We start from the raw sequence: 53,229 nt of genomic DNA on the forward strand, positions 1-53,229 counted from the left end.
TCCCGCTTTTCTTCTTCGATTGGTGACATCGCAGGCTCTCCGGGGTCTTGGATAGCGGCGCTCTCTCTCTAGACGAATAAAGTTCCCCTCAATGTCACCGGGCGTTTCATTGTGTGCGACCGTCCGAGTCACAAGCGGAAGTTTCTGAAGGCTGATTCAGCGTTTTAGAGCCTAAGGCGAACCTCGATTACAAACACTGCCACAACGAAAATTATTCAAAAAGAATAAGATATCTATGGCTCCAGCTTCTCCGACTTGATTCCATGACGGATGAAATGACGAAAAATATCCCACCCGTATTCGTAACCTTCGGCAACGCGTCGGTCAGGACAAAACTTGTGTTCGAGATTCCCGGGCTTGCTTATGCATCCGGCGAAATCATTTGCTTTCACAACAGCCATTTCCGTGCGGAGCAACTCTCACTTGCAAGCGGGGACGAGAGAGTGCGGCGAGCATCGGAAAACATTGTAATCTCTCGGTCCCTTGCTCGTTGGGCTGCCAGGGACTTCACCGTCTGTGCCCTCCGCAGCGTTCCTTGACTCTGGAGTTGGTTCCCATCGGCCTCATCTTCACTATGGTTTCTGATCTCTGCTGCGATCGTTCGGCTCAGCTATTGCTCCTCTTCGGAATAATTAAGGTCAGGAATTCCCAGGGGAAATACGCCAAGACCGCAACGTCCCGATCTTGACACCGAGGGCTTACATTCCTAGGTGTTGATGGATCGAGGGTGGGTCTTAGCTCAGCTGGCGATTGTCTCAAAGGTCAACCATTAGTCAGGAGCAAAGCCTATTTTTTTCGCAGCAAGTGCGTGAGCCGCTCGCCCACACAGAACAACCATCCTATAAAAGGAGTCCCGTCCGAGAATATCTCTCTCTCAGAACGATGACGCGGTCGGGATCGTATCCCTAATTAGCATCCGCTGCATCGCGAGTCGCACGCAATTTTTTCCCGGGCCCTCGTAGGCTTCATTCGTCAGAAGCGCTACCAGCGAAACAGCACGTGGCTCGCTCGCTTGTTAGTTCCTAGAACTATAGCTCCTGTTGTTATTTTCTGTTTTCGCTGTTTACTCTGGGACAAGGCCGAAGTCCCCGGAGGTGGGATTCGGATTGGCGCAGCAGCCTCTTCCAGAGGAGACCAGAGGTCGACGTTCGTCGATCAGCTCCTCTCGCCGGCTCCCTCAGCGTCGACTTCGACGAACGTTGCGCAATCACAGCCCACGGATTAATTCCCAATTTTCGGGACAGTCGGGATAAGGAATCGATCGCGGAGGAACCGACGAGAATTCATCCGTCATCCAGCTCGTGGATCGATTGCGACTCTTCGCCAGCTTCCAAGTCACTCCCCAGAAATTAACACCGAAATTCGTGGGAGGGCGTCGATTTACTCGTTTTCGTTCTCTCGTTGCTGCGAGCTAGTGCCCAAGCAGCGCGGGAGCTTGTTGGAGGCTCGGAGAGGACAGTTGCCTCGAGCACACTCGACTTGTCGCACCAGGTTGACCGCTGCTCGCCGCGCTAACGGAAGAGGCTTCCTCCAGTAATTATGATAGCGAGGTGCTTGAGTCCCACTTCTGCCTGCCGAAACCGCTGCGACAGCAAATTCCGCTCGGTGGAGGGCCCCGGACTTCGCTCTCTCGGGACTTGTTCGGCGAATCGATTGATCTCTATGCAGGGATTGGGCTGCTGTTGAGTGCGGAGTTTCCTCACGAAGATTACCCCTTGTCGAGCAAATCGCGCGGCTCGGGGAAAATCTCGTCTACGAAGCTCGCTCGGAGCGGCTGATTAAGCGACGTATGCTGATCACATCCCAGGAATTTCGAGCTGACTGAGATCGAAGTTCGGCAATGCACGCCGAAAATCTCTGGGCACGTGAGCCCGCTGACGGCGATCCTACGACGAAGCATAATAATGTTAGCGATTCTCGTCGTATCGGGAACGCGTGCTCGGCTGGCGGTATCCGCGCGACGGAAGGGTTTTATTGTTCGCGATTCTCCTCTCGGTGCATTTTTGGGCTCTATTACGCTACCTGTACGAAAATGCGGTAGGCGTAAATCATCAGCTCCGTAGCGCGCTGATGCTTCGGCTCGCGAATCCGGCGAAAACAAATTCCCTGAACGAGAGTCGAGACCGATCGGAAGAGAACCACGGGCCCGAACCTACCGGCGAATAAGCAGCTCTGGTACGGTGTTGGGGTAAGCTTCCCGGCGACGAGGAGCTCAGGTGATGCGCAGGAGGCAGATCTACCAGACCCTCGAGGGAGGGTCAAAAGGTGTCCCTGTGTGCTCGGCGAGTCGTCCAAGGGCTAGTTCACGTCGCCGATGCGGCCACCTATTCAATGTTTGAACTAGAAATGAGGTCCACATGTTCTCGTGTCCGCATTCGCGAACTTGACTTTGAGACTTGAAAAGACCCTCGTCCTTCAGAATACGATTCTCGAATTTTCGGATTCCGGCGTCTACATTCCTTTGGGCGGACACGATGTCAGTTCATCCATCGAGTCACGGAGCTAAAACCCGCAAATGGGAATCGGATAACGCGGCGCTCCACCGGGATCAGATGTTCCCCGAGCCGTCGATACACGAGAGGCATACGGGAGGAAATACTCGGATTTATTGCGTTCCTCCGGCTCAAGTTGGTTTCAGCTGGGTTCACCGAGAGTGCCGTACTCGGCACTCATTTTAATATTCACTGCAAGCTTTTAATGGGTCTCGCCCAAGTAATTGACTGGCAGCTGCCTATGCAGAGTCGCCTCAGAACGAAATTGAATGACGCTCGCTGGCTTCGGTGACTCTCATAAAAGCGTTTTTTAGGGACCCGGAATCCCGGGGTCTCTCGTGACACAGTTGGGTAACAAGACCCAAGTGTTACGGGTGTTCTCCGACAAGGCCGTATGCACGCTCCGGCGACGCTCGGCTGTCAACTCGATCCTCGCGTGTGATTTGTCGTTGAGGTTGTCGTAAATTTTTCATCTTTGCTTTGCAGAGGAGAATGGCCAGCACCCGGAGGTCCGTATGGTCCGAAGGTGAGCGGATCTCGATGAGCTCGGCTCAGCTTCACCACTCGCTTCTCCAACGAGGGAACTCCCTCTATCCCCGACGGGTGTCTACCTTCCCGCTGTTCGACCGCGCCGCTAGAGCTTCATGGTGAGTGATTTCACGCGACGTTATTGAAATCTCGCGTTGGTGGCCTTGGAGGCGGCCGCGAATTCGTTTTCGGCTGAATTATTCATCCGTGTCCTCCAGTCGAATCGATGGACGTCGTCAATACGTAAAACAGCTGTGACTGATGATCTGACACTCGGGGGAGATTCGACTACGCACTTTATGGGTAAACTAGGAACGAATTTCTCGCGATCACCCCCGCCAAAACTCCGATACTCGTGTTCGCGGCTCGTAGCCCAAGTTGCTCAAGGGCGAACGTTCTCGGCATGCACGATGAGACAATTCGCACTTCACTCCCATCATTACAGAGGACGATGATTAGCTGTTCCGCGGGGCATCATCCGCCGAGATCTGTTCCGCCGCAGTCTCCGAGGACCGAGAGCGTGACGCACTCTTCTGTCTCCTTGCGCAGCTCGAGCTCTATTCTGCCTTCGTTGGCGTTTCTTCCTACCATTAGCGTCGTTGTTTTGCGGCTGCTTGTTCATCAACGTTCCGCAGAGGTTCCTCTCGGCATCCGACCGGAGTCCCCTGAACTCCCGGAAAATCTGAGATTCCCCCCCGACGAAAATTTCCGACTGCTTGTGGGTCGGAGTTTATTTTCCTCGTTGGCGAATAGAGCTCCTATCCGGGGAAATATAACGAGTTTGCGGCGGGAGGGATCTCGTGAAAATTATTATTGAGGTTTACTGAGCAAGGTATCCGGTGCGGAGGTATGTAGCTCGCGGAAGAGATTCTGCGCTGATACACTCCCACGGGAGGGTTCGAGAGCACTTGACATTCAGGGAATAATATAAGCGTATAAAAACCTCATAAAAACCACTCGCTGACTCGCTGAACTTCACTACCGCGAGAGTCGTCGAAGAGATGGATTGAGAGAGGCCAGACCCACCAAACGACCATACGCTCCGTCGGAGCGCTGTCCATGTGGACAAGAGCTTCTCAAATCTAGGATCTCGAGTTCTTTCACGAACCGAGCTCTAACAAATATCAATCCGTTCTCGGTCGGGACTGCTCTACCTCTCTCTGGATTTTATTCCTCCGAGAGATTGCTCGTGAGTGATCCGAGTCCCGAGAGGGTTCTGAGAGTGTAGAGGTATTAGTGTCTAGGGGGCTTTGTTGGCTGACTGCTGACATTCTAGTCTACTATCTTCCGGGAGTTGATGACTACAAGGCGCAGCAATCAAAATACATAGTCAGTCTGTCAGCCAGTACCCCGCTGGCCGACGCTCGAGTGTTCATCGAGTCGAGTAGTCGAGCTTGCGAACGGTGATGTTGTCGAGAGTAAATATTTTATTTCCACAGGTGGAACCCGCGCTTCGATTCCAAGGTCCTCGAGGAGCAGTTCCGGCAGACTTCCTTCAGCCAAACCGAACAACATTTCTGTTACGCTCTACTTTATGTCATCCTGAGTGCGCTCGTGTACGCGCTGTACGTGTCCGTGGCCGGCTACGTCACGTGGCCCTACGTGTCGATGGGCTGCCTTTTACTAGCGCTCATTTCTCTGAGTTTCCTGACATTCACCGTAGCCAGGCCGCAGCTCTACAAGCAGTACGCGGCCGGATTGGCTATGGCGACGTTATTCCTCGTAGCGGGGTTCTCCTTGGCACCTTTCTTCCTCCCACCCGGAGAATACGAGATAGAAGAGAGCCACTCGTTCTCAGTCGGTAGGTCGAATGCGAGCGATCCCGAGATTGGACGAGAGAGGAAGATTGATGCGTTGCGAGCAAGTCGCGAGAAATGTTCAGGAACGACGACTCGATGAGGAATGTCCCGCTAACGAGTGATACCCCATTGCCTCTTTCCAGGTTTTTTCTCCACCTGTCTCTCGTTCATCATGCTGTCGTACACACTCGTCGGGCCGCTTCCCCTTTTCGTTATATGTATATTCTGCGCTCTATATTCGACGGTGTTTGAGGTTTTGTCGTGGTACGTCTTGAACCACGTGAACACAGCAACGATCCTTTCTGTCAGGTAATGGAATTTTCTACTCCTCTCGTTGATTCCATTTGCGTTGAGAGGGTTTCGGTGGAGCTCCAGGTTTGCTCTTGTTCGGAATCCTTCGCCGGAGCATTTGTCCCGAAAAGTCGCGTACTCGCCTTTTTTTATCCCGAGTTGTCGCCAGACAGCTCGACCGCAACTCCACGTCACGAGTGATTCAACATTTTCCCCGTCGTTTGTGCTCCGCTCGAGGCTTTACTCAATAGCGTCGTTGGAGCTCGCCGTCTCGAAGGGTCTCCCAAATCTGACGAGTCCTCTCAGCGGTAGATTTTTTTGCGACTTCCTTCTTCACCGAGTCATTACTTCCTCTGACATCCTTCTCCGGGTCGACGACGACGACGACATTCCCTCCCGTTCATCTATTGCGTCTTGACCGGCTCACACGAATTACGAACATAGAAACAGAGCGAGAGCCGCTCTCAAGATCGAGCTCGTCGTCGTTCAAGGACAAGGTCGTTCATTGTTCTCCGAGAGTTAATTGTCTCAACCGAGGGCCTTTGCAGGGTTCTCCTACAGCTGTCTACGCACATTCTCGGCATTAAAATCCGACTCTTGGCGGAAACGTCGATGAGGAATACGTTTTATAAAGTAGGCGAGTCACTTCTCGTGCGACGCGAGCTTGAACTGGAGAAGCAGCTAAAAGAAAAGATGATCCACTCCGTCATGCCACCGTCTGTGGCCCAGTGGTTGATGAGCAACACGGCAGAGGAAGGCAACGATGACGACGATGACGAGCGAGTAAATATCGAGCCAACTCAACAGCTCCAGGTCTGTTTTCTGCTTTGCCCATGAGGCGGTCTCTCCTTCTCGATAGACTTACTTTTCGAAGCGCCTATTGCGCCCCTCCCTCATACAATTCGTTCCATTCTGTCTTTTCCCTCGGCCACTCCTCTCTCCCGGTCGGAGGAAATTGGAGATGGATAAACTCCATGATCAACAAACGTATCGATTCTTCGCAGCCCCGCTCATCCAACCAGATGACCTTTCGTCCCTTCAACATGCACCGTATGGAGAACGTCTCGATTTTATTCGCTGACATCGTCGGCTTCACTAAGATGTCCAGCAACAAAACCGCTCACCAGTTGGTGGGTCTGCTGAACGACCTGTTCGGTCGCTTCGACTTCCTCTGCCAGAAGAATGGATGCGAAAAGATCTCCACTCTCGGAGACTGCTATTACTGCGTGGCCGGATGTCCCGAGCCTCGGCCGGATCACGCTAAATGCTGCGTGGAAATGGGCCTTGCGATGATCAAAGGTATGACCGGTCCCTAGGGTGCGTTTCGGCAACACAATCCCATTCCTTAATTCCTCTCCCTCAGACTTTCCCGATCATTTACTCCCTCGTGGATATTTCCGCCGATCCTCCGCAGTTCCACAGCTCCCTCCCTCCGACTCCTGGTTGAGTTCCAGATATTCTTCCGGCGGTCGGGAAGATCGTAATTCGATCCTTGAGTTTCCCGGTGTAGACACGCCGTCTGCTCAACTTTCGTCGAATCATTTCATTTCCGGGAGAAGTCGAGACTTCCCCTCTGGCCCACCATAGAGGGCCGGGATCTTCAGTCCAATATTTATTGTCATTGCAGCCATCGCCGAATTCGACGAAGATACCAACGAAAACGTCAACATGCGAGTCGGTGTCCACACCGGCACCGTGCTGTGCGGTATCGTGGGAACGAAGCGTTTCAAGTTCGACGTATGGTCGAACGACGTAAAATACGCGAATCGAATGGAGAGCACCGGTCGCCCCGGCAAAGTTCACATTTCGGAGGACACCCACGCCTTTCTGGTGGATCAGTATCACATGGAGGAGGCTTCAGTCGACGTGAGTATTCATTTCCTTCGCATAACGGTTTTTCTACGCTCGTCTACGAGCAAGGCAAGGCGGCCCTCGGTTGGTTGGACGGTCGGTAGGGGCTCCTCAGGGATTACTGACACCGTAGTAACAGTGTCCGTGAAGCCCATCAATTTGTCGATCCGTCTGTGTTAGTTCGGGCATTTGCCGGACGGCTGCTTGTCTTTTTGCCGGGTCCATCTCGCTGCTGCCTCGCAGGCCAATCGGAGTACACACTTGCACACGCGTGAGGATCCGCCCAGTAACAGGCTCTCGTACTCAGTCAGTGGGGCTCCGCATCCACGAGACGTAGACGAGAATAGCTCTCATGACGAGTGTAAAGGGTAGCATTAGCGTGATGAACTCGACGAGAGAGAAAGAGAACGGACAGCATCTCCCGGCAATGACCTTGTCTCCGAGCGGGCCGGTTTTCAGGTGCGAGCTTCCTCCTCGCGGAGGAATGGCTCCGATGGCGCCTCGTCTCATCGAGACTTGTCGATTTCAGGGAGACAAACGGACGTTTTTTATCAGAGGACGCAAGATGGCTGGCGCCAGACACTCGTGGCCGCGCTTCTCGACACCTACCCTGGCTCATATCGGTCAGCAGTTGTCCGTCGACGGCGCCAATCCCAACCAGGAAATCCATGCACTGAAGTGAGTTCCATCTTTTCTCCTCAGCTGAGTAGATAGCCACGAATCGATGACGCGTCTGGAGGAAATTCCCGCGGCGGAAACGTCCGGCGCTGGACGCGGAGTGCAGTTCCATGAGAACGTTTGTTCAGATATGGGAGCTTTACGTACGATTTCGAAACCGACTGGATGGAAAGAGTTTTGTGTGTGGACGGCTTCGACTCGAGGAACATGATCCCAGTGACCTTGAACCGAGAACACTCAACTCGAAACCTAAGTGACCTTGGAGCTACTTGTACATCATCGATTCAGCCACTGCCTTTGAAGACAATGGCCAATATATACGTGTGGGTTAAGCTGATGATGGGTCCGATCACGGATCGATGGGCATATCGCTCTTGGTGACGAAGGGTGTCGTTTCAGCGCCACTGTTTGTGGGTGTCTCCGGTCTCCGACATTTCTCTGTTTTAGTCGGTGACTCCAAGGAGCTCTGTCGAAGTCTCTGACAAGAATATATCCCCGAAGTTCAGGGAAGACACTCGAGCAGCAGAACGTGACTCTCCGCGATGTTCCAATATGTTTCTCCGGGGAAGCGGAGGGATCATTGGGGATGAAGGATCTCTCCGGGAGTGATTTACTGATGAGAGCTCCGCTTTGCGAGCCTTCCTCCGTAAAACTCTCGGGATCGCCATCCTACCGAACAGCGTATCTGCAGCAGCCTGTCTCAGCGAAGAGAGGAGCATCATTCTCGGAAACGTATTCCTTCGAATAATTATCATCGATGGATCTGCTTCTTCGAAAGGCTCGGGTCCGCATTCGAATGACTGCATCGAAATCGTTAAATATCGTGGCTCGGCCTATTCCAATACCCTGCTGAACTGGTGCTGGGGGGGAAAGATCGTGGGTAAACCGATGCAACTTCCATATCAATGAGATTCAATCCTTTTTTTGTCAAAAATGAGATTTCTATCGTATATCGTACTCCCTGCATTATGAGAGCATGCTCGTCTATGGCTACCCCCTGGGGCTGCTCTTCCAATAAGGGGTGCTCTTCTAATAAGGGGTGCTCTTCTATTTTTCGATCCCCCGTGGGTGGTCTTCTATTGGAGGGTGCTCTTCTAATAGAGGGTGCTCTTATAATACAGGAAATACGGTATTTCTGCTCTTCTGACTGAGACGGCTCCCACCCTCCCGGGTCCAACGCCCATGCAAGCTCGTCGACAGTCGATTAAGTTATAACCCTTTACGAGACTCCCGGAAACGTCCCATCAAAAAAACAGGACCCAGAGAGGATCTAGCAGGGAGACTGAATCAGAGTGAAGAAATAGAAGCGCGAGAGATAGAAGTTTACTTTATCTCTTCGGAGACGAACGAAAATCTCTTAAAGTACTTTCGAAGGGCGCCAGAGCTTGCCGTAGTCACTCTTCGCCGACGTCAGCGAACTTACTCTGAGCCCCGACCTTTTGGAGAAACACAGAGGGATTGAGCAACAGGTCCGGAGATCTCATCCCTTTCGAATTCGCTACGGGTCCGTCGACAAGCACGGACTCGAACCGCTACCGACGGCGAACGAAGGGGGTAATCCGAGATTCTGTGTATCGCTGTCAGAGAATTACGGCTCTGAGAAGGCTTCTGAACTTCGGCAAAAAAATCCCTATCACGCCGACGGTCGCGTGCATCTTATCGTGACATCAGATCTTGACAACAGGAGCAACAATTCAAAGCAATCGTTACCGCCGATCACGATCGATGCGCGTCACGACCCATCTTAGGAATCAGATCGACACGACGCCGAACGGAATCACAGCAGCGTACGTGGGAGACTCAATGGCTGAAAATTTACAAGTCGATTTCATGCAAATCCCATTGACATTACTCTCGCGCTGGCCAGATTAGACGACCAGAGAAACTAAGGAACGTGAGCTGAAATTACGCTCATCCGATTTTTCCGTAGCAGCCTAGGGCACCTCTGGGTTCCGAGCTGGGCGAACTCTCTTGCTCGGGAGCATTCTCTCCCGACTTGCCAGGGGGATGAATCGGGAAAGACCTCGGAGCCCGTGGAAATCGAAGAGAGAGGAATGAGGCGTTGTATCGCCTCCCCTTGCTCAGCTGTTGAGAACCGATCAGCTAGAGCACAGTTTGCCGTTCTGTAGCAGGAACTTTCCTAGATCCAGATCGAATCGATGATGATTCCTCGTCGTTTGCCGGAGGCGTCCGAAGTCTTCAGTTGCTATGCATGAAACCTTCCCTCCATGTTATCGATTTTCGCTCCTCCTTTGATGGTGCACACCTCCGCGCGGAAGGTCAAATCGGAGAACTTTGAAAGTCAGAGGACCCCGTGGCTTTTCGGAACTTGCCTCTCTTCCTAACGGGGAGTCATGTTGCATTTTTTCCGCAGAGCATGGCTAATCCAGTGCTCATCTTAGAGGCCCTTCAGGAGGAATTCATCAGCGACCTTTCTTCGCGTTGAATCTCTGCTCGAAGGCACGACATTTCGCTGTCGATGGCAACAACCACTAGCATTTGCCACTAAGCGTCCGGGTCCGCAGAATGTCATCATCGACTCGCTTATTAATTTAAGTCGGCCGAACGAAGTGTGTCCGACCATGAGGTTTTGAGCTCACCGGTCTGCCCAACCTGTCCGCTATTACTGCGCGCTGAGCCGGGTGCGCGTCTGACAATAAGTTTTCTGGCACACGTCGTCCCGTAAAATAATCACGCAAGTCATAGAGAATCACAAAGGCAATTAGAGTGATCTAATAGACAGCTGCACAACCCAGATGCATAGGACGAGCGATCAGATTTTGGGATGACAGTTCACACATGGACCTCATTGATTTCACGGAGAAAATAGGAATCGAGGAGACCGTCAATGAAAGCGCATCTAGTCGCGTTCCCGGAATTCTCCCCCCGCTTTGATGTTATATACGAGCTTTGTGGATCTAAGCGTCTTGCGTCGAAGTAATGTGAAAGGTTCGGCGGATGCTTAAATGTTCGCGAAGCCTATCACAAATATTTTTTTTTCACTCTCGCCCCGCGCCGTGGAAACTCGCAGAGCCGTCCACGGGCTTCCATTAGAGGTTGCACGTGAGATCGCTTTCTACGGCTTGCACGTGTTGCCTACAGCTCTAACAAATTCCCCACCACAGTCTCCGAGCGGTGTTTACCGAGACTTTGCAGGATTCAGTGTTGAGCATTATCGCGGCGTGGTTTTGAACTCGCCGTTCCCGGAAAATTCCGGGCATGGTACCATCGGGGTGATATTTATGCTCGAGACACACCTATCGTGGTACGACTTCACCCGCGAGTCGAAGTCGGCTCTTTTTCGGACAGAAACTGGAATAATCTGGTAGCGGGAGCGGAGCGAAGAAGACAAGTCCCAATTATGGGACACTTGAGGATTTTCCCATTGAAGTCTTGTCCTATTCCTTTCTTGGACACCCCATGATGGTTCATGGGACGCTTTATCGGAGTCTATGGGGAGCTCCGTGACCGCCGTGACGCGGAGTCCCATGTGAAATCTTAAGTTCAATAACTGGTATCTGTCCCATAACTGGTGGGAATATACGAAAACAAAAGCTACCGACTCCAGTCCCGCCCAGTAGTCGCGAATAAGATGTCTCAACCGCTGGGGCACGTTGCTCAGCAAGCGTGACCTTTCACGGTGCGCTACGATGCCTGCATCCTTTCAAACATCGCGCAATTACTCGATGCGTGGGTTGAGTGCTCACCGAGCCGGGGCGTATCCGCTGAGTTGCATCATCATCATCGGGACATGTGAATGTAAAGAACATCGACAACATGCTTCGCGAGGGCTGTAAAGATAGCCACCGAAGATAATAGCTCGACCAAAGCAAATAAGAGTCATTTATAACGAGAGCTCATGCGGTTACCCTGTCACGAGAATGTTGCCGTCACTCATTCCGCCGGCATCTTGTGTAAGCGAATCGATCGCGTCGCGCCCCCGTCATCCGAGAACCTCCGCAGGGAACAGGGATCGATCAAGGAGCCGGTCGGGATTCGCGCTGACGGCTCCGCCAACGGGCAGAATTCGTAGCGAGGGAAGTAAACGTTAGAATAAACCACCTGTATATTCTTCATTTGCAGCACAAGGAAGGCGAGCTGTCCTCCGCTGAGCGAAGAGGTGGATTCCGAGGAAGAAGACGACTGGATGGGAGACGAGGTTGTCGTGCAGCCAACAATGGCGCCACAGAATCATCCACAGCCTCCTCGACGACACTCCTCATTGTCAACGCTCTATTCTCGAAAAGATTCCGGGATCGTAACCGCTCGGAGCAGCATTCAACTCGAATCGGTACGTTTCACAATGGTTGCCTACGAGTCCGAACACCTCGCCGGGCTTTGCCGTATAGTTCAAGAGTTAGCCTTCTCGGGAACAACAGCTCCCGAGATCCACAGATCTCCAAAAGCCGGATCACGTGACGCAATCCCTCGGCGCGATCCGGCAGATCGGTCTCCCACATGATGCATGATACATGCGCCTCGCGATAAGAGGCGAGGAATCTTTTTTGGTCGTCGCCACCCTTTTCTCTCGATACGGATCGCGAGAAGTCGATCCCCGAAACTTTTTGTTCTCTTGCTTCGCGGAGATATTTACGGCAGTCCTGAGTTTCATCGTGAAGCTATTATCCAAGGGCCACAGAGAGGTTATTGAGCACGTCGCCGCAGGTCTCCACTAATCTCTTTCGTAATAAGACCGAGAATCGCAGCAATTATTAAAGCTGAGAATGAGTGGAGCGATTGTGTGCTTCGATATCTGATCCCTCCATCAGAGAAACTCGCGAATTGCGTAGCTTCCGCGTAGTTTTGATTTGAGCTTCCCCCACGCCAGCTCACTATGGGCTTAATCCTCCTTCAAATTGCGTCAGATCTCCTCGAAGCGAACGTAGTTATTTATCTCGCTCCATCCCTCCCTGGAGTCCTTCCGGGAATGCGAGAGTCCCCCTTATCGTAGGAGAAGGAGATCGCAGAGAAAAAAATCCGAATTCCCGAATTGCAGTCCGTCGTCGAGTGCAGCATCGATCGACGAGGTCGGACGTCGACTTCGACAGGAAGGAGCTCAGGAGTTTCCTCGATGAGAGGCTACTCAATTTTCGGCGACGACACTGGAATTTCATTTCGACTTCAGCTGCGGAAGCAGAGTGACCTACAGATGATCAGGTGAGAAATTGATCCTATTATTAGGGTGCCGTCCGGGTCGTCCCAACGCCACCTGCTTCCCGAATTGAAGTCAACGAGTCGATAGCCACAACGAAGGCGATGTCGGCGTCGTCTCGTCAGAGAAAACGTGAGCGCACGTACGGAACAGTTTCCAAATGGCAAATATCCAGAGCATTCCCAGAGCCGAAGGGAATGAAGCGTCTGTTTGAAGTGGATTACGGGACGACAGAGCTCATCGTCGCGCCCCGATCTAGGAACGTTTTGATAACCACCTGGAGTACATCCGGGACCTGAGTTTGTGAAAGCCTGGGAATCTCAGTCTCGATCTTGGATTAGTGGATCCCTTCGTGTAAGCGACGAACCTTGAACTTGTTGGAGCGCTCCGACAGCAATTGGGAGCGTGTTGCTCTAGCCTATATCAGGCGACAGTCCTCGCCTTCTCGGAAGGGATATTTCGAGATCTCACTCGGTGCAGGAGTCTGAATGAGCAGCTTGAGAGGCGTCCGATTGAGAATCAGGACAGATTGGTCAGGCTGGATGATTAGCATTTCTAGACCGCTCCGATCGCTTTGAAAAGTCCCACACAATATTCCCTCCGACAACATTCCCGCTATTGACGCAGTCGCAGGACTATCGGAGAATCGAACTGGAATTTATACTACGTGAATGTATGGAGGATTGTGGATCTTCTGATGAATTATGAACTTCGGTCCTTTATCGAACTTCTTGTGTTCTCAAGCGAACATTGTATGTCTCGACCCTCGTTTCGATAATGCACTGACTCCGCGTCTAGCTCCCTGCGGTTCAAGGAAGAGTCTCTGAGCAGAATCGAAATGAAGCAGAAAAAAGACATCGAAGCTGGTTTCATTCTCCCGCGGGGCCTTGGGAAATGCCTATCAGTTCTTCATGAGTCGGAAACATACGCTCCTTCCCACGCACTCCGGCAATCCGGGTGAACTCTGGGAAAAACCCGAATTCGAAGTTCTAATCGGATGCTATTTCGGGCATTCGGTCGAGTGCAATAAAATCAAAGCGCCCGGTGGAAAAATATTACGATGAATCCGGAATAGCCAGCGATTCGGGAGCTCCGATCGTCAATTCAAGAAAATGGTGTCCCGCTCACAGACTTCACGAGATCGAGCTCTTCTAGATCCCAGGCTCCACGTACAGGGGCTTTCGTCTGAGTTCCGAGCGTTCCTTTCAGATGTATTCAGCAGGACTGCGCAGATGCGGAGCTCTTTGTGAGACCGCCCGTACACAAGCTCTCGCTTTTCTTCAAGGACAAACAAATTGAGCAGGGTTATAGGTGAGTGAAAGCCATTTCCGGATAGCCCGCTCCAGACCCACGATAACGAACCGTTTTCGGTCGCCCTCATCTTATCTCCGGCATCCGAGTCGCGCGAGGGAAGAACGCAGTCGTCGGGTCTTCGATGAGATCGATCTATCCGGCATTCCGATCGCTAGAATGCAGGTCGGCCAACATCGTCTCCTTCCCCTGCCAGCCATAACAATATTGCCACGAGTCAACAGTGGCTTCGGCATCTGAGCGTATTGCCACAACATATACTAGACCCTTTGATCCGGTAACCCTTTACCTTCTTCGAGTCCCGGGCTCTATTCCCGGGCTCGGAGGGCGAATAAGGGATTCGTTGCATACTTGCGGTACTCGGTCCCTTCATTCTGCGCTCATCTCCGTATAGAAGCCATAGATTCACCTTTTTTTTCTTTCGGAGGTTCTCGCTCCACCTCATTCGCTCCTCTCCCTGAGGTAAACATCCGAACCCTTCCGGTCCCGGCGGGTGAACGAAGAGCGCTCCTCCCGTCAACGGTGGGCGAAAAGAATCTGCCTAACGAAACCCAATCGGAAATATCATCCGACCTTCTCATTGCAGGGACCGTCTCCTTTGCCGCGAGCTCACGCCTACATTAGCATCGCCCACATTTACTGTATATCTCTGTGCAACTGTCGCCCTCATCTTCTACTTTGTTGCTCTGCTGACCTGTTTCATGCTCTTCCCGATGCCAAGCGCGGTTTTCCTCAGTTTCTGTTTCGTTGCCTCGTGCGCTCACATAGCGATGGGCATGGTGTGCCTGCGGGAAATCTTCGTCACAAGGGGCAATTGGCAGAGCAACGACTGTTTCACTATGGCCTTCCGGTAAGCACGTTTACTTACTGGAATAGAGCCCGAGTGAGGGTAATTGACTCGAATAATTTCATTAGGGAGCACCTGCCCCGTTCCCTCGAGCCCCCGTACCGACTAAACCCGTTAACCTGACTGGGGACGGTCGCATAGTCTCCCCATTGTGACAGCAGTGCGACGATTTGGCTTGCGGAGGGAACGGAGGATTTCTAATCATCACAAAACGCCTGGTTCCCGCCTGTGCTCGTTCTGAATTCGTCAATAGGGGTCCGGAAGATGCATCGTTTGAGGCCCCTTCCGCCAGGAAGAAGCGGTTCTGGGATTAGTCCAGAATAATAATTAGAGATTCCCTACAGTCTTGAGCGAACGTTGCGTCGCACTGGGCGGAGGATTTGTTCGGAAGGTCCAGTAAGACCGATTTTGAGAGTTGTGCCGTCCCCCCTCAATTCACATCTCGGGAATTTTCGGAGAGGTCCCACGCTGCCTGGCACCCAAGGAGCGAGCAGGTCGAATATTTGAATGCGGCAGAGACGACGACAAGCCTCAACCCTGCCGGCGGACGCCTGTGCACGCCGCCGTCGGATTCTCAGAGACTGTAGCGATATCGTTGGCTGAGAGATGCGAGCAGATCAGGTTGCACAGGAAACCGAAATAGCATCCGAGTTGAAATACGTCATCGAAAATGCTCTGTTTAGTTTGGGGGGCTCAATCTAGCTCGCACAGCTCCTAACTTTATCCGCCTTGCCCTCAGTGATGCGAACGCCCTCGGGATAGAGGAAAACTCAAATCAAGCCGACGAGTCCTATCTAATCTGAATGACTCTTCTGCAGGTACCTGATGAAGTGGACGCCGCTTCACGTGGTTGGTCTGTTCCTGCTTTGTGTGCCGGTTTTGGCGGTTTACACAAATTTCGCGTGTGACGCTGTTTTCAATAGTTGGCAATCCGCAGACGGTTTCTGTTTGCTGGCCTTCGCATTTCTGCTGCATTTCACCAATTTCTCACAAGTCAACTTCTGGCTGAGGTCGTTGTTCGCTACCGTGGCTGGATTCTCTCTAGTTCTCTTCATCGGTAAGTCGATCTCGATCGATTGACTTTATCATCTGGTGTTCGATCGCTCAATTACTATCGAGCGGAGTTCTCATCTCTTCCTTTTCGTCATGCCTCGCTTGACATTGCCATCCGTCAATGCGCTGTCGGAGCCGAATATTCTCTCCTCGACCTGTGCTCGAGAGGTGTACAAATATCACACTATTTCCTCATGGAGCAATCTCCCGATACGATCGATCTTCCCCTGTCATTGGGATCCATGCACTCGTGAACTTTCGCACCTTTAGAATCTCGTTCACCGGTGGTCGACTCGAAAAGGGCTCCAGTTTTAAGCTCGCGCTCGAGCGTGCGTAATTGAGGGATGTGAACAGTATACCTCAACGGTGTAATCATCGGGTCTCTCGCAGACGCGGGAGCTCCGAGTTACGAGGTCTCGCCTCATTCCAGCGCTGGAGGTCTAATTTTCCGAGCTCGGTTCCTCGAACCAGACCTCTTTAAGCAAATTTCAGCCCATCTTGCTGAAACCCGTGGCGCAGTTGGCTTACGCAGCCGGTTTCTAAGTTCGCGTTTCCTCATGTCTCCAGGCGGCATCTTCTGCGACAGCAGCACATGCACAGCGGGCTCACGACGAGCGTATCTTTGTCGTGAATCCAATACAATCGTTTGGAACATTTTCGTCCATGTCTTGCTGACAGCTGTGCTCGTTTGGCTTCTCAACCGGGAATTCGAAACCAGTTTGCGACTCAGCTTCCATGGCGGCTGGCTGGCATCGCAGGATCAAAGGAGAATGCAGGTATGTGCCTGTACGGCTTCCCACCCCATCGGAAAGACGGGCCGAGCACGGAAACGAGTACGATTAGGATGGGGCTCTTTGCCAATGGAGACTGCGATCGACAGTCGGGGAGAAATATGAGGAGGACGATCCAGGAGAAATGCAGTAAAAAAAACACTGGTCGCAGAGAAACATCTGAAACTTTGTTGTGAGGGGAATCGAGCGGAATTATATCCCATTGGACCAAACACGAGCGTATATATGAGTCACCGTCTTGAGACAACTGCCACGACAGATATCAGGGAGAAGGTTTTGGCGGCGAAATGTCACAGTGAGAAATTCCCTTCGACAGGTTCTCAAGCGACAGGCCGATTGGCTGTTGCATAATATCATACCGCGGCACGTCGTCGAGCTGCTCAAGAACACTTCGCGTTATTCGGAGAACCACCGCGAGGCTGGGATCCTATTTGCCTCAATTGTGAATTTCCATGAGCTCTACGACGAGAGCTACGAAGGCGGGAAGGAATGTCTACGAGTTCTCAATGAGCTCGTCGGAGATTTCGACGAGCTGCTCAGCAAACCTCAGGTACGAATTTTTTCCTCGGGATCTGCCGCGGACAGCTAAACAACGACATCGTATTCTTCCATCACTTTATTCTTCCGACTCCCAGTTCCCTCTATCGATCTCTGCAGAAGTGCATTCCATGTTTGCGGAGCGAAAAAGGTGCGAAAACACTCGCTTCCTTTTGGAAAAATCATTCTTTGGGCTCATGCAGAAAATCAACCCGCGAATCGATCGAGATCCTTGGCGAGATTCCCATGCTGGAGTTCCGGCTCATTGTGGATTCTCATTGATCAGGGGTCATGTCGTATTTCTTTATCGTCGCGAACGTGACGGACCATGTCGTCATGCAGCTACAGACGTTTGAGCGGATCGCTCTCGTGGGGCTCCATGTAGACGTATATCTGACGGCGGAACGTGAGACAATCGTTTCTTGCTGAGCGAATGTCCGCTCCGCGATTCCCTCTCCAATGCAATGGAGCTTGAGCAAGTTGAAATCGCGGGACTCGGTAACGACCCTTGTTCGCTGGCAGGCCGTGTGACTAGTCAATCGAGTAAGCAAGCCGCGGAAGCCGTTCAAGGCCAGTCGCTTGGATTTGAACGCAGACGGATGTGGAAGAAACTCCCTCAGGCAAGGGCGCCCGGAGCTCTAGTTCGAGTGCTGGACCTTCATTACAGCGAGAGCGAGATAGGCAAGCCACCGCGAGAGATGGGGTATCCAAGATAGAGAGCTGCGAGCGTTCGCCCGCCCTCCCCCCTGTCCTCCCGACCCTGGTCAACACCCATCCTCAGTGGGCCTTGAACCACGCAGAACAGCTGATTCCCTCACACGAGGCCTGACCTCCAGCTTCCGAATGTGGACGCCGAGACTTGCTCTGTATCAATCGATTCATCGCTTCCGTCGTCGATTTCTCCTTCGACGAGGTGGCTAAGCGAGAGTCCGGGAGTCCGAAAACCAGGGAGGATCGGCAATCTAAGCTTGACCTCCTGCTACTACAGCTCCGTGAGTGTATTTGTTCCTTCGGCCGGCATTGTGTCCGCACCCGGGAGTTTTTCCGAAGGTCGGCTCCTCGACGCTGAAAGTCTCTTAGATTCTCTGGCTTCTGCGGCGCGGAACTTTCTCGAGTCTTCTGCTCCTTGGGCGTTTTTTCCTATCGGGGCGTTTCAAAGCCACCCGAGCGATAAACTCCACTGGGAGAAAACTGCAGGAAGCTTTTCGTTGCAGTTCCGTAACGTGACGAAAATCAAAACTATCGGAGCGACGTTCATGGCCGCGTCGGGTCTGAACCCCAAACTACGGAGGGAGAACCCGCATCCGTTCACCCATCTGTACGAACTCATCGATTTCGCCCTGGCTATGCAAAAAGTCATCGAAGACTTCAATTCGAATCTCCTGGAATTCAAGTTCATCATGCGGATCGGTTACGCCCACGGAGACATCACTGCAGGAGTAATCGGTGAGCTCACCTTCATGACGTCATCGGGAATGAATGTCTCAGAATATTGGGTAGCAGCATTATTCCAAGCCCTACAGTCGGACGGCCGTCTCTCTTGTCATGAACATTATGTCTCCCCATAGCTTTCGATAACTTCTGATGTCCTCAGTCCCCTCCTGGGTACCTTCTTTAATGTACGTCGCACCACTGGAGTGCTGAGTCGGGAAGATCGTAGAGTGACTTCTCCTTTCATATCTCTCGGATTGCCTCGGGTTTCACTTCAGAAATTCACAAACGTGTGAGGTCGCGAAACCGCGCGAGGTTCAAAGAGACTCAAGTCGCGGCGAATGTTGCCTCTCGCCGCAGCAGCGCCAATGCGCGAGAAAAGTCCTCGCGTCTCGAAACTGGCGCGTCCATTAGAGCCGGTTTCCGGCCCCCTAAACTCTGGGAATTCCTCGTTATAAAACCGTAGGAGGAAATAGTAAGCCGAAATTCTCTTCGCAGGAACAACCAAGCTGTACTACGACATTTGGGGCGATGCCGTCAATACCGCCTCACGGATGGACTCCTACGGTGTGCCCGGTAGAACTCAGGTGAGGAATATTCAGCTTTCCTCCCTCGCCGTTCCGCTCCAATTCCGAATCGTGGGGCTTTGTGCTTTCACTTGTTGCCAATGCTCGAACATTCTGTGCGTATCGTTCGTTTCCGCGAATCTACGCGCTGACTCAACATCCGCTCGTTATTCTCCGGTGTTCTACGCCGTTGCGAGTCGCCAGTACCCCGGAACGAGCGCTTCTGGAGCATTTTTGCCCGGGGAGGAACAAGCTTTGGAGATGATCCTATTTATTCCTTCCAGGTCCCAGAGCACTGTCTCCCAGTGTTGGAGGAAATGTACACATTCGAACCGAGGGGCTCTATGTACATTAAGGGCAAGGACCACATGAACGTCTACCTTCTGAATCGGAAGAAAGACAAACAGTTGCATAAGATTCCTTTCAAAAGACAGGGGACCTCCATAAACCAATCGTGAATCCCCCTGGGAGCTGAAGGTCGAATCTCGCTCGAAGCTGGAACCGATGCACCGATATCTGAGGGCGGATACGAGGGCAACCTGATTTCGCTCGTTGTTGATAAAATAGGGCGAGGGACTCTCAATACGAAATCCATGTGTGAGGCTACATGCAAGGGCCAAAACGACGAGGGAATCGAGTGAGAACGCCGATTCTAGGGATCTCGTTTGAATGATTGCATGCCTTGATGTGATATGTAAATAGGATGTAGTGAATGTCGTCAATATCATGTTCGACAGGAGAGTGTAATGTTCGAGGATGCTCTTCGAAGAACCGCAGACAAGCGGAGTGAGAATCGCGACAACTTCTGATCAATCGTAGCTTTCCATGTTCGACTCACAATGTATACAACTTTTACTGAGAACAGCTGTTGGTGACACAACGTGACAAAGCGTGGCGACATGGCACACCTGGATTGAGAAATTGCGGGAAAAATCCTGCCGGACCGAGCATGGAGTCAGAACTACCGTGGCAACAAGCTCGGAATCATTTGTCAAATGTCGCGCTGATGAGGCCGATCAGGAACAATTTGGATGCCCTGCTGGGGTTTGGATGACTGACCAATTTTGTACATACGTGTACTCGTTAACGAAGTGGAACCTCTGCATTGTTTTTCCCAACATAAAGATAGAAGCGGAGAAGAACCGATATAATACGGACATGGCGATCCTTTGAGAACGGTCGGAATGGATCGATTTTTGAATGTCATCCCGGTTCTAAGACGAACTCATACAATGAGACGAATGCGACTTCATTCGTATTAGAAGATACTGAATCTTTTGGGATCAATCGGAGTTTTTTTGTACATTATACGTCTGTAGGAGATTCCGAACACTCCGATGCTTAAATCCCGTTCCTATGTTTCGGAGTTTTCTAAGTGTTTCCTACTGAAGTAATCGAATAATCTCGGAGCCGGAAGTCGTCAGATGAGGCGAACAGTGAAGCGGGAGGAAACGAATCATCTTGGCAAGCAATTATCATTCAATTCATTTGATCACAATTCCGAGAAGTCAGAGCTGGGCATTGAGTTCCGCCGAGAAATTGCGCACTGTATATTTCATGATTCGAGCAGTAATGGAATGACCGATCGATCGTGAAAAGATGGAAAAACCGTTCAAGGATGGGATCAATTTAGGTGGGTCGGAACTCGGAACCTTGATATTCGGGAGTGCCGTGCAATGATATCTAGGTTCAGGGGGAGGTCATCCGATCTGTCCATACGTTTGGACTCAATTCAGTACTCAAATAGAGCCCGGCAAGTCGGTGGAATTATTTGTCGCAAGCTGGAGCCAGAAATTAAAGATCTGTTCGCCTACTGATGGAAAACTCGTTTTCATTTCCTCGCAGCCAGACCGTACGTTACGAATATCACCCGCGTCATCTGTGATTATAATCGTCTCCACACACAGGGACGATCTCCTCCCAATTCAGGACATCTTCCGAACCACACCGTACGCGGCTACCGACGTGGTTGGTGCGGACGCTCGAAGCTGAGTGACGTCAGCGTCCGATCTCGGATCACCGGACTTCGTTCAATCCAGTCCAGCGTTGTCGTGGGACTTCCTCGCTTCTCTCACGCACGTCTGCTCTACCGCATGAGACGTTTTCGAATTAAGCCGCAAAACCCAGGTTCCGGAATTCGGCCGGCCCTCTGTTTCAGTCAGATCGAGGACGGCATCGGGTCTCCGGGAGGAAAAAATCGCGATTAGACGTCGCGATCGTCTCCGAACTCGCAGCGGTCTTGCGAAGATAAATGGCGAGCATCTGCTTCGAAAATTGCTCCTGTAACTTGTGAATGACACATTCTTCTTCCTCCTCATTTTTCCAATACTCCCCGAAGATTTGAGGGCTTTGCACAGCCTGACAATCCGTCATTCTCCGACGGAGTAATATCGTCAGAGTCGAGATTCCCCACAACAAAAACTACACGAATGATTCTATCGAGTAATTCTCCGTAGAAGACGAAACTCATATCGAACATATATAATCACCGTCTGACTCATTTCGCCAGGCGCGTCCGGGGATCGAAACGCCATCAGCTCTCGGACAGAACACCGAGCCCCTCCCTCTCAAAAAGCGTCTTCGTCGACTCTTGGGGGTAAGGACCGCCCATTTGATGAAACAGCGCCTCTCTGGCTCACGTGAATTCCGATAAAACGCCTGGAAAATTAGGGTCGAGGTGTCGCTTGCGTCGGAGAACTCTTCACTTTTACTTGCACAGATTGATTAGAAAGTCTCGCTTATACCGCCCAGACGCGAATTCGTGAACAATACCTCCTCCTCGCCCATGACTTGATTGGAAACTCCCTGGATTATAAGTGCCGGGAGTGAGCCTCAGCTGTTCCGCTTCAATCGTTCTCGCTTAGCTCGCTCGTCCTAATTGTTGCGCCGAGCCCGGGTGCGAAACATCTCCTCGCGATACGATCACTTTCGGGGGACTCAATATCGGAATCTTCCACCGGCGAGATTTGCAATGCAAAGTAGGCGCTTCGTCATTATGACGATGGACAGCCTTTCAGCGAGGATGGAAGAAGTTTTTCGGAAGCGAGCACAAGTTCTGCCGTCCCATGGAGTTCGGATCCGGTGGAGGATTGAGCCCGTCATCATACCGCTCGGTCGAAAAGCTGTGCGCTCCGGTCGAATCAGGCTGATTCTATGACGAAATGAGATTCCATACTCTCGTGACATCTGTCGCTAGTGGTTTGCTGTCCGTGATCAAATGGCCCGGATATGGAGGCGCAAAAGACGTCTACGCATCCGATTAGCTCGCGATGGGGCAGATGACGGTCCAACGACATTAGCTCATTATAAGACGTGGGGGTACCTATTAAAATCCATTACGGGTGCAAGTTTTCGAATACAATAAACCAGATTCAATTCCCCCCGGTCGAATCCAGAGGGAGCTCGCGGTTCCACGAAAGGCTTTCTCGCATAATGATCCCGCATTGCGCAAAGCTGCAGACCAACGAAGGACGGAAACTAATGGTAGTGGTGAGAAATAGTGATCTGATCGGAGTGAGCTGCGGTCAACCACCCGGAAACCCATGGGATGCTTCCAAACTGCAACATGATCCGAAAGGCAAAATATTCTGTTGGTTGAAAATCAATCATCAATTCAAAGATCATCCCTCACCAGCGATGCCGAGGCCTTTCTGCTCGCGGAGAGCCTGCGGCGCGGCGCGCCTGAATCTGTCGGAATATTCGCAAAGCTATTCGCCCTCAGGCGTCCGATCGGTGGCGTTGCCGAAGAACGAGTGCGGCCGAGTCGAATCGCAGGTCCGACTGAGCCCTTACCGAGCGAGTATCTCCACCTGAGTGATTCATAGGAGTCTCGGTACGAAGCCGCGGGAAGCAGGAGGGCTGTTAGACTAGTAGATAATTTACCCTTCGGGTAAGAAAAAAAACAGGCAGACGTGACGGGAAGCCGGAGTCGTTTGACTAGCGCTAGAAAATTGAATGGAGCCCCGAGCGATCCTGGAGCGTTCAAAGGGAATCACTATGGAGCGATCTCTCCGGAGGTCGGAGAAGGAGCGTGGTTCGGAAAGTTTTCATCGATGCCGAAAGCCGAGCTCGGACCGCAGGGGTATCACGAACCTGAGCCGTCTGGTCGAGATAGGGAGAGGAAGCAAAAAAAAGAGGGAGACACGACTGCGTCGGAGAGTCGTTCGCAGTCGCTCGCCAGAAGTATAATGGAAGCTCAGAGAGTGTTGTTCCTGTGGACGCTGAATCGCTCCAACGATTTTTTGTCTCTTCATTAGGAATCCGCTCCGCAATCGTCCTCGGTTTTTTTTCTGACTTGGTAATTATACTTTCAAAAAGCAGCCTAATGGTGCCTCTGACCCGTCGCAAGCCTCGTGACGGCCGAATCTGGAGTCGATTTCTGAGACGTCGGAAGCATTCATCCTTAAAAGGCGGGGAGAGAGTGATCGATCTGATGAGAGGACGATATGGACTACTTCTGGGTTCGAAATTACTCTTGTTCATTTCCCGTCCTCGCCACGTATAGTTTGTCCTGCTCTAAAGGTCTGGAGCAGGTATTCTGGCAAATCTTCGGAGTTCTTCTTCTCGTGGTATCTCGAGACGAACACAATTTCCGACGAATGATTTCTTGCCGCAGGACAATAGATCCTCTATCCTCCCCGTAATGAGCTTCTTCCGTTCAGATTTATTATTTCTCTCGATAATGAAGCTAATGATTGAACGGCGCTCGGGAGTCCTGGCGACCGAGTCGACTCCCCGACGGGAGCAGTGAATTCTCGACGGTTCTTGCTCCGAACGCAAATAGGTGTCCAAGTCGGGCTGTTAATTTTTTAATTTTTAGAATTTCCCCTTCCGTAACTACGTTACGACTGACGGGAAGCCAGCTGCTAACGTGGCTGCTTGCCGCTGAGTCTGCGTGCTGCTGACACTCTCTCTCTCTCGGGTCGAGTTCTCGAGGGTGAATGCGAACGCGTTCGCGATTCGCCTCAAGGGATTGTCGCCCTTCTCGAGGTTAGATAAACTGTCTCATGCGGTCGCGCGGACAATTTCTGAAGCACTCCCGGTCTCATGGAGCGCTAACGTTATCGGAAATGTCGGCACTGCATACATATCGTCGACATCACCGCGACACTCGTATTTATTTGAATTATTTACCTCCCCCGGCAGGAGGTAGACTTTTTCAGAGAAAACTCCGCGAAACGGCTCTGAATTCGCGCCTCTCCTGCCGCGCTTATTGGAGCGAATAATCACCGTTCCAGGTCATGGAATCTACGGCTATTCGACGTTTCCTCGTCGGCTTACTCGAACGTCGCATACAGGCGCTAGAAGGGGTCGAATGCAGAGAGATAGAGCGTTCGGTTTCTAAAAACTCACAGGTGCTTACTTGCGCCAGAAACGAGATTTGCCCGGCTTTCTTACTACTGCTTGAGCACGCTCATTTCACGGGGTAACGCCATGACTCGCTGCTAACTTACTCAACAGGTCTGTGGAACGAGGCTGCCGAGATCAGAGCTTCGACGTCTCTAGCTTCTGATGTAATCAACTGTTATTCAATCAGTACATCGCGAGAAGCAAAGCCCGGCAGAGACCCAACGTTAGTTCACTGATTTTTGGAGGAATTTCCCGCTCACCGCGGAGCGATGACTCATGCGAGGGGCTCCCTCAGCAGTTCTTCTCGCGAAATTTTCAGGACGGGCAGGCTTATACGGCCCTGACGTTATGTATGAGAATGATGCGATAATGGAACTCAAACCTTCCCTCAATCATGATTGAGCGTTCGGAATACTTATCCGCTGCGAGATCCGAGATGAACTCTCGTTCTCTGAAGGGTCGGCTTAGGAACCGTTCGGGTGCCTGTATCGGAAGAGATCCATCCGATCCTTGTTAGCATATTATTATGGGAAAATCCGTTCTCGGATCGATCCCAACGCAGGTCCCCGAAGTCTATAAAAGTCAAGAGCAAGGACTGGCGCCGCAGAAGCGAATCTAGCCGCATGGTCCGGGAACGGGTTTTCGACCCGCGTAGATATTTCATCCAACGGACTGTAATCGATCAGGACTTATCGGACTTGCGATGAATACCTTCCCTACCCCCCCTTGTCGAGGGATATTTCTCTCGCAGCGGATATCTGTCGATAAATGTCGAATTCGACAATGAGAACTATATTGATCAGCTTGAAGACCTCCTCACAAGGAGGTGCCATTGAGACCGAAGATCGCTCGCTTGCTCTCGACGGCTCGCTCATCGCCTACATGTGAGCTTATTCTCGATCATGAATTGCACTATCTGTGAGACTCAGCATATATCGAATCTCCTCTACGCTACCTTAGCAGTTCTTCCGCCAAAAATTTAGGACGGGGCAGACTTATACGGCCCTGACGTTAGCTACCCGGAATGAGAATCTCACTCTCGGAGAGATGAGCCACCGGAGTCGGTAAATTGACGCTTGCCTAATTATTTCTCTAGTGCGGCGTGGCGGAGGTCTCGAGTCTGAGATATTCCAACTCTCTCCAGTCGGAGCAGCAGAGGTGAAATGGGAGAGCTCCATTCTGGACCGGTGAGTCCCTTGTGGATCCCCCGAGACGCTTGTTTCAGGAGCTCGAATGATCATGGATGCTTGCGGAATACTGTCATATGCTAGCGTCCGCGGGGCTAACGAACAATTTGCGATGTTTTAGAGTAATTCTCCTCCGTTCATGAGGGAAGGTGATGATCGTGTCACCTCAGCCGATTTTTTCTCATTCGTCCTCTTCGGTGGCTCTGTTCCTACAATTGTGATGTGGCTATTGTCCCTCACACGAACCACCGGAAGAGCTCTCCGGATTGACAACCGACAAATGGTCACGGCGAGAAAACAGGGATGGAAAACCTAAGGGCAGGTTCGGTGAGTGAAATACATCAAAAAAATATTGTCCTCGGGAGGATCCTCATACAGCGTGCGGTGGGCTGGGCAGGAAGGGAGGGGGATGCGCTTTCGTAGTTGGACCGAGGAGCTTTTTCTATAGGCTTTGATAGATAGCTGTCATCGAATTCTCTCATTGTTCCCAGTGTGAGATCCACGGCGGCCACGTATAGGCGATATGCTACCATAGACGCAACTTCGATCCTGAAAACACCCATCGAGTCTGCGATTTTGAGGCCCTTAATGTGGCCGATTTGTGCGCTAGCTGCTGCGGCTTCTACTTTCCCATTCGCGGATTCGACGAGTTCGCGAACGCCGATCACGGGCATCAAAACGACTGAGAATTCGTTGCTTCGATACTCTCCCTCCCGGTTCCGATCTCTGAGGCGTTCTCCCGGCGAAGCCCTTGGTCATCGTTTTTGGACGGATATGACTACGGCTACCTCAGACAGAACCTTCTCTCAAAACTTTTGAACTTTTCAACGTGGACAACAGGGGGATCGAGCGAAACGAGCTCGACGACGTGGACTTCTCTTCATTCTCAAGCCATGGGGTCGGCCTGGACTGCAGTCGATTCAGGTGTTTGTGAATCCTAACGAAGCCGCGCCCCACCGTCGATCGCGCAAGAGTATTCCCGCGAATGCTGACGAGAATATTCCGGATTCCCGCGACGGGAGAGCATAACTCGTGTGTAATCTCGGTGAGCGTGGGCGACGAGCGATGGGGGCCACGCAGGACGCTGTAGATCTTTTCAGATTTATCAGCGGTACTCGTGGCCAATCCATGAAACCAACTGGAACCTTCAAGCTTACGTACGGACGCCGATCAGCCATCAATCGACGGAACTCGCGAATTGCGTAAAATCTCAAATCCCCGCTTTCTACCTAAATCGAGCATGTTTAGTCGCTCGTTTTCGAATTCCACACAGAAGTTGCCTCCTCTCCAAAGCAATAATCAACCCGACAACGTCGGACCTCTAGAGTTACGAGTGAAAACTTTCTCCGCGCGTCGGAGCCCGGAAGTTGGATGCGCAGTTCGGTCACAGATCGTGTGCGGCTTCCCTGCATCGATGAAAGAGTGAAGCACCCACGCTCTCAAGAGGCGCCTGGTGGTATTACAATGCCTCCACGCCGAGGCTGCGGAACGGAAGCGTTGGGGTTAATCGTAGCCCTAGGCTGGGTTCGCCCTTTCAACAAAGCCAAATTACCGCGAATTATAAATTAATTCGCCGGAACAACTGTTTTGCTTGAGTTGCCGTAAGCAGCTCCTGATTTATCCGGTGAGGAGCTGGGCGGTCCGAGAATAGACGGGAATGCGGTGCATGTTTCCTCTCAGCCAGACAGATGGCCAACGCGAGAGCGGGCAACTGAGCGGGGAAGACATACGTCAGTAATTACGTCGCGATGGCAAACAAAAGACTGCGAAAAGAACTCGAGTATGGAGGAAAACAGTGTACGAGGCATACGGCGACGAGAACAATGAAGCTCATTAGGAAACATTATAACACCACACCTTTCCTCCTCTGTCGGTGCTCCCAGAATAATCGCTCGGAAGGGCTATACAGGCTTGATGGAGGGAAAGATGAGCGTTCGGGAACTCTTGCACTTGCTCCCTCCCTTACTCCCTCCACATCCCGCTCGGTTTCTTGAAGTTTCCAAAGGTCGGAGGAGCGTGCGACCGCTCGGAAAAAAACCATCCAGCTAGCTCGTCAGGATCGACGTCAGACTCGACGACATCTCAGAGTGACACAGATCATAATAGAAGTACGATCTTCCTAACCATGGCTCGTCTACGCGCGTCATCATGGCGCCGTAGGAACTTGTGAAATCCCGGATCCTCCATGGTAGGGCTAGTAGCGGTAGAAGGGAACGAGATCTGACTCTTGCTGTCGGCATGGACTTCGTCCACAACTACCAGCGATGCAGAGTTTGCCGAGTGGTCAGCACGGGAGATGTCTCGGGAAATTGAATCACAATCGGGTAGAGTCTCCTTCCAAAGCCAACCGATGCTCTCGATTGAGTCTCGGAGCGGCGAAGAGATCGACCTAAACTGCACATTTGCCTATATCAACATTCCGACACTATTTCAACAAAAGCAGCTCTTTTACGACGCGGCCGATGTGCTTCAGGCCTCGAGCCCGGATTCAGCTGTTGGGGAATTCGAATCTACGTAGGAACCATTCACCCAGAAATGAGAGGTTCTGCGAATATGATTCCGAGCTGCGGAATTCCAATATCGTTGGAGGGTTTCCCGTGAAAATTAATTCTTTTGATTGCACCATTCCCGAGGAAAGTCCCGAGAAGGAAGTTATTGTGAAAGAGAAGTCGGGCAAGGTCACCGAGACAGGGAGTTTTCGCCGCCGTTCAGAAAATTCGTAGGAAGTTCAATTGGTGTCGTCCCCTCCCCCGCTGACTCCTCACCTCGTTTTACTCTGATTTGAAACTCCATTCAGAATTCCTCTTCGGCTCGTCGCCTAAGTACGATTATTTGTGGAGTTCTGCACCCGTTAACTCGAGTACATACTTTGGCGAGCTCACCTTATTCAAACTGAACTCAATCCATTCCTCTGCGCGAGGTCGTTCTCAACCCGGGCAACACACGAGTATCGAAGGTCAAGTGTTCAGCAGGAGCCCACTCATGAGTTCCGATGCTCTTGGGGAGGCTCAAACATCTTGACCTCCCAATTTCTCTCGAACCCTTCCGAACATCGAATCGAGGCATCAGACTCTGGAATGATGAAGCACCAATATTACCGGGAATTCATTTATTTCATGACCTTTCATCATGCAAATCACATCATCACACCCAGAGCCGCACAGCTTGGCTCTGGGAGCGTTCCGATGGGAGGAAGGATCATGGATCTTCTCCCCTTTCAAATCGCAGAGAAGCGGGTCGGTGAGGTCATCGCATACGTGGGCGGACTATTCTAGTCGATGGTATCTAGGAAGAAATATCCTCGGAAGGATGCCAGAACGGGGCAGCATTCCTGGATCTGCATTGTGTGAAGGCGCTAACGGTGCGACGACTTTTAATCCTCTCAAATAAATATTTCCTCGATCGAGCAGAGGGATGCTTGATGAGAGTTCTATCTAGTGGGGGAGCTAAGTGGGAGCCGACTTGCATAAATAAGCTTTTCGAATTAGGGAACGTCGGGCTTTGAACATGTTGTCGAACTCCGAAATTCTGAGGAGGCCGCGGCAAAGAACAGGCATCGGCGAGCCCAGGGCTGTGGCTTTTTATTCCTCCAATCGATTGGTGCTACCTAATCGGATGACTCGCGGAAGAACTTAATCTTCCGCAAAGGTTCCACAAAGTTGCCCTCGCGGATTAGTCAATGTCTGCCGTCAGGAAACATTGCTCAGGACGAGATTATTCGGAAACTCCCGCATCCGTCCGACAGGACATTAGCATAGGAAGGGTTAGGCTGAATAGAAGCACGATCCGAATTCGACTGCAGAGCCTCAACCCGAATCGACTGTAAATCGGGACCAGAAGCCTTCCTCGTACAGCTTAGGGTACGACCGATTCACAAACACTTAGGTACACATCTCTAAAGAACTCCAAAGAATCCGAATAGGAAGCGGGTAATACTGGTCTAAGCGAAACGAGACCGATATCCGGAACCGGTCTCTTTGGATATCATGAGACAGTCGCCGAACACTCGTATGGCAACTTATCGGGGCACTCATCGACGGGCTTTGTCGGGCCGCGCAAGAAACCTCCTAGATCAATCATCCGATTGATAATCGGATGGGGGGATCTGAGACCGGTGCCGATGGGAGACGAGAGGTCCCTTATACCTACACGCGGGGATTCAGATGAGGTAGTTCTATGGTAACTTACCCCTTCGTAGACTTGAGTCACGAAAGGTATTGAGCCGCACAGAGTCCGAGCTCTGGTTGCTGCTCCTCAAACTCGGTGTGTGATCTCTCCTTTGTCTATTCGAGGCTGGCATACAGGCCCTGGCCCTGCTCGTTCGGTGGCGGTAGGCAAATGGTCGATCAGCTTGGCATGCTTTCACGCTAGGGATATCCCTCTGTCCGTGAAATCAAGGGTGCAGTATCTTAGAGAAGTCCTCTGACAGGTGACCCGATAGAGACTATTTGTCCGCAGAAAATGATTCTGCAACTTATGGGATATCGCGCGGTGGACGTAAGCTACTTCCTTGGCGTATCCCATACATTTCTTCGCTCGAGAAGTGGTCGAGTGGCGGTGCCGGGGCGAGGCAAAGAAGCTCTGCGAATCAGCAATGAATTTAAGGATTGAGTCCAAGAGCATCAAGATTTGGTCATTTCTGAGTTCTGACCACAGATGTACCGGAAAATATGGGGAAATTACAAGTTGGTTCTCGAACATCCATTATATTGACGGAGATCCCAAGTGTTGATTTGCTCAATCGAAAGGACTCAGGTCCAAACCTCGTGTACGTAGACTTACTGAGCTTCATGCCTCACCCGGAGCTTCGAATTCCCGCGCTGGTGTTGTTGTGCTCGTTTCGTACACCAGGGGGCGACGGTCTTCCTGCTGCGAAAAGCTCAGGAGATCCCCAGTGAGGCAAGCGCTCCCACCTCCAACCTCGGAGAAACTGCTCTTGGGAGGCTAGAATCGCGGAAGAATCGCGGAAGAATCGCATGGCTGACGCTACCACTATTCGTAGCTCATGGACGAAGAGCACATGTAGTGCGATCTTAAATAGGCTTTTTCTTCTAACAGCATAGACTCCTAGTCGATAAATTCAAATACGCTCGTTGTCCAGCGATTCTCTGGAGGTAACAAGGCAAGCTCGAACTCCAGAGATGGGTGAATATATGTACTGCGATCAATAATCCTCATTATCTAGCCTCGCACCCTAGACCGAATCGGAGCAAGGGGTCCAAATCTCTTAGATTATGAGAACTTTCATCTCATAGCAGGGTGATTTCCAGAAGTATTTTCTTATCTTCTGTGGAGCAATGAGCTCATGTCGACCCTAGATCACGGAGTACTTGTTTCAGAAAGATGTGTCGCCCGAGAAATCGGCAGAATCACAGACTAGCGGTCCCCGATCCGGCCCGTGCGCGAGCTCGCACCCCTGGCGTGCAGAATTGATTCATAGCCTCGATCGATGAGCAATGGCGCGTGATAATTATCGATAGACGATCGTCCGTGTCTAAGGTGCTGATCCGACGTTTTTGCATTCCCCCCCTCCGACCGTCGGCGGTCGATCAATTGAAGCTGCGAGCTCCATGTCCTGCTCTTCTTCAAAACTTCGGGGAATTTCCTTAATAACCGCCGGACTAGCCTTCAGAGAACCTGAATTTCCAGCGCACCTCGGAGGATGCACCGAGAGGTTGTGATTTGGCCGGTTTGGCTCACATTAGCGAGGTTATCCTTCAGATTCGTAGCGACGACGAGTCGGCACTCCTTGAGACGGTTTGCCTGCAACTCAAGCGAGAGGACGCTGGTCGCGTAGGAGATCAAGTTCGCGACTGAGACGGGTCGTCTGAAAGGGGTGCAAGGAACGGTTTCTATCGATACAGCTTTCGTTCGCTCTCTGTAGCCGATCCTCGGTGCAGCGCAGTGTAGGGTTCATCGGTTGAATTCCGGACAAAAATATCCGCCCAAGTGGTTCTCCTCGGAGTGGGAACGAACGATTAGCGTAGACGTATATCTATTTACTTTATACTTCCGAACACAGGAGTTCCAGGAGATTTGGACATGAGAGTTTACCTGGGCACTGGGTTTCCTGGACCCCTGATTATGACCATTTCGGCGTAGGTATTCCCTTATGTGAATGTCTGATAGATTGAACTATCTCAAAACTCACTCGAGACGTCACTTCGAAGATCAGTCCTCTAATTTTTTGGAATGGTCGCTAATCTGGGATCGTGACATTCGCAGTCGTGATGCGGCATCTATCAGACAATATATAAAAACCTGAGTTGAACTCAGCGTTGCCTCTAATTAGGATTCGATCGCGACGCCATCATCAGCATGAAGTTCGTTCTCATTTGCGCTCTGCTCGCGCTTCTCGCCCTGTGTAAGTTGAGCAGGAATTTTCATCATATCAGTTTTTTCGTGAAAAACTCATACCGACCTCATTGCACTCTCGAGCCATTCCCACGCGTTGGCGTGTTCTCTGCGTGAAAAATTCCTGAAATGTTCGTCATCCTTGCAGCAGCACAAGCCGATCCCGAAACTGTAATTTCTTGCAATAAGATCGAGCTGAGAGAAATCTGCAAGTATCGAGATCTCAAACGCAAGTGTCAACTCAGTGATAAGAAATGCAAGCGTCTCTTCCCGTCGTTCTACAACGATCCCTCGCTGGAGATCTCACAGAACACCAACAGGGAGAGCTCCAGCTACGATTACAACCACATCTATGGCTGATCGAAGAGCTCGTGAGTGAGGAGTTCTAGTGAAGTTCCTCCGAAATAAACGCTCTTCCAAACGATCGCGGAATGCTTCTCGGCCTCCCTCTTCAAGACTGCCTGTAGTACTCCTCCGGTAACTTAAATCAACCTATTCGATTGACTCTCCACGGGTAATTTGACCACTTTCCTGAGCATGAGATTGGCTTCATTCATGGTCGAGCTGGTCTCTCGCGGCTAATCTGACGACTTTCCTTGACTTGAGATTGCTTCCATGCAAGATCGAGTGAGTCTCAGGCTGGAGTCTATCGTGTGGCTGAGATGAAACTTCTGGAGTTCTGCTTCGGAGGTGCGGTGACACTCGATAGGGAAAAATTCGGAAATACATTGTTTCCTCTACTTTTGATTATTGATGAGGCTGGAGCTGGGCACCAGGATAGAGTAGACCTTGGCCCAAGTTCAATGATCCACTACAGACTATAGCATTTGCTTGAGAAGCCAGGGAAGCCTCGCTCGGCTTCCGGATGTGACCAACTTCCCCACTCCCTCTCGGGACAGCGTAAATTAGTAAGAACCGGACCTGATTGTGACTCGAGACCGTTCTGATTTCTCGGCTATCGGTCGGACACACCTCACCTCTGATTCAGCAACTCAATTTTCGTGGATCAGTGTGAGTCAAGTTCTTGCGATGAGCCGCGTTCTCGCGAAACCGGTATCAAGATTTTCCTTGTCTGAGAGGGGTGGGAACGAGAACTGAAAAGCTACTTATCCTCGCTTCACGTAGCTGCCCGGAATGTATCGAGCGAAAAATCCAGATGCGCCACGGGAGACGCTCTCCATGGGCATTGAAGCGGGACGGAGTTTTGATGAGTGACACGATTGATCGTGCTGCGACTTTGAGTCTTTTAAAAGTTCAGAAAAACATGATTTTCGTTGTTGTATTGAGCGTAGATCGGTAGCGGGCCTGAGGCCGTGACTCCACGAATCGTGCCTCTGAGCCAAACTCCCAGCATATAAAAAGCGGTTAACTTTACCGACTCTCATCGGTGCGTCTGAATCGAAACGGCTTCGGGTACAACATGAACGCAATTTCTGCCTGTCTCCTGGTGTCACTACTGGTCATAGGTGAGGAAATCTCCCGCGAAGGGGGATGAGTTGATAGGATGAACGTCGGGGAGCGAGTCTCAAAACAGAATCTGACATTTCAATGAGACGCTGGGAACTTGATACTCTGGTTTCTAGCTTGCGAGGCCAACCCGCAAACGCGGATCAAGTGTGGGAAGATCGGCATGGATATCTTGTGCAAGTCCGAATCTCTAATGAAAGCCTGCCGCGTCAAACCGAAACTGTGTCAAACCGGGAAGGCACTTTTCTACAACACTCCGAGTCTGAGGATAGGCCAGAGCACCAACCGGGATTCGTCGGCTTACACGTACAAACAAGTCTATGGTTGATCCATCATCTCGCTGACGCTACCACCGGGATCCATAGCCGCCACGTTCCTGAATTTGGAAGAATAAAGATGGTGACCCGATGGGTCTCGGAGGGAGCTTCGACCAATGTGTTTAGACATATGAGCGGCTTCAGGAATACGGTCTAAGGTTTCGCGTGAGATCTCCTGGAAGCTAGGCATATGCTGTCTTGGGCGAGCTCATGCTCTATGACTCGCGAAAGATGAGCTCTTGAATGTCGATATTCTGCGAGCATTAACTTCGGGCTCCAGAATCGACCGAGGAGGATCGATTCGGGACGACCATCAAAGAAGCTGTTAGTTTCTAGCCGCGTCGATGGACGACGCGCCAACGGTCTCAGTGAAAACCGGAAGCCATAGCGGATCTGACAGTCACGAACCTCCCCGCGTAGAAATCCGTATCCAATCAGTCCCCAGCTAATCCAACCCTGCGAAAACGAATCTTTCCTAAGGGATGACCGCATTCACGCTGATTCCGGCCTAACGCCGCAAGATTCGACCTTTGGGTCTCACTCAGGTTCTCCATGACAGCTGGAATCACTTAATTCAGAGAAACTTCGTTTCCCTGTGTGCCATCGATCCCCGGACCCATACGTGCGAATTCTGCCACGGTGTTCTCGTCGACAGCGGATTATATATTCGACCATCTTCGATATCCTCTTTTCGAGCAACAGGCCTAATGAGCTCCTGACGCTATTTTTCAAATGAGAGATCATGTACATAATATCCCGAGCTCCTATCCATGCAGATTATTCCTATGTAGCGGAAAAGAACACGGAGATTGATGTGTCACTTGAGGGCTTCACCTTCCCTGCTATGTCGTCTGGGTGGGACTACCTGCCCCATGTACCTGATCAATCGTCGCTGCAACATCTCCCACGCCACAGAGGGTACATTGATGGACTTGAATGAGCTGCAAAATTCAACCTCTATATGCCTTCCGAAGGTTCCTCAGGGGGAAAACGATCCAATCCGTAGGTCTTCGACTTCGACCCCCGGCACTTCCATTTAGATGTATGTCCCTCCATCTGTTCCTGTCCGCCGTAGAGATCCACTATGACCGTGTTTTCTCGCAATGAGAACTTGGCCTTTTCCGAGCATGCGCTCGAAGCAAGTCTTAATTCCCCTGCACCGTATTTTGTTTGTTGGCAAACCGTAGGGAATATGCGATTAGAGACAGCTCTTAGAACGTCCGCAAGCTCGGCGTTGGCTCATAACTCCTTTGGCTTCTCTGATTGAGTCAGGAGTCGCTGTCGACCTGTCCGAAGTCGACGCTTAGAACTCCTCGGAGCCCAAGATCCTTGACTTCAGGCATCCATCGTGGGAAATCATTACCCGTTTTCAAAAAGTGGGCCCTCGTCGCGATGAACGCCGTGTCGCAGCTTGACAGCCGAACGGGCCGAACCATGCACTCGAAGCTACAAGTCCCGCTGTTCAGGAAGTCTGTGCCATGTTCGGTGAGGTCTCCGCTTGTCTAAGAAACGCTCTTGGATCATGCTCCTATCCCCACAATACTTTCGACTATCGGAGACGTGGCGCATGTCGAATCCACAACGGGAGGGTATTTCAAGGGACCGACCCGGGTTGTATTCAGAACGGATGTACCTACTATATGATGACCCTCTCATTCATCCACAGGGTCTCAGCCGCGACAAGGGGCAGCCATGGCTCAAAAATAATGTCAATACTCTCTGGCAATGAGTTGTCATCTGACAACCTTGTGAAGTAAATCTGGAGAGCCTTGTAAGAATCTAGTCGGTAAGCTCCGTAAGGAAACAATTCATCACATCGAATGTCAGTGCTGGGATGCGCGTCCTGGCGGTTTATATCCGCGCTGCGGAGAAAAACGTGAAAATCATCATTTCACATCACTAAGGACACCTGTTCCTCTGGAACAGGTTTATTGCTCGGAATCGTGATTGAGTTTCATCGTGCTCTCAAATGCGCTTTCCGGCCCTTATAAGCTTCTCGCGATTTGATCGAGACCATCGGACCATAGTTTCATACCGAGCCCAAAAATGAAGATCGCTTTCGTCAGCGTGTCTCTGCTTGCACTATTCTTTGCAGGCGAGTATTCGGGAGGGAATTCATCGACCCCGATAAGGCATCAGTGGTACCCGAGACACATGTTTAAAGAGCCTATCTTCGCCCTTTACAGCGTCTGAAGCGAGCCCGAGCACCTGGATCCGGTGCGGTAAGATCGACATGAGAGATATCTGCGGTTCCAACACGTTGCGAATGCATTGTATGGTCGATCCTAGACTCTGCGAGACCGAGAAGGTCAGATTCTACAACGACCCGAGCCTAACAGTCAAGCAGAACACGAACCGAGAGAACTCTGACTACGCCTACAAACACGTCTACGGTTGAGAGACCGTCACTGCATCAGTAGCATCATTGTGATCATTAGCGTACTTTCGTGTGGAATAAACTTGTAAACAATTGTCCGATAGATGATATCGTTCTCACTCTCGGCTTGGGAAATCCATCGGGAAGCTCGTAGCGAAACTGCTCCACTCGAGTTATTCCCGGGAGCTGCAGGAAAGCTACGACGCGACGTGTGGCTCAAGTTAAAGCCTCGTCAGACCCCACTCAGACCTGGTGTGGATCAATCATGCATGATTTCCGATAGATCCGTCAGAACTAAGCTTGTGACGTGAAAACCGAGAAAAAAAACGAAGGATAAATGGATGCGATGAATCGAGATGAGAGGAATAAGCCGGGAAGAAAATATCAAAGAGCTTCAGACCCTCGGGTCGATCCTCAAATTCCTAGAACGAAGGAATTCTCATGCAGACGTGATATGATGACTTCCTTCCGCTCGTCGATCTCCCTATTCCACGGGCGAAGGTGTTCCCGCATGATGATCATTGCGAAAATAGTGCAGGTGCCCCTCGACGATCGGGACCAGCGGGTTTTCGAGGAGCTCCGCAGCCCCCGTTCGGGCGTGGTAATTCGGAGGCATACCATCTAGCGTTCATGCAGGCAGTATCAGCGCGGCGAAACGATTCTCGATTTCTTGCTCGGCTCCCCTTTTTTTCTGCACAATTCGACAACGACCCCCGCCGCTTGATGCTCCAAGGTGATCACTGTAATTGCCGCGGGTGATTACGCGATTACGATTACGATTACGCGCCGTTTGCCAAGTTGCTCATCAGATCGTCTAACCCTATCTTCTTCCTCACATTCCTAGCGAGTGACGAGAGGGAAGAAATCTTTCGAAGCGGAGCTTTTATTGCGAGCAGCGCGCCTAACATGGCGGAATACACATGGGAAGATCTCTAGGTCCGAGGGCTGGCGATCCCAGATAAATACGTTGACTCGGTTCGATGGCTCATCGTCGTCCGTATACGTGGTCGTAGAGGTAGTTACTGTTCTCTCTGTTGGTGGTTGAAGTGATCTCGAGGCTGGGTATGTCGCTCTGGTAATACGATGGCGATCTCGCTCGCTTACAGACTCTCGGTGATACGGTGCACAGCTTCATTAAACGTTCGTATTTACAGAGGACGTCCATAGGTAGATCTCCGCATTTGACTTTGGCGCGTGAACCAGCCTCCGACGCTGTGCGGCAGGAAAAACGTTTCATGGAGGGGGAATCAGTTGGTCAAGCGGGACACGGGGAGAGTCATTATGATCGAAATTGTGGGCATCCCCTTGTCAGATCGGATGTTTTGCTCCCACTCTAAGTTTCGATGTTCCCGGGGAAGATCTTCCTTGCCTTCACCATTCAGCCTCGTAAGTTATTCGCTCAATCGCTTACGCATTCGATCCACTCACCTACGACGGAGAGAGCGACAACAACGCACACCAGAGCGAACTTCATTCTCAATATTTCGATGCTAGCGGAAAGAGACGCTGACCGCTGATATGGTCAAAAAAACTAAGATCGCTGTTTATTTATATTGCGCTGATGGAACATTAACGCGTCACGCCTCTTGAAATCACGATTCTCGGAAATTCCCAACCCGCCCAATAGATGACAGACTCGAGGAGATTTAAGCTCTCATTAATGAGACGGTGCCTGAACACTGCTCCCTCCGTACATCCCGGAGAGTGCTATTCGCCAACCCAGACGTCGAATCGGGTAAATCTCGATAACATCCTCGTACCAGCTTGCGACATGGTTTTCGAGTTTGAAATGTCCCTGTATGATTTCACCTCGACTCTCCCGGCCCAAGCAGGAGGGCCGGTTCCCCGCCGCCGCCTCCTCCGAGGGAAACACCAAGAGGACTTCTGAAAAATTCAATCTGTCAATTATTTTCCGTTAACTCCCCGAGAATTTTCTCCTCGCATTTTATCCATCATTCGGATCTTAATTGGGAATTTTCGGTTTTTTTCGGTCGCCACAACCGAAAATAGCGCCCGTAAGACTGCTCGAAGAAGAGGCGCACAGAGCCGTGAAGCCCCCCACCCCTCTTGAGTGACGCCCGGGTGAAAACTAAACCCGGTTGTTCATAATACTATTGCCATGTGTCACAATACGGGAGCAGACAGCCTGCTCGACCCAGGAGCTGCTCGGATATCCGGAAAAGACTCGAGTGGTGATTCCGGAATCGGTCTCGGACGCCACGTTGAGCCCAGCAGGATCAGGGTTGGCAATCATCCTGTAACCCGAGTTCTGCACGGAGCCGCGTGAGTCTCAAATGAATCGACAATTAGTCATTTGAATGAATGCCGGTCGTCGTAGAATTTAGAAGCCCGGGAATACTGGTGATGGTAATGGTAATTTATTTATCTAGATGGGTCTTCTATGTATGTTACAAGATGGCGCATCAGCCTTTCATGTCAGGCGCTATTAAGCAGATCTTTGGTCTCCTTCTCCCATTTTTCTAGGATTCGTTTGGTATTTGTCACGATCGAAGGGTCCTGTATTTCCTCTTGGAGGCCTAATCTTGAGAGGAAATCTTCGTCCATGTAGTATGCGTCGTTGCATTCGAAGATCACATGTTTTACGGTCTCTTCACATGTTCCGCATCTGGGGCAGGTGTCCTCCTGCTGTGGGTCAATAGACCTACCTCGGCTTTCCGTTGGTAATATTCCCGCTCTGGCCAAGGCCAGGAGAGTGTCCCCTCTTCGGTTTCCGTAGAGGAACGGCAGGAAGGTTTGGATACCGAGGCTGTTCTTGCCTTGCCGGTAAACTTCTAGGCTTGATTTCAGCATCATGTCCTGTCTCCAGACGCTCTCATGGGTCTCTCTAATTTTCTTTTTTCTTTTAGTTGTATGTCCTTTTCAGGTGTTCCGTTCTTTCGTACATCTTTGTTTGTATGCCCACCATCTTCATCATGCTCAGTAAGGCTGTTGGCCACCTGTCATGAGACATGACTTCGATTCTTTTCATATACCTCAGTTTGCTTGGGGCTTCTCTCCCTTCGAAGGAGGACCACCCGAGCTCGCCGGTGATAAATTCGTTCGCGGTTTTATAGGATGTGATTCCTAATGCTCATTTCCCCGCGTCTCTCTGCCGTTGTTCGAGTTTTGCGAGTAATTTCTCAGTTGCAACGGATACTGCGTTTGCGTAGGTCAATTGTGGTACCGCGGTTGCCTTCCACTGTGTTCTGGAAACTTCGAATCGGTTGAAGCCCCAAATGGAAGTTGCGTGCATTCTGTGTAATGCGACTAGGGATTGTTTTTTCCAGATGTCTTCCTGTGCTTTCAAGTAGTTCTTGGAATTACTAGATAGAACAATTCCGAGGTGCTTATAGTCCGACGTTATAGGTACTGAGCGACCCTGTATCTCGAGCCCTCCGCAGTCTGTTTTCTTGTTCGGAGAGAAGACGACTATGGCGCTCTTTTCTGGGTTGAATGTAATGTCGCGCTCGTCTCCAAATTCGCTCGTTACTTGGAGGAGTCTTCGCATTTCATTACTGTTCGTTGCTATCAGTACGAGATCGTCCGCGAAAGGAGGCCTGGGATTTTGAAAGAGCTATCCTCTTTCAAGTCCCATTGCCATTTTTTTGTTCGAACGTGGAAGCCCGCTTTCGTTTGCAGGAGCCTTTTCTCTAGGTCTGCAATGTATAGCATGAATAACACGCTGGATAGCGGGCAACCTTGTTCGAGTCCTCTGGTTGTTGTCACCCAGTCTGACTCGGTTGCCTTCTCGATGATTTTCATCTTATTCGAGATATATAGGATCTGAAGGATCTCGATGCAAGAGGGTTCCATACCAAATTCTGCCAGGATGTTCCACAGCTTTTCTCGATCGATGCTGTCATATGCTTTCGTGGCATCTAGGAACGCGCAGATAAGTCAATTTTTTTGTGTTCTGGATATCTCGATTGCCGAGGTAAGGATGAAGAGGTTATCGTCACCTCTCCTTCCCGGTCGGAAACCGTTTTGCATTTCTCCTAGTACTTCATCTTCTTCTATCCATCTCTGTATCCTGTTAACCAGGATTTTCGCGAAGACGCGATAGACTACTGAGGAGACCGTGATCGGGCGATATGTATTCAACCTCCCTCTAGCCGAGTTTGGTTTCTCTATCATAGTTACACGGCTCACTACTACTATTGATGACCATCTTAACCGCTCGCGTCGAGAGGAGGAAAATCGAAGCTTTTTTAACGGAGTCCTCGAAGCGAGTTTCTCCATAAATATACCAAATGAATGAAAATGCAAGTGGACAGCAATGCATCCTATGCGAGGCAGTGCCTCCTTGGTCCGGTTAGATCTTTTGCCATTCAGGCCCCCGATCCATTTTCCGAATGGAGACGGCCAGGTGATATTCCTCCCTGTTTCAAGCGAGAGCGCTCCGAAGGGAGTTCACACCGTACTACGTAATCCATACGAATTCACGCCGGTGAGGAAGCCTAAGAGAGATCTTCGGTGCAAGCAGTCCATTTGCTGCGTCAACTGGAGAGCTCCCTCGGGATCCTCCACCCTGGGAGCGCCAGAGCAAGGCTTCGTCGTCCAATCATCCCTATCAATCAAATCCTTCCTAGACCACATGTTCCTTCGGAGGAAGGCAGCCCAGGCAGACTTGATCCTGAAACCTGCGCGTGGATACTCCACTCAACTTCGGAGTCTCGCTTCTCACCATAGTATACGGATGAGGTGCTCAGAGATCCTCTGAAGCCGAAGCTTTCCTCCAGACTTCCGACAGCAACGAAGGCAGGTTCGGGATCAGGGTGGAAGAGCGAGTCTGGACGCCTCCCTTACGGTGTTGTGGTCGAAGACTCAGTGGGGGATCATCGGAGATCCACTGAATAAGTGGGCAGCTAACAATCTCAAGAGATGACGGCTTCAGCAACTTACCACGGAAGATGTTCGGAGCGCTTGCGACGCATCCCGATCCGTAGACCTTGTCGCTAATACCCGCACTCATCGCCCGGATGGAGAAGTTCACCTCGAGGAGGAGAAGTCTCGAATTTCAGTGTCCTGACCCGAGTGTATGAGTCCCTCTGGAGAAGGAGTCGAGTGAAACACTTTTCGGAATCCATGTTCATCAGCGAAGTCTGAACCGCATACCGCTTCCTGTTGACGTTTGGAGCTCGAAGGCGCTCTTCCCGATGTATAAGTAGAAGGCACTCGTGCGAGTCTTTCCGGACACCTCCTTCTGGGGGACATATTTTGATTTCGGAGATTCTGGAGAGACGAATAGGGGGAAGATGGAGATGGGCATTGTGAACGCAAGTTAAATCGATCGAGTTCTATGCGCTCGAGATCCGAATAGGTTTTCCAATGACGACCTGTCGCAAGGATTCCTCGCCAAGCTGCGATCGATTTCGTGACCTCACCTGAGACCGTCTGCGTCTGGAGGAATCCGCAGGGGAGCTCGACGCGATTCACGGAGCGGCATTCCGAATTTCTCCCAGGCATTTCATCCGACGTAGCCCCACAGGTCGACCCTCAAGATCTTTGGCTTCGAACGAATCGCACTTGCAACTAGATCTCGCTGGTGTCGCGAGCCGGGAGTCCGGCAATTTCGATGATCAACTAAGTCTTAGTTTTCGAATCGTGATCTGACCGACGACTTGTTAGAGATACGACGGGGTGATCACTGCCGTTAATTTCTCGAGCAAAGACCACGAAAGGGCTGAAATTGATTGTCATGTCGTTCTTGACAAGTCTGAAGCAAGGAAAGCGCTTGAGTTTCAATCGGCTGCAATCTTATGAACGTCACGGCTGGAAGGACGGATTTCCAGGATATAAGACTTACGCCGTAAGCAGATTTATCAGAAATTCTCATCTGTTCGACTCATTGGTTCGGGTCTCGCAATCATCCCTCAGTGAAAATGATGAGAATCCTCCTGCTCTGCTCCCTGATGTTCCTTCTCAGCGATGGTAAGATCTCGAATACTCCTGGCTTATTTAGCATCCGTGGAGCGGAGCGCTCCTGGAAAATTAGAGCCCGATCAAGGTTTGCTCTCAAATTCTTCATATCCTTGCAATCGCAGCCTCAGCTGATCATTTTCTGCATCACTTGAGCTGCCATTCGCCGCTTGACAGCAGGATGTGCTACGACGCGTCATACCTCATGATTTGTAAACATCGCAGACATGAATGTCGCAGAATACTCAGCTCTCACAGCTCCCACTTCGTTCACGAAGGTCACCATGAGGATCATCACCTAGTTCACCATGACGGTCATCACGGAGGACATTTCGGAGGCCACCACGGACGTCACGAAGGTCACCACGCTGAGGGCCACCACGAAGATCATCACGAATTTCATCACGAATTCCACCACGATGGTCATCACGGTCATCACTAGAATTGCCACCTCCTTAATAAAACATTACCTGAGCCGGAATCGCCCGATAGTTTACTCCTGTCGGATCGACAGCGTCGGACGCAGCAGGAAAACCGAAGCAAACTCGTCCCCGGATCCAAGCTCATCTCCACAGAGTTGAGTCAGAGAGATATGTTCGCTCCCTGCTTGTGTATCATGGGAATCCTCCCTTCGGGTATGGAATCATATCTAACTTCGAACGAAGGTCTGAGCGATCGGGAGTCGCGCGGGATAATAAGACGGTCGAACGCCCACTAGCACGGCCTTCATCGATATCTGTCTACTCGCTTTGGGGGACATATGGACAAATGCCTCCTTTTCTTCGTTTGGCTCTCTTCCGACTATCATCCATGTATATGCGCACTCGAATCAATTCACTAATGAAACATGATGACCTCGGTTCCCCGGAAAATATCCACCTCCGGGACCACAGTTTACGTATGTGCACCAGGCCGCCGTAAGAAAATACGCCGCTCGCCTTTACCGGTAGGTTGAGGCAAGCTCTAGGGCAGAAATCTTGATCTCGAGCCTTTCTTCGATAAAGTCCTGAGATATGACTCCTCCGATGGACTCATTCGCCCGTCGGAACTCTCTGAGGAAGCCCAGTGTCCGAAGAGCACGTCATCGCCTTTGAGTGGACATCGATTTGAGTTGTGTGAGTGTCTGCTCGAGGCGGTGCCCTTTGTCAAGAGACTGATCTTGCAGAGCTTCGCGACAATCTTGGATTCATTCCATTACCCCGGGGGATTCTTAAGTAATCCGATTCATGTCATTTCCACGTCAGTGCAGACGAAAGCTGCTCTCATTCGTCACTCGATCCCGAATAAGATAAACAGGCGCAGACTGTTTGTGCGAGCTTGGCACACCTTTCCATTGTCGAGGGCACGAGCCGAACTGTTTGCGGAATTCGTACGATAGGAGCAAAAGGAAGGGTTATGAATTGACGGAAGCATTGCTCACTTGGTTTCTCTGTTTCGAGTGGCATGTAATTATTATTTCTAGCTGAGAATAATCGGAATTCGCCGACGGATGACCGAAACCTCAACTGATCTGGAGAAGCAGGGTCAGTTGCGTAGCGGGAGGGGGTTGCGGGGCGCTCCGCCTCGGGCATCATGGCTCCAGGAGCATCAGGCCGCCCGATTAGAGTGCCAGAAATGATCTTGACTCTCAACGGTATGCGGAACGTCGCATTGAAGCCGCGGGAAATGTTCGAAAAAGAAGCTGAATTGAGGTTCCGCCCTGGGCATAACTTGCTTCGTAGATTGATCTCTCAGCCGGAGACTCGCATCACACGATTAGAATTTACCGTGGATACGTGACGGAACTTAGATGTACCGCCCCGAGCAAATCCACCTCAAGAATTCGAACGGACTGATTCGACCGGGGAGGGAGGCAGGCCTTCTGAAGATCAGTTGTGAGGCCCGTAGAGGGGAGAGATATCTTCCCTTCGTCCAGCCACAGGGTTTTTGATAGGTGGAACACAATCTATAATCTAAGTTCGAGATACGAGTATTCCGCGGTAGCATCGAGGATATCCGGGGGATCCGGGGAAAAATCGACTCCGAAGATATCGAGGTATTCTCATAGGTTCGGCGAAAGGATTAGATATGAGAATCTGACGTCCCACGAAGAGGACTGTTCCCGACGCTCCCCTAGCGCCCCGAGGGAAGGAAACGTTCAGCCAGACTCATGATGGATGCCGCGCGTGAATCGGGCGCTAGATTGGCTCTCGCTGCAAACATCGTGACCATCCATGTGAAACTTGTCAACGTCGACGGGTATGGTGGAAGCCTGGCCGGGAGCTGTTTTCCTTAGGAGATATCTGGGGTCCGGTCATATCCGAAGAGATGTTAACTTCCGGCACTGCTTTCGATCTCTGCAGCGAAGTTTTCCGGCGATCTACGGCCTGGATGCCGCAGCAGTCGCCGTCTCAACCGCCCTAGGACCTCCCTTCTCGGGACTATCTTCGCACGCGATCCGCATCGCTTAGATTAGGCGAAGCGCGGCAGCCTCGTCCTCTGCAGAGTCCAAGCGCCAGAGTGAATTTCACACATTCCGATCCCGCAAGATTCCCGCCGGTGATAATCACGACTCACGACAACGATCGAGGGCTTCCCTGTCGGAAGTTGCTGTGATCGTTGGACTAACAAGCTTGAGCTCAGCGAGAGCATGAATTCATTCTCCGTTGGCGGCTTCCATGAACGGCATCCCTTAATAATCGAGACATTCCATCCAGAATCCAGATGCAAAACCTTGAGGGTGGCTCCACGGAGGAAGTTGCTATGGGAGACGGAATCATCCGGAAATCCGGAGGTGGTTGGGGTTCCACGATGGGCTGAGACGAGGAGATGGGTTTATGGAAGCAAGAACGAGGGGGATCGTTGGAAGGGAGACCGGAAAACGTCCAGTCGAATCCCTCGGGGTAATGCTCCATGAAAAAAGAGTAATCGTGCGGTTCCACCGCGATCCAAACCACATGGAAAATTACACGAACTCCTAATGACACCGACCCTGAAGCCCTGAAGCTCGCGATGCCTTCCCTGTGCAGAGATTTCTTCGCAGCAGCGCTATCATAATTCCCGCGAAATTCGTAGCTCAAATCCCCTGCTGGGCTGAAGAGTCGTGGACATCCTTTCCCGCGACGGCTTATCCATATGGAGATCGATGTCTCGAAAGATCTCTGCTATGTAGTCGTAGCGTCGCAAGACGATCCGATGGACTAGGTTGCGAACTACGCCCTCGCGCAAAACAAACCTCTCGAAAATGAACTTCATGAACTCCACTCAAGAGCGTGAGCATAGACCAATATTTCATTCCCTCGCTGCGACGCTGCGCCACCGATGGCGGGCAACTGCGGAACCGCATTACTGTCGTTATATCCGGTTAAGGACCTGACAGCACTGCATTTATTCGCTCCGAGCTCATCGATCCGGGGACCGATGGGTATATCGAGCTCCTTGGATCGCCCATTGTTGATTTCGATCTCTTTCGAATTCTTCCATGGGGATTATCAACTCCCTAAAATGCACTGACGATATTGGATCGGATGGTCTCGATGACAAAAACACATCTCATTGACTCTCCCGGGATCTAGGGCTCAGTGGCGGAATTTCCCTGTCGACTCTCTGGACGGGGGTTCCTTTTTGGGAAAGACTGAAATCTCCAAACAAGTCGAAGGCAAACACGCGTGATGTAATAGCTCACCCTATGACTCCATACCCTCTGTCAGGTAACATCGCGATTATTTGCTCAGCTTCGCGACCTTCTTCCGCGTATTGAAAAGCTATAATCGCAACTAGTATAGTTTCCTATTTTTTCTCGCCCGGCTCCCGCGGCGGAGATCGGAGAACAAGGTTGATCGCTGTCAATCGAGTACCTGCTGTCTCATTAGGTGGCGCGGTCCGCACATAGCCTGAAGCAGCACGTTCCGTGATCACGAGTGATGCATCTCTCAGGGAGAGACGGCCGGGCAGCCGTCGGCGATCGAAATAAGCGATGACTCCCACGGATACACTAGTGAAGAGATGCGCGCACCTGTAGTCAGCGTCTCTTAATCATTCGTTGAGCTGCTCGATATATTCAGATGACGTCTCCGCCAAACCGATCGCTCTGACAAGGGCTGAATATCTCACCAATGAGTCCATTAAACAAAACATTATTCGTCTGCCTCGAAGACGAAGTATCGAAACACCAGAATCTGTCTGATCGACGAATTCATCGGGAAACGAAAAAGCCGGAATTTCATGGGATTCTGTCAACGCAAATGATGACTATGCAAGGAGTGATGAGTGCGCGGAATATTTCGGAGCCGAACGTATGTTCCGGTGACTCAATATTTCCGTCGACTTCCGAAAACACTCGTGTCCGACAGACTTGGTCTCGACCTTAAACTTTCGTTCGAACTCATCTTCCCTCCCATAGATTGGAGCATACCCGTCAGATTCAAGTTAAATCAGACCGAGTGACCCGAATCGTTGAGATCAGCGATTCGCGCTCCGGCAGGCAAAGACGCCAATGCTCTTTTCTCGCTTTTCGCTGGAACCTCAATGATCTCTAAGTTTTTATTTACGCTGGACAATCCGAATGATTCGGGAAGCCGATCTCTCGCAGGGAACATTCCCTGGCGAGAGTCGTCAGGCGTCAAGAAAGGAGTGTAGCGTGGGAGACCGTCGCGAACTGTGTATTCTTGGCGTGGAGGCTCGTACTACAAAGGAATGCATTCCATCGTAATCGAGAAAGGTTCATACGTTCAACGATAAAGAGATCTCGTCCTCACGGACTCGGGATAAACGATATCACACCGCGCCCACGTGCAAACAAGCTCGGCTAGGAGAAGTACAACCAAGACGGTAAACGTAGCGTCAAGCCGGTCTTCCGAGACGGTCAACTTCCGGTCTCTACAGGATGCCGTACATTATCGGCGGAAGAGTCTCGCACCACAAGGACCAAGCCGGTTGGCAAAGAGCGACCGACTATCCCTCCGGAAGTTCGAGAGCACGAGCGCAGGATGATGAACTCCATGATTGTTTGACCAACTGCATAATTATTAGAAATCCTCCGGACACTGTTGTCATACGAGGAGTCCCTAAACATGCCCCTCATTGTGTTGCATGTCAACCCGAGTGATTGTCTCACTCAGCAGGAGAGATGATCTTTTGTTCGTGTCCTCGGGATACCACTGCATCCCTGATTGTTTGAAATTTGAGACGGCATTGTTCTCCAATGTCTGGCTCGCCGTTGGATGATAGCCTTCGATCGAAGCCTCATGGCGTGATGAGAGCACGGGATCCCGGCAGGCCCGCGAACGCTCAGGATACTCTCTCGGAAGAGAATGCTCAACCTCCCAGGTTCATTCCAATCTGTTTGGATTCCGATCTCTTGACGATTCTCCGAGCGCAAATAACAGAGAGAGAGACGTATCGAGGCTGGATTCGAGCGCGTCAGGAGAGAAGAGCCATTGTGTCTGGGGACAAGAGCCGCAGAACCGCACGCGCGGAGAGACCAAACAGAAAAAGTGTCCTTCCCGTCGTTCCCCAGGGAAAAGAGAGCGTTGAAACTATAATACCTCAGTGTCGCGCCGCATCGCCAACGTCTAGAACAACAGCGGAGAGGGAAATCACAACAAAGCGAAAATACTCTCCTGCTCGGCAGAATAAAAACTCCGTAGTCCGCATCGATTCAGGCAGTTCTTGGATCCCGCTCCAACCTGACGGACGCTACGACAACGACGAACACGGTCACAATGAAGGCTCATCTCGCTCTGTGTTTATTCGCTCTGATTGGTGAGTTTTTGAATGGAGTGTTTCTCGGGAGCGTGATCATTCCCCGTCTGGCGACCTTTTAAGGGTCCCTCTTGGTCATCAACCGAGAGGGATCGGGGAGATCTGCGTTTCCCGGCCAGCCTCTCCCCGATGGACCCGATCCCCGCACCGGATCGATTCGAATTCCGCCCGGGAGATTCATCCCCAGTCGTGTTCTAGACAATGGCGTACGCAGGGGGAGGGCTAGATCAGGGATTCGTTCGCATGGGGCTGAAATCCAATATGGCGATTTGCTCTGATACCGAAATACCTACTCATGAAGGCATCATCTGGGAGGGGGCTATGGCCCCATAGCCCCTTGCGTACGCCCCTGGTTCTAGATCGAACATAGGAATGATTTTTATCAGAAAGAGCCATGGTCATCAGCTGGAAAACAGTTTTCGATCGCTCTCATCCTTGCACTACGTAGAGGAATTCTTGAGTTGTTGAGCGGAACGGGCCTCTTCATTTGTCGTCCTCGAGTGCTATCCGATACTTCTCCCGACGAGGTCCGGTTGACCGACATTGAGTCAGCCGTGAGCCTAGCTCCCGTCGGTACCGTTCGTTGTCGTTTCTGTTGGTTTGGCATGGCGGTTGGCGACAGAACTCCAGTAAGCGTGACCTGAGGCTCGGAGCGGGTCACCAAACTTCATTCATGCGATAAGGGGTGGAGCCCGGGGCGGATTTACTCAGAAGGCTGACTAGGCTGGGGTGGCAGATTTCGGAGGGCAACGGGTTTTGGTGAGCGGCGACCTTCTGATGGGGGACCTCCGCCGGTTTCGAAAATTCCATGAAACAATGCCTGACCGAAACGAGGACATTAGCTCGGAATAGGAGCGCCGAATCGTCGAATTGGTCTGTCAAGGGTGAAATTCCGAGTTTCTTCCCAGATAGCCTAATGAAGGGGGAGCGGTCCTGTTCAAGCCCAGGGCGGCAAATCGGTAGATTCGCCTCTAGTTGGAGCGATTCATCGAAGAAGAATCCGGGAATTGTTGTCACGATTAGGATCGAGACCGAGGATCGCAGCGACTCCTCGCACGGAGCTCTCTCGGGAGGGTCGTGCCGAGAATTTCGTCAGTATAGTATCGAGAGCTTCGACTCTATGGGTTTGACGTGCGCTAACACCATCTTCCCGGCGGCCGTTCACGACGAGCATCACATTGATCCAAAGCTCCCGGGGTCCTCTGCAAGCAAAGGTCACCAAGCTCCGCGTCTCGCTTGGGGCTCGACGACTTTTTCGGGAATAAAATTTTTCCGCGCCGCTCCCATTTCCATCGCAAAGTCACTTCAAGACGTCGAGCACATCATTCGGATACAAGAAACGAGATGATTCGCGATGAGGAACGGGGGATATATCAATTCCTGAGAAAGGAATCGATCAAACCAATGAGTTTTTTATTACAAAGAGACGATCGAATACATGGGACTTCCATTTTCCAGGCTGCTCAATGGCAGCAAAACGTTTCCAGGATGAGAGATGTTATCAAAACTACCCGACCGGTGCCTGCAGCACACCTGAGTTGAGGAAGGCTTGCGCCATGACCCGCTGGCACTGTCGGGATGAAGGGGTCGCAATCGAAGCCAAGGACGGTGAGTAGAATCACGGGTATCGTGTTCTCGCTTCCGTCCACTGCTATCTCTAACCGGAATATCCGTCTGCCTTCAGACACCGAGCACAAACAAATCACGGGTGATTGCGATGTCCAGGGCCCGAAAGTGTTCTGCAAGAGCGAGTCCGAGGCGAAGAAATGCAACGCGGACAAAGCTTTCTGCAACAATGTCGGTTACTGGCATTTCTGAGCATGAGCTCTTCCAGTGATTCCGAAGCTGAGCTGACAGCCGCTGTCAGAGAAATGAATAAAGTTTTTGCAATTTCCCAGAAGAACAAGCTTAGCATCTCAATTTTCCTACCGACCTAATCGGGAAGCGACGACCCGGGACGGCGGAGCGCGCCTCTACTTGTCCCGCAACTCACCGTTTTTCCTCTCAGCCATACCTAAGGGAGCACCACGTTCCATGCGTCCTCGGCGAATCAGTGAGGAATATAACACAGAGAACACCTCTTCCTGGATTTTAAGCACATCCTCCTCAGAGGAAGTTCTAATGCGCCCTCCGCGGGCGGAGCGCAAGGCAATGACTTACCCTAAGTTGGAAGCGCGGTGAGTGGCTCCAGGCTCGATTCGTTGAGAACAACATTCCTTCTAGTGTTGGGAAAGGGGGTTCTGGGAGCGCCTTCCGGTGGACTCTAGGAAGTTGAGGCGAATATTGGGATAGAATTTTTCCGTGTCCATTCACGAGAATCATGGGTCGGATAGAAAGGTTCACTAAGCTGGCACCGCGTCGGTACGAATGCCTCCCTCCTCATCCCTGCGGGAAGTTCGGGGTTTGATCCTCATCGGAATTGGTTGCAGCCAGTGAAGAGACATCTGGCTCGTAAACAGACTGAAGATAGCGCACTTTCCGAATAGACCCGCCGTGCAGAAAAAACGGTGCGCGGTTGCACCACCACTAACACCCCACTGGAGAGAAAGGACGCGGGTCAAGGAGAGCGGAATAGAAAACTCTAAATCCATCTCGATAACTAGGGCTGGGTATTTGTGGCGGCTCAGGGCCTCCGCGACAAAATCCGTGAATTTTCGCGGCAGCCGCGACCGCGACCGAAGTCGCGGGTTTCCGTCGCGGTATTCAGGATCTCAAAATAATTCTGATCTGCCTCGTCTTAATTTGTCTCCCTCGGCCCCTATCCTCATATCTTCGAACCATTTCGCTGAACGGTTAAATGGTTCCTAATGAAGACGCGCTCATCCATTTTTCGATTGATGGGTAGTGACCACGGCGCCATTTTATTCATCACAACATTCGTTCTCGGGGTTGAGAACAGCGGTCTCGATCGGAGAAGAGACAAATCCGTTCCGATTCCATCAATTCATTCATAAGCATAAGGTTTATCCGTGGCGAGAGGGTGTCTTGTGAGTCCCTGAAGTATGATATTTCGGCAGCAACCGAGCGGGTGGTTCATCACAGATTCATAGTGATTTACCGGCGTTTTGGTATAGAAGATTGTACATCGACAGGTTGTCATCTTTGATGGATCGACGATCGTCTCGGAGTACATCTGAATACTGACTAAAAGATCTTTCGGCGGCCACACTATCGACTGGGACACTTAAGCAAGTGAGAGCTATCTTCGAAAGCGTCGGGAACCGAGAAGATGTTCTGCTCCAAAACTCGAGCGGCTGATAAGATGTATCGAGCTCGTCCAACGCTGCCAGATAAGCTGGAAATTCTGTTCGAGCCACCGCGTCTGTTTCAAACAGGGGCACATTTTCGAATACAAAGCTGTCCGGCATTCGGAGGGTTTTAGCTCTCGAAGGATCGAACACCCTGCAAGCTCGAAAGAAAAAGGCTGCCGGCTGACAGAATCTTTCAGCGCTGTCTGCGCAAATGTAGCTCTGCAATTTCCGCGATGACTTCCTCAAAGCAGTGGCCGTACAGGCGAGATTCTCCGTGTCCGTGTAGCTTGCGTCGAACCACTCGATTAGCTGAGTGAGGTCATCGATGACGAGATGCGCCTTTATGTCGGTTCCCTCATACTTCTTCAGTATGGCCATGAGATGGGGCGCGTATATCCTCAGTTGATCGAGTTGTTGCCGAACGTCGACGCTGCCACACAGGATGATTATTTCGGACGTATTTGAGCTTGCACTACTCCCGAGCTCCCGCGAAAAAAATTCTGAGTAGTCCTCCAAATGATCTGCATGATACAGTACGGCACCGAACCAAGTGTTCCATCTCGTCAGCACTGGTGCAGGTGGAAGCTTTTGCGGTGCGCCTTTCTCGCGGAGAAATTGCCTTGAACCGTGCCTTGCGCGCGGGGGATGCTGTGAAAGCTTTCTTGATGGCGCTGACGAGTCTGTTCGTCTCCTGGAAAGACGACACCCACACTTCGCAAATCAGATTCAAAATGTGAGCAGTGCATGTGACATGCACGCCATTCAGGAGCACGGGTCGCAATGAACAATTCCAGGCCTTGTGCATATACGCCGCATTGTCAGTCACGAAGGCGCTGATTTTCAGGGTGGGTATTTCATACTTGAACAGAACGCGCAGGATGGCTTCGCTGACTGTCTTGTAGTTGGTTTTTTCGAGAACTACACACTCTAGCAGGAGAGCGTCGAGTTTGTCACCCTGTTTCTCACATGACGGAACGGCCAGCACATTCAGAATGTAGCGATCCTCGGCATCGGTCGTTTCATCGCAGACGATCGCGAGGGCTCCCCGATTCGCCAAGCACCGTTTCAGAGCTATGAAATGAGCCTCAAAAGCTTTCGGCAGAAAGAAACGCCTGAGATGGCTTGCCGTGGGAATAGTCTCAGAATTGAAATTGGCTTGCAGGAAGCTCCTCAGGTTTCGATTGTCGAGTGCGTGTAAAGGGATATTCGCTCCGGCAAACGCGTCGACGAGTCCGGTCAGGAAAACTTGCCTTTCGCTCGTCCCACCCGTAGAAACATCCAGATTTTCCAAACTAGCTCTCTTCGCACTGGCGAACACTTGCTGTTCTTTTCTCCGCTTATGAGTATTGCTATTGAGATGTTTCAAGCAGGTGTGCTTACGAGTGAAATCCACCGTCACATTGCAAACACTGCACAGTAAGCGGCCCGTATCTACGCGGAACGTGCCGTCTTCAAATTGCTTCGATCGATCCTCAGGCCTTATTCGCGTTGCAGTTTTTGAAATTTTTCTTGATTGCGAGGTGTCCTCCACGACTGCAGCGAGCTTTTTGTGACTTCTAGAGACATTGACGGCTGAGACGGGATACTATTTGCTATTTCTCGACAAAAGCACTTCGGCCTCTTCTCCGTTTTGATGAATGACCAATGACCAATGACCACGATGATTCGATGAAATTCGAGCGACGAAGTCGCGGTTTTTTCGAATCATTCCTTCATTTCCCAGAGGGAATCGATTCGGAAGATGAAATGATTGTATGAGCTAAAAAATAGTTCGAGAGAGCGCGATGAACATAGATGCCGTGAAATTCCGCGACGATGTCCGCAAATAATTCACGGCCGCGAAAAAGTCGCGGCGTTCTCTCTGAGAGTACCGCGACCCGATGCCGCGGCTTTTGGCACGGGGTTTTCACGGAATCACCGCTACAAATACCCAGCCCTA

At 51.2% G+C, this 53,229-nt stretch overlaps 1 protein-coding gene, 1 long non-coding RNA gene and 1 pseudogene across 2 annotated transcripts; 2 read left to right on the plus strand and 1 right to left on the minus strand.

Annotated features, from left to right (window-relative positions):
* Window positions 1–2,474: 2,474 nt before the first annotated feature.
* LOC100903676 (adenylate cyclase type 9) lies at window positions 2,475–19,793 on the plus strand. Its single transcript, XM_029111382.1, is given in 19 exon segments — window positions 2,475–2,627; window positions 2,979–3,139; window positions 4,460–4,821; window positions 4,963–5,128; window positions 5,659–5,923; window positions 6,115–6,409; window positions 6,738–6,976; window positions 7,491–7,625; window positions 8,788–8,831; window positions 11,723–11,930; window positions 12,636–12,796; window positions 14,001–14,102; window positions 14,689–14,952; window positions 15,768–16,006; window positions 16,570–16,778; window positions 17,110–17,343; window positions 18,545–18,776; window positions 19,260–19,348; window positions 19,612–19,793. Coding segments are annotated over 19 exon segments (3,732 nt in total). The 3' UTR covers window positions 19,786–19,793.
* A 27,923-nt stretch (window positions 19,794–47,716) lies between these two features.
* Window positions 47,717–49,945, plus strand: LOC100902383 (uncharacterized). The gene is made up of 3 exons (XR_001951179.1): window positions 47,717–48,039; window positions 49,498–49,647; window positions 49,724–49,945. It is a non-coding gene; the product is annotated as an uncharacterized LOC100902383 (long non-coding RNA).
* A 1,138-nt stretch (window positions 49,946–51,083) lies between these two features.
* On the minus strand, window positions 51,084–52,721 carry LOC100903815 (uncharacterized; annotated as a pseudogene).
* Window positions 52,722–53,229: the final 508 nt, after the last annotated feature.

The sequence above is a fragment of the Galendromus occidentalis genome, unplaced genomic scaffold (genome assembly GCF_000255335.2).
Source record: "Galendromus occidentalis unplaced genomic scaffold, Mocc_1.1 scf7180000075574, whole genome shotgun sequence".
Classification (NCBI taxonomy): Eukaryota; Metazoa; Arthropoda; class Arachnida; order Mesostigmata; family Phytoseiidae; genus Galendromus; species Galendromus occidentalis.